Raw genomic sequence first — 72,089 nt, forward strand, 5'->3', positions numbered from 1 at the left:
CTGTTAATGCTAGATATACCTTTGTATAGACTGATCGACAGAAAAATTATAATGCACCGTTAAAATAACATTCAAAGAAATCAACCTTTCAACAACTTTTCCTATCCTTTGCAAGATATTTTCAGATATTATTCGCTAGAAATATATGGTCTAACTTACCCCTCCAATTCAGTTAGAACAAAAGGGAAAATGAAAGCTAAATTACCTTAGTATAGGAATCTCACTTATACTCAACCCTCCAAATTTACTGCAGATTCTTTAGTCGTAAATCTAACACCCACTAACAACATCCTTTTAACTTCTTCGTCTGAGGCTTGTCTTTCCCTCTTCTTCTTGGAGAGCTGAAAAAGCTTCGTCCCAAACTCGCTTTTTATGATACCACAGAGACATCTTGCGGCTGGGGAATAAACGACAAATCTTTTTTGTATTGTAGGCACTTAGTGTCAATAGGCATTTGATCATCCATGTTATTGAAGTCGTTTCGTCTGGAAGAAAGAAAGAAAGAAAAAAAAGATAAAAAATATAATATTGCAAAAGAAGAAGACAATGGCTTATTTCCTTTTCGTTTATTTTTTTCTAAGAAAAGAAGGGGTGAGAAAATAATGGAAGAGGGCTAAAGGAAAATGGTAGGTCCAAGCGATTTCGGATTCCATTCGGTACGATTGTCTATGTCCAAAAGATTATTCCAGTTGTCATATTACCTTTTCTCTTGATATCTTCTTTCTCAATGATGGAAATGCTTACAGATAAAAGGAAATTTAACTGTGCTATAAGTCGTGTACGTAGATAATGTGCCAGCCTTTGTGGATGTATTTGAGAATATTTCATATAATAATACAAAATATACAGATTGGAAGTTTTATTTGATATTTTTATGCAAATATAAACTATTATTACGGCAATTTGGCTCTGTACCAGTGTCGAATTGACAGCAGAATTATAAACAAATATAAAATATTTCACCTCATTCTATTTTTAAAACAGTCTTTTGAAAATATAATCTTGCAGAAATAAAAACTTTTCTGATCACCTGATAGCTGTATCTTAGAAACTCCTGTACTAAATGGGATATACGAGGTGTGTTCAAAAATATTGATCTTTTAAAATAGCGCGTCAACCGGCAAAGGGAACGCACTGTGGCTAGTGAGCACGTCAAGTGGCAGGTTTAGACAACAAATTGCCATTTGCCTAGTTTCGATATTACCGTTAATAACAGAGCTACTGCCTCTTAAGAGAGCATGTACACAAACTGTCCTTCGGATTAGTAATAACATGAAAATAAAATAGCTTGAAGAACAACGTGTTTATGTAAAAATTTTGTTACAAGCTTGGCACTTATTTTACAGAGATATTTCAATTACTTAACCAAACACACGGGAAGGACTATACGAATTGGTCAAAGATGAAAATGATGTTGACTGTGCGTTTTGATTGGAAAGGCATTGTCCATCATGAATTTGTACCACGTGCTCAGATGGTAAAGAAACAGTTATACCAGGACACTTTAGCGCGTTTGAGGGGTGTTCTGCGCAGGAAGAGGTCTGCATTGAGGGAAATCTACCCATGCATGGTGTACTATGACCCTGCGCCGGCCTACGCGTCGCTCCTCATCCACAGTTATCTGGGAAGACATCAAATTCCCGTTATGCCCCATTCACTCTATTGTCTGGACCTAGCCTCAGCAGTGTTTTCTCTGTTTCTCGAACGTTTGCTCATGAGTTCTCTTAATAGTATTAAAATCAGCCGTTAAGTACGCTATTTTAACCCTAGGAACACAAGGGGGAGCAGGGAGGCCCACAAATTATTTTTGTTACATTTTGTAACATTTCTAATTGGATAAAAAAGCTGAAAAAAAATATTGTCAGCCTTTACTCCATTCATCATAAAACGTACTTGCTTATTTTTTAGTGTTTTGTTTTCCTATTCATAAATAAAAAAGCGTTGTGGGCCTCAGAGTCCCCCCCCTTCCTTAGTAGTACTAAGGGGCTGTTCACCACATACGCTGTTATATTCCAGTATTTTGGCTAATTATTTTATTTTCCTTTGAAACAATGTTTGTATAACAACATGAAGGGGCACTCTGAACTATTATGTTGATTTAGTGTTGCCAACTACACATTATAAATATTTAGTATATATATATTTTTTTGATTATTTCGTTGGCACCTAAATATTTTATTTTCTATTATTTTATTCCTTCAAACCTGTTAACACATAAATATGTCAACTTATATTATAAACAGACACACACACACACACACACCTATATATATATATATATATATATATATATATATATATATATATATATATATATTAAGAGAGAGATAGAGAAAAAATCAAGTTTCAATAGTGATGGAAAAGAATTATGCTGCTGCAATTCTGGTGTTATGAAGCATTTTTAATCGTAGAATTTATAAGCAGTAGTCTGCAACACTGACTGAAGTCGCTATTTGATAGGAAATTGTTAGTTTGTTATTTTGTCGATAACTCGATGTCGGGACTCTCGATGCAAGGCTCCAAATGGTGAAACGTACGGAGGCCCTGGAAAGAGAAGAAGGAGGCGCACCTGTGATGTTGGGGTGAAGAGAGAGAGGGTGATTGCATGCAATACAGCTGCAGCTACAGCATCAAAACAACTCAATAGAGAGATGTTCCCCACTCTAATTTGCATATACCGTAAGGTATGGTTCTCTCTCTCTCTTTGACAGCAGTCTTACTTCACACCGGGGAAGACTATCTGTCATCGTGGGTCCCATGAACTATTAACATGAAATTTTTGCGGTAGAGACTGAGAAAAAAATGTTGAGACTCTTTAATTTATCACAATTAGATAGATAGAAAATTCAAACTATTCCTATGTAGATCTAAACTGCATTTATGAGTCTAAAGAAAGTCCTGGTTTTGGGATCTACATAAGTCTCATAGTTCATGTGGCCTACCTTGATCATATGTTCTTGAAATGACTCATAAGCTACGAAGTTAATAGCTGGCTCATGTTAACATGAGACTGAGTCTAGTTGTACCAACAGAATACTTATTAAAAGGAATACTACTATCAGTAAGTTGCCCTGAAACCGCCAAACGACATCCACCTGAAAAACAGAGATTACAACAAGTCATTTATTATACTTTTGGGTACTCACCAATCGGCCTGTGACCATCAAGGTTACCAGCAAAGGATTCCATAACCAGAAAAATCCGAAGTGCTGTGAATTTTGATTATTTAATATAACTTCTCTATAAATAAAAGAACTTTATACATTTCTCACAAAACACTGTACACTTTGAGAAAAATAGAAATGATCATTTTTCTTGCCCAGTAGCTACTGTGTAATTAATAGACAGTTTTAAGTCCACGCGTGTATTACTGAAGTGATTCTCTTCTGTAATGTCCTAGGTGATGCGGGGTCTTCATAGTTGAATGTCATCTCATGTCAGCATGCACACTTCCCATACATGCATGACGCCCTTCTTCTCAATCAGGACGGTTTCTCGATGCGCAGACTTGAAGATCACACCAGTCCAGCAGTTCTCCACATTATTATATCTCTCTTAATATGCATAGAGTAGTTGGAGCAGTTTCTACAGTAAAGGTGACATGGGCGCGTCACACGTTACTGACATGTATGTTAAGTGGTTCAATAGTCCCACAACTCAAGATGTACCGGTCTTAACAAAAAAAAAAAAAAAAAAAAAAAAACTGTTCCTGGAGTGTAACTCCATGTTACAGGTTTAACGAAAGAAACCAAATCTTCAGACGAAATAGGGTACAACATCTTTGCAATGCTCCTGACAACGTTCCAGGGAGTGGTGAAAGCTTGAAGAAAGTGTGTCCATTGTATATCTTCGCACACGACAGTCCGAGTACATTTTCACATTGATAGTTGAACGTGGTGCCTATCAACACCCTAACTATCTCTCGGTAATATATATAAAAGAACAAAAGTTGCTAAATGAATAGACTCACATTTCCGATGGGGTCATATATGAATCATACTCCTCCTCTCTTTCTAACTAAACAGATATATACACCAGCCAGGCAGTTTGATCCACTAAAACATGGAGGGACACTACGGGCTCCAGATTACGACGCCAAGTGCCTCGTGGCTTCTCTGTCAGTTGTAGATATTAGGCCCGCAGGAACTACAAAAAGGTAGACTCGCTTTTCGCCTGTGGTCTGCTTTATGGGCCAACGGTTCCCTGACTGACAGTAATTTCGGTTTTGCCTAAGTAGGTCACCACTTTATACACTTATATCACGTTTATACAAATACTTGGGTGAGTTCTAATTAGCTCTCCGTATACTTTGATCTTTTACAAATAGTTTGATATATAACACCAGACATACCATGCACTGGAATACATCAAAAGCATAAAGAAAGTAAAATATATTCAAAAAAATACATTATTTCCCCATTCCATCGAGCACACACGTGACAGGGAGATCCATCTATAAACAAACAATGTCTAGCGAAGGGTGTAAACACAATACAGAATTTAACATATTTACACTCACCCCTGCTTATTTAACATGTATTAAGAAAAATTAAACATTATACTAACAACAAAAGACAATTTACATGATAATTGTACTATAATAAATAACTGTCATTACTTTGTGTGGGGGTAACAGATCTATTTTCTTCCTAGTGCATCGGCAGCTGAGGGCTGTCATCCATGTTTGCAGACGGAAGCTGCTCAACGGGTTCAAGAAACTGCCTGTAAATATTACTTATCAAACGTACTATTAAAGTACGTTATACTTTCGGAGATGGGACATACCGTAATAAATAAACATAATTTGTATTCGGTTGCATCTAAGAACCTTTAAATTTTAAATATATTCAAATTTTCATAAAGCCAACTTACATTTTTAAAATCATATTCATACGCCATTGGCTGGCGCTAGGTCCGTCCCCGGGGTGGCGAGGTGAGACGGGGTAGGTGCTAGAAAACGTCATCCACTTGGTTTTTGACACAGTATTGTTTCCAAAAAACAGCACCAACGTGCGACTTGAGTACAAAAGAAATGTTCTCGTCTGCACGGCGCTAGGTCTGAGAGTAGCAAATCCATCTCTCATCAACTAGGCATAGACATACAATAATAGTTTACTACACAAGCTATATCTGAGTAGTCCAATCTCTGGGCTCGAATATTGTAGTTAGCTGGAAACAGTTGTACTCTCTCTGCTGCAGTACATGTGTGCTTCGCTGGAGGCTACGAGTTCAGTGAACTGTCAGTTGAAAATTTTAAAACGTCTCCAGAAAAAAAAAACGTAGTGTTTGAACCTCTTCCAGCCATTTCTCCATGAAATAAGCATATATTCTATACAGATAATATGAACAATGCTGGCTTTCATTTTTTAAATTAACATGATAGGGATACTCAAATTACTTAAGATAATATACAATTGGTTAAAGATTTACATAAAATTTCCATTTGGATATGCAAAAACTCTGATATCTCATTTGCATATCAAAATTTAAATAAAGTGCGCACAAGGTCTTTACACCACGCACACGGTGTTAGTCCACCACAAAGTTCACTTAGCGGGAGCTGGGACCGAACCCGGGACCCCAAGCACAAGAGGTTAACGCTCTACCACTGAGCCACCGCGGCCCCGGGAAATTAAAAAAGTTTAACCCTGAATTCATTGTAATGCTGAAGTATGCCACCACTCTTCTCCATTCCACCCCACTCTAATGTATCACCACCCAAATGCAATTAGAAGCCGCCTTTGTACACATACTACACTGTAGTAAGTTGCTATTAATCCGTATGATAGTTTCTCTATGCATACAAATAAAATAAATAGGTCATAGTTACTGACATTAATTTAGAAAAATGGTAACATAAAGAATTACACACATATAGTTGGCAAAACTGTATTTAGAAACCTAGTAATAATAGAGAATAAAAATATATGATGTCTTAGACATTTCAAGTTCATATCAGTGAAGATAAATTATTTTCCGTGAGAAAGAATGACCTTTAGTTTGGATCTCAGAGGTCTCCCCGTTGGTGTTTCATGTAACCCAAAAGTACCTTGGTGGGCCGAATTTCAACTTTTTCGAAAACTTGTTCGGCGAAGCGGTTAAAGAGTGTCTCTTAGTGGGCAAAGTGGGCCAGATTTTTTTCAGAACTTTTAGAGCACTCCTTCGTGTGCCACATCGAGGTTTTATTAAAAGTGTATGCAACACGCAATACACGACACAATATTTTACTTTTTTGGGCTGTGTAAAATACATATATCCGCGTTTTTCTTAGATCAGCCTTAGGGGCAGCTTGAACTATACGTAATTTAATTTTTCAAAACCCACTTAGTGCAGTTCTTCGCTTAAATTGACGAAATTTCAACGCTTAAGGCCAGAACGTTGTTTTTTATATGTAGGAAAAAGATGGGTAAAATGACCCCTGCAGGTAAAATGATCCCCTCAACCTACAGCAGAAACTTGGCGCTGCCTGTCGTTTCACGTGGTTGCTACGTCACTCAAAAGAAGCTGTTCTTGTTGATCAGTTCTCTTTCGATAAGAAACGTTTTATTTGTCTTCCAGACGAAAAAATAGTATTTTCGTGACATAGTTTAGAAGGTAATTTTACTGTAATTGTACCAACACATGAACTAGAATATAAATGAGACACTATTTGGTGAAAAGTCTGTGCTTAACTCTATACATTTAGCAATGCAGGTGGAAGCCTTCTCCATGTTTTGTAGCACAAGAATGTATTTAATGGAAGCAATGTGAAAAGACAAAACGACCCCTGGATCATTTTACATCAGTATTACCCATTTGCTTAGGGATCATTTTGCCGTTTTTGTTTATGCATGTATATTCGACTCAAAGTAATCCAGATGAACACGATAAGGAAACCCTTGGAGATCCTTCAAATCCTTCCGAGGTGTTCAACAAACGTTTTCTATATTAAACAAAATATTAGACTATTTTAACAAACTATAAATATTATTATTACTAACGTACTTTAGCACAATATTACTACACTCTGTACACCATTTGTTTAAAAATATAATCAGTTTTGTTAGTTCACAGGATTTTTCTATTATTTTCAATGGGGAGACCATTCTACCTACCCCCTAAGGCAAAATGATTATTTCGCAATACATTCAAATTTGTGTCAAAATAATATCAAAGATATTTATTGACAATGCTCAAAATTACACGTTAGAAACCTGAGATAACACCTTCTCCTACCGACACAATTACCACAATATAGATCATTAGAGCTAAGATCTGGAAGCCAATGTCTTAGGGGGATCATTGTATCCACCTCTCTGCTATATATAAAAAATTGATTTTAAGTTGTTTTTTTTCTTTACCGTAAGAGTAGAGTTTAGTTTTTGCTCTAATATAATTCATTATTAACATCCTCGATCATTTATTCTTTGGCCAAGATAATGCAGAACTTACCACGAGGAGGTAACTTCACTTCTAGTTCTACGATCTTTTAGTTCCGCCGTTTTGCCCTGTTTAATTTTCTGCCATGGCCTTACTTGCTTGAGTCCTCTCTTACTTGCTTTACTTTTACAGATGTCGTAGTGTTTTTACGATCCGAATGTTGGCATTTCCTTCAAATCAAGGCACAGCATATGAATCCGTCGCGTCTTGCCAGCCCACACACGAATTGAGAAGCTTAAGTCATCAAACGCACCATTCGCTCTACTGCTTAGGTATGGCATGGAAACGCAGTTGTTTCTTCTCCGTTCAGTTGCAGTCATGGCTAGTACGAGAATTTAAGATGCAGGAGATTTAAAGTCACGTTGGCTCATTACGGCATGTCGTATTCTTCGTTTGTATATACATTAGCACAGCGAGACCTTGGGAGGCATTCGTGTGTCTTGTACAATACATCGTTATGGTTTACCCCCGGGTCTAGTTCGCCATCCAGTAAATGCATCATGCTGTGAAGGACCGCGGCAGTTTTGGAATTGGGACGACTAGCCCAAATTCTACCCAAGTAACCTAAGCAGATATTATTCTTTGTATTTTCCGAGAATTCACAGTTACTAAAATTAAATTTTGACGATTACTACGACATGGTGGAGTGGATGACCTTGTCTCCAACAGAACCTCCACTTATAAAGATGTTCTCCGACCACGAGATTGAAGAAAATATTAAGTCAGCTGCAATGCTCGGAGAAGAAATAACTGCGTTTCCATGCCATACCCAAGCAGGAGAATAATGGTGTGGTTAGTGACGCAAGCTTCTCAATCTGTGTATGGGTCGGCAAGTCGCGACGGATTCATACGCTTTGTTCCTAGCAAGGAAATGCCAACATTCAGATGAAAAAAAAAAAAAATCTTGTCATTTAGAAAAGTAAAGCCGTAAGTGAGGACGCAAGCATTCAGGCCATGGCAGAAAATTAAACAGGATGGGAGAGCGGAATTAAAGGGTGGGCGAAATTCGAAGTACAGTCACCTCCTCGTTGTGAGTTCTGTGTTATTTTTGCCAAATAATTAATGATCAAGAATGTTGATAATAAACTGCATTACAGCGAAAACTAATAAATAAATATGGATGTTGAATTGCGTATAGTTCAAGCTGCCCCTAAGGCTGAAAAACTACAAATAAAATAAAATAAAATAGAGAGAGAGAGAGAGAGAGAGAGAGAAAAGATGGAGAATATATGTATTTTACACAGCCAGAAACGTGAAATATTGTACCGTGTATTGCGTGTTGCATACATTAAAAAATAAAATCTCGATGCTGCACATGAACTCGTTGATTAAAAATTCTGAAAAAAATCTGGCACACTTTGCCCACTAAATACACCCTTTAACCGCTTCGCCGAACAAGTTTTCGAAAATGTTGAAATTCGGCCCACCCTAATATATATACTGCCGAAAACATGAAAAAAAAAAATCAATTTTAAAGGTTCATAGCTCTAAAACTATGGGGTCTACTGTAGTCGAGACAAGACTTCACTTAGGAACTAGTATGTGCTCTATCCAAAGATACATGTTTTAGAATCCTAAGATACTCACGCAACAATTTTTATGGAGGTAGTTGGAGAGTACTTTATATAATAGGCACGTAGTCACACTCCTTCTATAAAAAAAATGTTGTGGCAGCAGTTCAAGATTCTGAAACACGTATTTTTGGATAGGGCACGTACTATTTCCTAAGTGAAGTCTTGACCCGACTACGGTAGGTCCCATAGTTTTGGAGCTATGGACCTTTAGAATTCATTTTTTCCTGTTTACGGCAGCCTATAACACGTAAACGATGGGGTTTTCCCCTTATGTTTATTGGAACTTTTTTGTTTATTTTACTCTCAAGAATCACTCCTCAGCTTTTCTACAACGAATTTAGCGCCATACTGTGTATATATAAGTATGCCTATGTATATGTGTCGTGTATGTAATAGCCATATTTGCATATCCGGATTCAGGTTCAACACAAAATAATAAGACATTCTTTTATTTTGTGATATTAAAAACTGAAATATTTGCTTATTCTCTCGGGGAAACCAAACAATAAACAAGTAAGAGTGAAATAAAGTATCAAAAAACATTATGCGTTATTATCATTTTATTCAAATTTCATTACAATCTGTCTCATCTAAATAAAACGTCATAACTATTTGGGTAAGTTGTCCACGTGACAAGCAATTCTCCTTGTGAGGGGCAATTCTCCTCATAACAAGCAATATAGGCAATGCAATACACTATAACTATAATCCCACTATACTACCTGTTCCATTGTTCTGGTACACTAATTCACTTCCACCTAAATTACACTGTTCAGAATCAATTTCAATTTTATTTTTTATGTATATATATATATATATATATATATATATATATATATATATATATATATATATATATTATTTATTTATTTATTTATATATATATATTCTATATTAATAAGCCTATGTTGCATTATTTTTACCCCAAAATTTTCAGCCCTCCCCCATTAAAAATCTCTGGATACGAGCCTGAATATGATAGTAACTAATCGCGTTACTAACACTTGATTAACGAATTCTCTTGGAATACCGCCCAACAACTTTTGAACTAAACATCACATTTTAAATTTTTTCAAAATGTTTTCACAAACTATCTTCATACACTGTAAATCATATGGTGTAATGAAACACCCCAAAGTACCCTTTTCAGGTGTGATGTAACACCTATGAGGTGTTTTTGTGAATAAAACACCCTTAGGTGTCACGTATACACCCTCTCCGTGTTAAAGTTCCACATACAGGTGTAAGGAAAGCATAAGGTGTTACTTTACATCATTTGAAAAGGGTGTAAAGTTAGTAGGTTAGGGATTAAACGATTACGCAGAGGTGTAAACTGCTCAATCAGGAAGTTCACATTAGTCGTTTTATTACTCTGGTAAGTATACAAGGTCTGTATGATAAGTAATGAGACTCGCCGCGCCGCGGCGCGCGTGTCGCTGGAGCGGGTTTGTCGGTGATGGAGGATGTAGGGGGGGGTCCGAGCAAAGCAAGGCACCGCGCGTCAGTTGGCTCCGAGCCTTAGTGGAGCGCGGACAAGCCTTGGACAAAGCCCTTGTGAACATTCTTGTCACGGCGGAAAATCAACAAACATGGAGGGTTCCATCGAACAGCGTTATGCGATCAAATTTTGCGTTCGCCTGGGGAAAACGGCTACTCAGACGCTTTCTCTCATCACGGAGGCCTACAAAGAGGAAGCCCTGTCCAAAGCCCAGGTGTTTCGTTGGCACAGTGCGTTCCGGAACGGCCGGGAAAGCGTTGAGGATCTGGAGAGGGCTGGACGCCCGACAACAGTGACTACGGACGAAACTGTGGCAAAAGTGAGGGATCTCCTGAACTCAGACCGTCGATTATCGTTGAGATTGATTGCTGATGAACTCGATATGAACCACACAACAGTGCACAAGATTGTGACGGAACAATTGGGAATGAGAAAAATCTGTGCGAAACTGGTGCCGCGAGTGTTGACTGACGAACAAAAGCAACGACGTGTTGATTGTTGTCAGGAACTGTTGAACCTCATGAACAGTGACCCTAACTTTGAAGATGACGTCATAACAGGTGACGAGTCGTGGGTGTTCCAGTACGACCCTGAAACGAAACGTCAAAGCGCGGAGTGGCACACTCCTGCGTCCCCGCGCCCCAAGAAGGCCAGAATGTCGAAGTCAAAGGTGAAAACAATGTTGATTGTTTTTTTTGACAATGTGGGGGTGGTCCACAAGGAGTTTGTACCCCAAGGACAAGCCGTCAACGCCGCCTTCTACAAACAAGTCCTTGAGAGACTGCACAGGAGCGTCAAGCGGAAAAGACCGGCGATCGCTAGCCGGTGGAAGTTGCATCACGACAATGCCCCTGCCCACACCGCCTTCTTAGTGACCTCCTTTTTGACCCGGATTGGGGTGGAAGTCCTTCCACAACCACCCTACAGCCCAGATGTGAGCCCGGCCGACTTCTTCCTCTTCCCGAAGCTGAAGCCACGCTTGAAAGGAACCCGTTTTGCAGACGTCACAGCCATCCAAGCAGCCGTGACCACATTTCTAAAGGACATGCCGGCTGCTGACTTCCAGGGGGCGTTTGCAGCGTGGAAACATCGATTGCAGAAGTGCATCGACGCAAGAGGAGAGTACTTCGAAAGCTTTTAAGTCCCTGTACAGATCAGATCAATAAAACAATGTTTCCAGACCTGGTCTCATTACTTATCATACAAACCCTGTATATTATTGTCAGGTAGGCAAATATAGTATTTTTTCAAATGTAAATATTTTTAACTTTGATCTTCAAACGAAATGTACGACAAGTGTAAATAATAGCGGGCGGTGTAAGAAATTAGTATGACTAGTTAATTCACGTAGTGCCGGAAACTGATTTTTGAATTACATAATATTTTGCGTGTATCGTACGGGCTTTTAGAAATAAATACATTACAGGTAAAGTTCATAATGTTAGTATCATTGGGGATAACATTTTTATTACTTAGCATTGTAAAAAGTTAAGAAATGTTTAAAAACGTTATATTGAAGCAACTCTTGCATGCTGCATTCAAAGCTGGAATAGACGTTGTTATATTTAATTCGCAAAGGTTGGAACACGAAATGCACTTTTCTCTGCTACAACTTTGAACCTTCAGCACAACGCTACAATGGGATGGTCCTAGAATCTTTCATAAATGACTTCGCTTGGCATTACTGCGAAATAACATTTCTGTAACACTGGGTAGAACATTGCCACAGGTAGGCATACTGATTTCAGGGAGCAAGTTTAGTAGGCAAGGTTCTACAACACAGGTCTCCCTTCCCACTGAGTTGTAATAAAGATAGAAAACAACGTATCCTGCGGGGCTCTAACCCGCCTTCACTCGCTGACGCTCGCTCACCAATCTACTTGTATGTTAGTGTATAGCAAGAAATGCATATTTTTCTATCATTTTCTGTGATTTTCTGCGGCGATAAAAACAGTGTAACAAAACTAAATACGGGGAGGGAAGAGTTTCACTTTGCAGTGTTTTCATCTATTTTTAAATGTTGCAGTTTAGGCCCACATGTTATATGTTTGTGCTTAATAAAGAACGGCATAAATTATATAGTTGTTATTGAATGGAGGAATGGCTCATCATTCCTGTAGTATTGCAGAGCTATTCTGTATAATAATGACATATGCATGGACAGTACAAATTTAAGAACAATGTAAAACATACGTGAGATTCTACCATGTATTAAGCAGCGTGCGGGTTTACGTTCGACGCACTAATCGAAATAATTCTTGAAAAATTATAATTCTTTCACCAATTTCCTTCCTATTGTTTCGTAAAACATTTGAGCTGGGTGTCATGAAAATATCTCAATTTGGGTAGATAAAATTCAAGGGAGTCACCAGAGATAATTGTTGAAAGATTCCAATTCTTTTTCGATTTGCTTATAAATACAGTTTCCTGATGTATGACATAAGAACTACAGTGGAAAAGCATAAACCAACCTGTGATAGGTGGTCACTAAAAAGCACGAATGCTACCTAACCGAGTCAGGGTAGGCGAAGCTGGTGTGCCCGCGCTGGGTGCGTACGAAAGGAGCAGGCGCGTCAGTGCTGGTGGGTATACGCGTAAGGGAAGATAGTGGAAAAGAAATGGATTTTGGCAAGTATATGAATTTCAATAGCAGTTATCATGGTTTCATGCTAGTAACGTTCCACTTGCAAACATAAAATACTGCTTCTGTACATTGTGCAGAATACACCGCCAGTGGAAAATAACATTTAATAGAGTAATCTCTCATATGCACTCACTTATTTTATCCACCGTAATTCTCTTGTAATCATTGTACACTAGTAACCCTACACTTGTAAACCTAAAATACAGCTGTATTACTTTGCATAAATTTTTTCGCCTGCAGAAATATATTCCTTATAAATATATCTTTTGGTGCAAAGAATTAAATTTTACCTGTAAATCTTTCAAAATGTGGTGCGCCAAAACTACATCATTACCTTAAGCAGATTGGGTAAAAAATATATATATATTACGTTTTATTCGAGTTCATTTAGGAGCAACCCGTAAAGCACAACACTGACGATGCAAATGACTAAAAGATTGCTTTAGTGTTGATAACGTAGAGACTTACATAATATCTTGTAACTGTAAGTTTAAATCAGTTTAAAGCTCACTATGCTTGAGTTTGTTTTAAATATACATTTATCGGTTGACAAATTATTTTCTCTTGTTTTAGCCAGGGAAGAATTCAGATACGTTTCCACTCGAGAACTGTGGAAGTCCTCGCCGTTGGTCTCTCGGCTTGTGCATGTGCCTTTGCTGTATCTGGTTCTGGGTTGAATTCCAAGTGAAAACCAAAAATTTATTTTAGAATCCTTTATTTACTAAACATCTGTCTTCTTTATCATAAAGAGCGTAAGCATGGGACGTTCAACTAACGAATTTTCATTTCATATTTTTTTCGATCAATGTGAATCCTTTGGGGGAAAATGAGGTGAAGAAGAAATTTTGCTTTATTTTTTAAAAAGGCTATGGGATTGGATATTTTCACTTTTGGGATTGACTAGTGAAACCTTATTATAGTGCATCTTTCTTTTAGGATTATTATTGAAATCCAGCATTTTGGTATATATGGAATAAAAGTATTGATAAAACATCAGCGTGTGGATAGTGTAAGGGTAAGAGTAATTGCTTCAGCACATAATAAATTTACAATTCCTTTCAGATTCTAGGTCTCAAATGGAAAGAATTAATTTTATGGTTTTAACATACAATATAATTTTGAAACTTGGGAACCTAATGTTATCTTTGTGTCTGTTATACATACTTCTTTGTCGATTGACTTCAGAGGACTGAGTTTAACCCATAAGCACAATTTGCCTATAGTACAAACATATCAGATGTACAATCGTCTTTAATAAAATCCGACCCTCTCCTTCCTCTACATGAAAAGCCTTGTATTGTTACCCACATATGAAATCCGAAGACAAAGGCAATCATCAACCAGTTGTATTTTTATTTCAAGTCTAAGTATTAAACTGAGCTTCGCATGGTTGTAAAAGGTTGGGTGGCTTTTTTTTAATCTTGAATTTAGGTACCTAATATTGGCATTCATCTTCTTCATGAATTGATGTAAGAAGAGTCCGCGTGATTTTCGGCCAATTGTTTTATCACCGGTATCTTTGAGCACTGAGGTAACAGTGGAAGACAAACTTCGTTCTTCTCAAGCTCCATACTTTGAAAAACTTATACAAGTTGTTTTGTTATTGAAATACTCAAATAGAATGAAGAAATAAGAATCGAGTCTCAACGTTATCTTCTATGCAAAATAGATGAGTTCGCGGTGGCTCAGTGGTAGAGCGTTACCTCTGGTGCTTGGAGTCCCTGGTTCGATCCCAGTTCGCGCCGTGTGGACTGTGGTGGACAAACACCGTGCTCGTGGGTTTTCTCGGAGTTGTCCCGTTTCCTCCCACTTTCTTCATTCCAGCATTTCATTTATTTCTCATAATCACCGTTTCCTTTAGACTAACCGGTATAAGCGTGGGACGTAAAACTGAAAGATTTCATTTCTATGCAAAATGGAGTTAGGTAATACTATCACTACTGTTTTAATTCAAAAAATATATATATGGCTACTCCAAGAAATCTGAAATGGTTTCGAAACCTACGGGGGACACTGGAGCAAAACTTCTTACCTCGATATGTTGTATTTTCCTTTTTAATGATGATACGCTTTGTTTCTGTTTTTCTATCTGTTTCGCTGTTTCACATTTAGAGGAGTGGCCACAGACTTCCACAGACACAGATATTTTGATCTTCCGCCAGTTGGCACAGGATTAGCATAGAGACTCGAGAGGGTATGTAGTTACTCGAAACAAGTTAATTGTTCTGAGATTTTCCCTCTGATTTTTAATAGCCGGAGTTACCTTTAGTATAAGTTACCTTCGCCGTGGCTTTTTGTTTCATCCTGTAGTCTTCGCAGCTTCTGAAATTCTCTAACATTGCCTTAATTTTGATTTTAGATTCCGGGAATTGTTCCATCTTTTTTCTTTTAAGAATACCTTGCAAACGATGTACTAATTGATTCCTCTTGTCATTTGAAAATTCTATAGTTGAACCTTGCCTGGAACAATCCGCGGAACTCTGGGTAAATTTTGTTACCTCGATAAGTGATACGGTACAGAAATGAAGAAATACGTATTTTCTCGTTTTGACATCTCTTTTACGGGATGGCAGCGGAGTTCATGCCCATCCTGTATATTTAAGCACAGTCAGCTTTGGCTTCTCTCTGAAATAAAAAGCATTTAGACAAGCAGATATATATATATATATAATTTGTTATCGATTGGTTTGTTTAGGCTTAACACCCTTATTTGACCGCGGGTTGGAGGAAGGGATCTGATCCCCGGTTTGCACCCTAGTAATTTTCTAGCCACCGGGTTTCGAACCCGGAATCTTCTGATTAAAATTCGAAAATTAGATACAATCAACGTAGATGAATTGACGTTCAGATATAGAGACATGTGAGCCTGAAGTTTACACGATTTGTTGCCCTAGTTTTTGGTATAAACTATTTAAAAAGAGTTTAAACCTGTGATTGCTAACTTCTCAGGACTACGGGGCCACGGAGTGCATATTTCGAATCTCGAAGGCCGTAGCCCTGTTTCAGTTTTTAGTGTCCCTTTTATTTAGTTCATCAAATAAATAAGGGAATCACTTTTGATTGCGATGGTTGATCAAACTACTTGCAGCAGTGTAAGGCTTTATTTGGAAATAAAAGATTACTTGTCGGTTTTCCGAAACCTCGGGGAAAAATAGAAGCTATATCAGGTTAAAATACCTTTCTGGTTTCAGCAAGAATTCAAGCTGGAATTATTATAGAAGCTTGCTGGGTTTTGCTGAATATGCTCGATGCAGCAACAGGTTTCAAAACCGACCAGACATGCTGGAAAATTTTACTGTATTAAGCTGGTTCAGGAAAGATTTTCCAGCGTATATTTAAACCTGTGTAGTTAATAAAACGACAAATGCTAAATCTCTAAAATTGTCAGATATAGTAAAAATGTTAAAAGCCTCCATAAGTTAATATTTATGCAGAGTTCCTACTGGTCAGAGAAGTCAGGGAAAATTACTTGAAATCAAGGAAATTTTATAAAACATATTTTTTCTAACATTAATTGTAGCTACACCAATTTCAGCTTAGCCAACCATTAATGATCACAGTATGGAACGTTACTCAGATTTATATGGGTGGTAAGTGGAATGTACGTATGAGCAATTGATTAGTGTTTGTCTCTAAATGTTCTAAATATTCACCGTTATTTATTCCTTATTTATATGTCAACGTCATCCAACACAAGCGAGGGAAGTCAGGGAAATCTTATAAAACATATTTTTTCTAACAGTAATTATAGCTACACCAATTTCAGCTTAACCAACCATTAATGATCACAGTATGGAACGTTACTCAGATTTATATGGGTGGTAAGTGGAATGTAAGTGTGAGCAATTGATTACTGTTTGTCTCTAAATGTTCTCATATATAAATATTCACTGTTATTTATTACTTATTTATATGTCAACGTCATCCAACACCAGCGAGGGAAGTCAGGGAAATTTTATAAAACATATTTTTTTCTAACATTAACTGTAGCTACACCAATTTCAGCTTAACTAACCATTAATGATCACAGTATGGGACATTGCTGAGATTTTTATTGTAAGTAAGTGAAATGTACATATGAACAATTGATAACTATCTGTCCCTATAGAATAAATGTTCTCACATATAAATACTCACCGTTATTTATTCCTTATTTATGTATTGCCATCCAACACTTGTCATGAAAGTCAGGGATTTTCCTACCAAATGTCGGGGAAGGTCACGGAGAAGTAGTACTATTTATTTGAAGCACTATTTATCCAGCGTAGAAAGTGTGGCTTATTAAATCACTTAAGAAGACATATATATATCTGTTCTTTTTTTGGGGAGGGGGGTGCTCGCCATGACCGCCATTTTGTTTTCCGTTCTGTGTGCACCGTCTATATTTTTAAAGTTCAAAGAATTTCTCGATAGCTTCGGCAATTTGTTTTCAATGTAAGTACTATTTTTACCTGAATTTTAACATGTTCTATTTAAGAAATGGATGTTTCGAAACTGTGCGGTACTTGCCCAAGGAAAGAGCTTGACGAACCAACAGTAAATTTCATTGGTTCATCATAGCTCTGGGGAATCCCTTGCGCACGCATCGCGCAGTTATCAAACGCAATTTTAAAATAAAACATTTATGATTTCGTAAGTGATTTGTTAAGCTGCACTTCCTTCTACGTTGGATAATATTTGAAATATAGGCCTCTGAAATTTATTTCCCATCCTTTTGTAAGCATATATCTGTGAAACGTATATTTTGTCCAAAGTTCAAGAACAGTTTTTTTCTTGTTTTCACATCCAGTATCTAACATTCATTTTTTGTATACGTATGAATCTAACACCCTGTATACAATTGAAAACTTCTAAATTGTGACAAGGAAAAGGCAGAAACATTTCGGTCGCCACAAAAGTGGGAATCCTGTCATATTTCCTTGTAGGTTACTAATAGATATATTCCTTCTATAGTTTGTATTCCATGTATGTAAATGTAATGTTTAGTTAAGTGAAATAAACGAAATAACTATGTAAAACAAAAGTTTTCATTGATTTTGTTAAAAGTGTACAACTTGTAGCATAGTAAATGATGCACGTTCATTGTATGTATTTTCACTTGTAATCAAGACTTTGTCAAAGAGTAATGGAATATGGTCCCACCGAAGGTGTAACAAATCACCTTTCAGGTCCTTCCCCTTCCCGCAGGTATATGCTATTTACATAACGTTACCTGCAGTGTATTGTGTTGATTTGTATATTGCTTTACATGCAGTGCACACGGTAAGCGTGAAGGCCTGTAGCGTCTAAAAATTGGGTTCAATTGGCGGATTTAATCAAGAATAGCATACGTGAAAGGTTATGCAACTTTTCAGATGTAACTGCTGACTACATCACTTCGCATGATGGGCTGTTCTCACTTTGTCTTTACTTGTTGGTGTGTTTTTCCTCAAACACGAAGAAGAAAACAAAATTTAAAGCACTAGCCTTTCACGTATACTACTCTTGATTAAATCTGCCAGTTGCACCCAATTTTTAGAGACTACAGGCCTCCACGCCTTATAATGTGCACTGCATGTAAAGCAATATACAGATCAACACAATACATTGCAGATAACGTTATGCAACCAGCATTCACCTGTACGAAGGGGGAACACCTGAAAGGTGATTTGTTACACCTTCGGTGGGAGCATATTCCATTACACCTTTCGTGTGGAAGCATTTACACCCAAAGGTGTAACCCAAAGGTTACACCTAACCCTAATTTTCCACCCTAAGGTGTAACTAGGGTGAAACAAGAAAAGATTGTTTTACCCTAAGGTGTAATGTTACACCTTCCTTTTCAATTACACCTTCCAACTTGTCAATTGCACCTTAAAGGTGGCAGCAGTTAGGTTCCAACTAAGGGTGTAAGTGAAGGCAGTGACGTTACTCCTCAAAGGTGTTTGTTTACACCCAAGGGGCGATAGTTTGGCGGCAAAATTTGCAGGTTCGATACACTTATAAAGTGTTAGGTAGCACCTTACAAGTGTTAGTTAACACTTTTCGGTGCAACCTTGCACCTCGTGGGTGTAGTTGTGCGAACTCGATACTGTACACCTTTGGGGTGTAACAAATCAGCCGGTGGAAACTTTACTTACACCTTGAGGTGGAACCTAAATGCTGCCACCTTTTTGGTGTAAAGTTACACCTTTTTGATTTACAGTGTAGTAACAGATACAACATGGTCTTTGTTATTTTTACAACACTTGTTTGCACAAACTCGCCTGAACAAACTTCTAACAATCATTGCTTTCCTAGTTGATATTCTTGTAATTGGTTGCTTACAGGACAACCGTAATAGCAGCTTTTTATAAGTAATATAATCAATAACGTTAACATCCTGGATATGTAGCTTAAATGTGTTAGAAAGATAGGAATTACTGATTGGTATGCAATTGAAATAAATACAATGAATCTATTGTCGGTAAATTTTATCTCACGTCTTAGCATTGTAATGCCGTTGCTAGGAGCTATTTCTCCCTCTAGAGAACATTCTCGGAAAAGAACAATGTCATAAAAACCTAAGTTTGGCCTTGGTACACGTATCTACCAAAAATAATTAAAATCGTTACAGAGATTCAAACGTTTGCAGCTAAACGTTGCTGCATTGATTTGTACTTCCATCGATTCGTTTGCCACAGCAGGAGATTGAAATAGGTCATTATTAAAACGAAAATATGAGCTAGTTTTAGTACAAAAATAAAACGTCAGTAGATTATGCATATTATATGTAACTATTAGACCTGTGCACAACACTAATGCCAAATAGATTTTTCAAGCTGGAAGATTTTACACTTTTCCTTGCACAAGTACAAGTCGAACCAATTGGAATCTTCAACAATACTTACGCCATTTTTAATAAAAATAGAACATTCCTTTTTATTGTTTGGTTATGAAACGTACCGTAAAACATGTTATTAAAAATTAATTGAATATCCCTTTTGCTCCTGATTTTTCGCAACCCCAAACAGCAGACCCCACTCGGAAGCCTTAAAGAAAACACTTATGGTTCCATGGAAATTTCACGAAAAGCTATGAAGATGAATGCAACTTATAGACTATGCCATTTAGGTTTAAGATGACGGATAATTTATGAAAATGATTGATTGTGAAACAATTTGTGAAATGAAACGGAATAACACCACGAAAACCCACGTACACGATGTTGTCTACCACGAAAATCACTTGGCCTTGGATCTAATCAAGGACTCCTAGCACCAAAGATGAGCTCATTACCACTGAGCTACCGTGTCCCCATCCCCAAGAAAAGGCATCATTAAATATTTTTATTAGAGATGGAAGTGAATTTAATTCTTGGGTTTGAGACATTCTTCGTAGCTATATGGCGATTGCGCGGAAGGTGAGGATTCGATGTCCGGTGAAATTTCATTTATTTCCTATATTAATTTCAGTGTAGGTTCACGTCTTACATACCCTTACTGCTGGAAAGAGAAACTAAACTCCAAGCAACCAGAAGACCTTTTCGATTGACCAATTTCATTCTCAAACAATTCGGACAATTTTTAGTCCCATATAAAGCGTAGGGGTGTTATAAAAATAAATCGGAGAACAAACCCACTTTATTGAGTTAAAATTATGTAAATTCACTCCTACCTCTTAATTGTTTTCACTTCCGAGCAGTGGTAAACGATATTTATGTGACATTTACAAGTGCTACAGACGAATCGTGTTATTATTTGTATTATTATGTATGATTGCAATTTAAATTTCCTGGAGATAATTAAACAACGCTGAAACAAAAAAGAAAACTAAACATGCAGAGTTTCGAATCTTCAGCGTGATTGTATTATTTTGTATTTAATTAAATATTGGACACTAGAGGAGTTTGTTAAATACCGGTACCTTTAAAAGCCCTCAATATCTTCAATTTTAATAAAATACTGCAACATTCTCAAAATGAGTAACATAAAGTTTTATTTTAATTTTGGTTATATATGTTGGATATTCAAATATTATAGCACTTGTGAACTATATTCATAATTTAGACATTAATTAAATCTTCATGAAGGGAGAGGAGGGTCTCTCCATTCTGATTTCACTTTCTCTCACACACAGGCACTCACACGCCCACACACAGAACTCGTTAGTGTGCGTAAGATCAGAAGGGAGGGTAGCTCTGACTATCTTCATAACCCAACATGACCTTTCCAAAGTAGAGATATCGTACATCAATGGATAAATTGGGTACAGATAACCTGTAGCCAGGTTATCGAGCGCTTCTATTAAACATGTTTGTGTAAGAGACGCATGGAGAGGGAGAGAGAGACAGAGATAGAGGTGCAGCAAAGGGACAGGTTACTAGAGAGAGAGAGAGAGAGAGGAATGGCATCTCCCCAAAATCTGTCTCTGTGAAATTTCAAACTCTCCCCTTTCGGCCTCAAATTCACTAAATCAAAGCTAAACGGACAGGGCTTGATAATTGATTCTGATACCAACATCTCTCTTGTGTCTTTCTTTCTCTTTCTCTCTCTCTCTCTCTCACCCTGCCGCACTTTTGATTTCTGTTTCAAACACGTTAATATTAAACACTCATGCAAAGGTTGTCTAAATATTTAGCTCTATGTCTACCTTTCTTTTTGCAAGATATGTAGAAAATTTTAAAATTAATTAATATGTTCCTAATCTGACGCAGATATAAGTAAATCCACGTAAATGGAGAAAACATAATTGTATATTTTAGAGCTTCTTACAAAAAGATCCGAATAAAACTCTACTAAAAAAAGGTTAAAGCGAAACGTCCATTTATGAATGCACGGGCTTGCGTATTTAATACGAGTTAAGGATACCTAAATACAAGGTGATTCAGTACAACACCGACAACGTTTGAGAGGTGATTCCTGGCACCAAGATAAGACAAAAAGTTTAGACAAACCTGGGTGCACAAATGCTTCCTTTCGGAGTTATACGCTGCTGAAAACATGATAAAATGAACTTTAAAGGCCCATAGGAGTTTCTCTATGGGCGTATAATTGGAAGTACTGACCAACTAAGGTCTACCCCTATAAAAATTGTTGCGGAAGTACCGCAGGTTTCTGAAATACGGATATTTAGATAGGGCACAAATTAGTTCCTAAGTAAAGTCTTGACCCGACTACGGTAGGTCCCATAGTTTTGGAGCTATGGACCTTTAAAGTTCATTTTGTATGTTTTCGGCAGCCTATAACTCCTAAAGAAAGCATTTGTACACCCAGGTTGTCTATACGTTTTGTCTTATCTTGCTGTCAGGTCATTTTAACATAGTCACGATGCAGTAAGTGGACAATATAAAAGTACAGATATTATGCAAGCTTTATTGACCAATGATGACAGGAATTGGTCATCATGGAAAGGAACAAGATGTGAAAAGCCAAACAAACACATGAATAGTATGGAATAATGACATGACATGTCGTGTCATGAATAGAGAGAAGTTCTGAGCAAATTAGTAAGACGTAATACCACCTCGGGAACCAGCATACTGCACACCTGTTTGCCAAGCTGTTCACGAGAGAGCTCATGAGTTCCATTGGTATACTATTATCCGATTCTTTCCTTAGGGCAATTTTCAAGTTCTGAAGGGTCAAAAGTAATGGATTTTTCTGTGCAATTCCTCTTCCATGAGCATCCCAGGCATACTCAATGTCATTAGAATCAGGGGAGTACGGTGACTAGTTCACGCAGTAGATATTGTCACGCTTCAGGTCTCTTTAACTTGTGCTGTTCTCTGTGTACGTGGGTTGTTATTCATGAACACGAACTCTAGGCCCACGAAAAGATTAGCACATCCTGTCAGGATCTCAATACAATACCGGCAGCAAATTACCTTGAGCAACTTGAAGTAAAAGAACACCTGCAACTCTGTCTTCTTAAATTTCACTGACAAGTAAGCAAGCAGAACTACTGTGAAGGAGAGAGAATAGTCAATCAGCGCGCTGTCCACTTGATTCTCCACTTGGAAAAGCAAGCATGTTTGCTTATTGAAAAATGTAAGGAGATATGAAGCTTGATTCAGCTTACGGTATAACCAGAATACATTTCAAACAATGCGTTTTGAAAATTTTCGTCTCGTTGAAGGAGGAAACTGGAAGGATAAAATACGAAAATTTCTCTATAACCTTACCTTGAAGTGTGGATTTACAGGTTAATGTGGGACTCGAAACTCTAACCGGGAACCGAACTTGAGACAAGACGCCAAACATGGTAATTCTCGTCTAGGATTGCCAACTATGAATAATAAAATAACCAGTATTTGTCCGTAAAGTTCAAAATAGATGAAGAAGAATTGTATTTTAAACATTAGAATATATAGGCCTACTGTAGTTGAACCCGACAAAAATACCGATCAGCTGGTAAAGTATCGATCAGTTGGCAACCCCATTTGCTCCCCCTAGGTAACATTAGTTAATCTCAGTCTTAAATGCCACGAACTTCTTTAGTCTTACATGATTCATTATACAAAACTATAAATGATAAAGTGCTTATACGAACACAATGAAGAGCATTTTATGAATGTTTAAATATACGCATGTCATTATTGTTGTTACATCACACTCTGTGGATCTCTAGTGACGCGGAAAAGTTCTCATAACTTCTAGAAAAATTAAGAATAAAATGTATATATACAAATCGAGGTCAGAAATTTTACAGACGAAACGTCTAAAGCTTTCCGCTAAACGAGAAGAGAAGGGGAAAAATTTCAAGAATAGGAACGAGACGTGACCCAGAAATTTACTAGGCAAGCCCAGAAAACGATTGTTAACGAAAAGGATAGGTTAATCATAGGTGGGAAAGTACTGATCCATTGTACCATATTCATCACTGATGTGAACGTGGCAGTATAATTATTTGTTGCAAAAATATGATGATTTGAAGCAATGGCGTATTTACGATTTTGTTTTGGGAGAGGCTTTGCTAACTTTCGGGGGGGGGATTTGCCTGGAAATGTGAAAACTCTGCAAGATATTTCATTTACTTTACTATACTAAGTAAGATTTCGGGGGTGGCTTAAGCCCGGAAGCCTCCCCCCTAAATACGCTAGTGATTTGAAGGTTAACATGTAATGTCAACAGAAGGTGAAGCAGTTTGTTAATCAAAGATGGAAGACAATAAACATGGAACAATTCAGAAACAACATAGAATAAGTGCCACAATACAATATAAATTAAAATAATGTTATAATTATAACTTCTCCTAGATGGAAGACGTAATGTTATAGTTTTGTGAATGTTATTACATAAAATTTAAAGACAAATTTGTTAAATATTTTAATTTTAAGCATTCAAACAAAAATATACTATTGAAACTTACTAGAAGATTCATGATTACTAAAACGAATTAATGATTATGTTGTTTCTAATGTTAGTTTTTAAAGTTCGAAATGTGAAATTTTGTCATAATAAATGAAACAAAGAAGTAAAGATAAAGTTTGTGTGTAGTTTCACTGATCTTTTCTCCTTCATATAAAACGGATAGTTTACTTACATACCTTCCATCTACTCGGAATGCACAAAGACCAAAATACTTAAAAAAAAAAAAAAAAACTGTGTAATGGAAGGAAACCACCGACCAGACCATATCAGCTAAAATATAGTGCGTCAAAAATAGATGGAAAGTAAGGTATAGCCAGGTGGAAAAGATAGTGATCGAAATGATAGAGAAGCTAACTCCTTTGGAATTTGCTGCAAATTACTGCTATTATCCTCACAAATGAAGTTAACTTTGTAGCTGAAAGAACTATTAGAGTCGATATGCAAGATGAAATATTTAACACTGCTGAAACGGAAGGAGGAGTACCTCAAGATTCTACAATCTCCCTCTCACATAGGTGTCAAAGATACTTCAGTGAACCATGCCATATGTACAGTGGTGTGCAAAATTTAAGGATTAGACAGATAAAGACAAATACAATACTCGTATTCCAGTAGTTCCCAACCTGGGGACCGTGAAGAGCAATCAAGGAGGAGGAGAACCAGCAAATTGCTACCAAACTCGGACATTATGATGAAGATATGCAAAAAATAGTACAGAGATGCACCCAAGTTCAGGACTTTGTAGATATTATAAAATCTGCGGCAAATGAGCATGCAAATCAAATTAAGCAGTTACAGGAAAAAATGAACTTCATTAAAAAAAAAGTGTATTCATGAAGGTGCAGTGCAAGATGGTGGGCACATGAATGCTGTACACCCCACTTCTATCGGTTGGGAATCTACACGTCATCCCAGCACAATTCTTGGAGATAATCAATCCTCGAGCTGTAATGAAGATAGTACAGAAGGAGAAAGAAGAGTGAGACGATCATCACATCAGAAGCGAAACAACCACAGGTATTTAAAGGTTAATACAGGTAAATCATTACGGTTTAGTGAAGTGAAATCACTTACAAAATTTAGTGGTATACCGGAAGACCTACCAGCGAGGGGATTTCTCGAAAAGTTCGAGGATGAGTGCGAACTAATGGGCATAGACGAATCTCAATATTTAAAACTACTACCCCATATATTATTGCCACCGTGTCTAACTTGGTTCAAGGCCATTAGGAATAATATCCGTACTTATGCCGACTTTAAAAACGCATTGCTAGCTAACTATGAAAACGATTTTATGATAGCAAATAGAGATGCATTGCTAAGAACGAAGCCCTTCAATCTCAAGTTACATAAAAGTATTACAGAATTTGTAGTTTCTACGTTTAACGAGTTAAGAGCGTTAAATCCGGGTTATCCAGAATCACGAATCATTGCTTCTATCCCGATTTTATTACCTTTTAGATTACAACAGCTATTACTGTCTGCGCAATGTATTAATTTTAACCATCTGATCATGCTCGTCCAAAAGTATGAAAGTCAATCTGTAATACAAAATAGTAATAGAGGACAGAACAAAGGTCAAGGCAATTCTGGTCGTAATCACATACAATATGCTCCAGTTCGCAACTTAAGTATACAACTCGGAAATACTTCCAATTCTTATTGTTTCAATAGCAGAAGAAATCCTCACAATGTTACCGGTAATCAGACGCCACCGAATCATAGAAACGGAAACAGGAATTTTAGAAATAACCGGAATTTCAACAGGAACAACAATCATTGCATATTCACACAAAATCGACTTACAGATGGCAGAAATTACACCGATAGGAGATTTACAGATGGCAGTAATTACACACATAGAAATCCGAGTGCTGTAACAATGCATAATCGCCAAGAAAGTCCAAAGAATGTGGAATACGGTGTAGTTTAACCGAAGTTATGAATCTAAGTAATTTAAACTAGATTGTGCTGATGTGGAAACGAAGTATTCTATGAATATGTAAGTTTCTTTAATGTATTTTATTTTATGTTATTTAATCTTTGAGTCCATGTCTATAATCGCAGTTATTCAATTTATGTCAACAAATGTCTTAATGTTACGTGTTTTCTTTAATATTCGTATTTTCATGATGTTAATAAGAAGTTAATTATTATGTTATGCTATGATTATTATCATATTTCAATCTTAATCTATATTATGTTTAACTATATCTTATATTTGATCGTTTTACGTTCAAAGAACAACTATATGAATATCACATACTTCTTTTTCAAAACCTTGTTCATGATGCCTAAGTAAATAAATATTAATTTGTAACAAGCATTTAATTCACCCAAAAAAGGACTAAATAACTTGCAAATCAAATTTCGATTGTGCCTTATCGTCGTTGAAACGTATAAATAAATGAAGATGATGATAAAGTTTAAAATAAATATATTTAATATGATAATAATATTGTTATAAACTTAAATATGATATATATGTATAATTATATGAATTGTAATTTTCAAGTATACGAGGGGCATTCGAAAACTCGAATGATTGATATGTAAAAGTAAACGGTTCAGAATTCTTTTTATTTTTATTTGAGTAAATGAATAAAAAGAAAAATCCGTCGGGCGCCATAATATACAACGGTACGTTGTATATTTAACGTTGTATATTAATATATTGTTACTACTTGTAACGATTATTGAGTCGTAAAGTATTTTATATATGTACTAGACTAGTTATGTCGAAGAAGAAAAAGAAAAAGAAATATATGTTAATTCTAATTGTAAGATCGATGTGAAAAGATATTCATATGTTTATATATGTTTTTAAATAATAAGATTTTGGATAGGAGGTTGTCAGGACAACCAAAAAATAAATAGAGCTATTTAGATTTAGAGGGAAGACATATTGAAAAATAAGTGTGTAAACGTGATGTATACTACTCAGTTTTGATTATTAGACCCCTAAAATAAGTGTAAAACAGATATATAAAGATGTTTTAATGGCTCAATACTAAGAACAAAGAACCAGTGATTCGTTGTAGTAGGAAAGTGGTAACAACATAACATACGTAAGTTACCCCGGTTGGAATGGGTATGGCGTTCATTCTAGATTTAAAATGGTGGTCCCACGATACAAAATTTTCGCTGGGCAGTGGTGTAGATCGTACTACGGATGAAACTACATTACTTAATGTGTGACGTGCGTAACCTGGTAAAAACAGCATTTACATGCCGACTGGATTATGCATTTTTCTCCGCGTAACAACAATAACAATGAAAAGGATTTGGGAAGGTATCGGCCAGAGCCTTTGGTAGATAACATCCCGGCATTTGCCTGGTAGAATTGAGGTAAACTCTGTAAAATACCAATCAGGATGGGCGGCAGAAGGAATCGAACTAGCGACCTCCCGAATACGAAGCCAACGCTCTACCACTTGAGCTACTTCGCTCGGTGCTAGAAATAAATAATTGTTCTATTATTATTATTATTATTATTATTATTATTATTATTATTATTATTATTATTATTATTATTATTATTATTATTATTATTATTATTATTATTATTATTGAATTTGAAATTCAATCCTGTATCTGAAATCGCAAAAGTGTTCAGACCAACAACGCCAAGGTGAGGAGGGGGCGTGAAGTATGCAGGGTTTACGAAGCGGACTGAAGAGCATGCAGGACACATGGAAAGAGTTCCAGGTAACCATTGTTGGCAGCCACTGACAGAGGTAGAAATGATTGGAAGTTCGACAGGATCTTGAAATAGGTCTCCTACACGTGGATAGAGAACAAAACTTTTCATGACATGACATGAAGGATTCTGCTCTCAAAACACGAACCAGTTACATGAAAAGGACAAGACAGTATATGTCTTTCAGAGAAATTTTAAGTATATTATGGTGGTGTTACTCACAACATGGCCTGAGACAACATTTATATGACTTCACATTGGAAAGAACATCGGGAAACTGAAAGAGGAGGATATGTGAATAGTGTCGCCCAGGATATTGGTATTGCTTATAGCATTGCTTCACATGCATTGGGAGCGTTCGAATCACATGCTACGTTGTGCAAAGGAGAGGTGGCGGTCGACCATAGTCAACTACATCATCAAATGATCACTACCTTCGGCAAAAGACAAGAAGGGATCGGCATCAAATAAAGGGTACAATTCCATACTCATTTAAAAGGAGTACAAGGCACCCAATCTCACGCTTTACAGTGACACGTTGAATTCATGAATGTGTTCGCTTTGTCCGCAGACATTGCTTTCTGTTCCGTTGAATCTTGCACGTCGACTACACCGCTTACAGTAGTAAAAAAACATCAGGATTGCACAGAGAATGGATGGAGTCATGTTCTTTTCTCAGACGATAGCAGATTTAGTCTGAGTAGAGATTTTAGGTGTATACTCAGTGGCATGAGGAGGGAACAGCAATGAACCTAGGAACGATGTCGAAACTTGATCGTTTTTGTTTTCCAGGTTTTCCTCTATGGGGACACATTATGTTGCATGGACATACCGATTTCCAAATGTTTGAATACGATACACTCACAAGTCATCGTTATTGTGACACTGCACTCCTTTCTCATTTGCGTCTTTTCAGGAGTGCACGCAACCTCGATTTCACCTTTATGAATGATAATGTGCGAATGCATCGAACTGTGCAGGTATTAGAGCTCATGGAAGGAGATGATAGTCTGTCAATGGACTAACTTGTCCGTTACTCCGACTTGAATACCATCGACAACGAATAGTATGCAACAGAAATTCGTCTTACAGCACGTTCAAATGCAACAAGGACCATCTGGTAATTGACAACAGCATTTCGTCTTAGAATGGAACTCCATACTACAAGAATTTTTACTTACCTTGTGACCAGCATGGGAGCTCGTTACAGAGCATGGGTCGCTGTCCATGGTGTAAGTTGTTTGTTTTTCTTTCAGAATACATTTTTTGTTCTTCTAATCACGTGTATCTTTCTGTTGTTTCCTGTATCATACCGTAGTAATGCATTCTATGTATAGTTCAAATTTCACCAATCTATACCACTTGAGACTAAAGCAGAATGCAAAACGCTTTATAAGGTGAACGCTTTACATTCACATTCACCTATTTTGAGATATTTGAAGAAAGAACTTACGTTTGTTAATGCCACAAAGGTACAGTCGACATTATAGCATTCTGCTGTAACGTACGAGGTCTTGCAAATTGCACTGCTCTTCATTACCACTTGTAGTTCTACATCTTTAGTGTTATTTTTGCCTTTACCTCAAAATGGCTTATTTTGTACTCACACTCTTTTCCCGCTCGCCGATTCAACTTCAACGTTGAGTTATTCCCGACAAATTCTTCTTTTATAATTGGATATGTACAACCAGAGTTCTAAATACACATAAATTTACACGAATAAACACATAATACATATTAATGGGCATGGAAAAAGTACACATTACGGGGCCTATCTTGCGTACTAGATGCCCCCCCTTCCAAAAGTCATCCCCTGTTTCTCAAAAAATATCAGGGTACAAACAAAACTTTTTTCGGTACAAACGGTACAAACGATTTGCTTTCGAATGGTGTATTTTAATTTTTTGTGCTGTGATACGGGGGGGGCTATCTTGGCGCCAAGATAGCCCCCCAAATGTCATCCCCTGTTTCTCGAAAACTATCAGTGTACAAACAAAACTTTTTTCGGTACAAACGGTGCAAACGATTTACTTACGAATGGTGTATTTCAATTTTTTGTGCTGTGATACGGGGGACCCGCCCCAAATGTCATCCCCTGTTTCTCGAAAACTATCAGTGTACAAACAACACCTTTTTCGGTACAAACGGTACAAACAATTTGCTTTCGAATGGTGTATTTCAATTTTTTATGCTGTGATACGGGGGGCTATCTTGGCGCAGAGATCGCCCCCCGTCCCAAATGTCATCCCCTGTTTCTCGAAAACTATGAGTGTACAAACTAAACATTTTTCGGTACAAACGGTACAAACTATTTGCTTTCGAATGTTGTATTTCAATTTTTTGTGTTGTGATACGAAGGGGCTATCTTGGCGCAAGATAGCCCCCCCCCCAGTTGACATCTCAAGTAACCCTATAAAGTAAATGGTACAAACGAAAATATTTTCGGTACAAACGTAGTACAAACGAATGACCTAGTCATTCTTTCAATTTTCTAAAGTGGGGGGGGGGTATCTTGCCATACGTGTATAATCTATATACTGCATACATCCAATCCGTATATTACAAAAAGCAATACGTATGTGACATTCGTAAAATCTTTATACTTCATAGAGACAACCTATAAGTTACATACATCCAATCCATATATTACATATGGCCAACCGGTACATGACATACGCATAATCTATATGCTGTATGCAGACAGTCTGTAAGCTACATACGTGCACTCTGCATGGTGCATACGGATATTCTGTATGCTGTATTTGGACAAGCTCTATGCGACGTAAGGAAAATATGTATAATACATGCATACAATACGTATACTGTCTCTAGTCATACGCATGGGGCATAAGTACAATATTGATGCTGCCTCGGGGTTGAACGCAAGAAACACACGTACAGAACGTATATTGCATACTTCTTGAAATTATGCTCCGTCCTGATAGTCACTGTGTGTCGTCATTATTAACCCAGATGCTACATACGATCCTAACGTCACAAAGCTAGATAATACCTTCGTATATACTTGTTACTGTAGATGACGTCACACGACTGACGTCATTGCACTTATGCAGACAGTACGTAGAACACAACCTTTTTCAGGTATACGTTTTCTGCAGGATGTTATATACGGTTGTACTTTAAGTCCAAAAACTACAGGAATTACGAATGTAACCTACGTTTTTAAGTACGCCACCTACATTTTTTTCTCAGTGTGGTCAAACTTCAGTCTTTTTCCGGTGATTGCGTTATTTCGAAATGACTGACAACCCCGCTCGCCCGGCCAGACTGCGCCTGATTACAATTTATGGAGATTTCTGAAAAAAAAAGCAAGTAAGTAAATAAACTGTAAATGATATGACGCCTTAAGACTAGTAACAGAAACTGCACTGGGAACATTCCACATATGGTATTCCGTGTTCAATGTTCTTCGGAAGCAAATTCATATTATACGACGTAATACCACGTGTACTTTTCCAAAGATTCGTTATTATTGTCATGTTGGTAGAATAGCAACTGTAAAATCCTGTACGCTGTGTTATAATCTGATGAAACTATAGCTCCTATTTTGAACAACATTAAAACCTTATTGCAAAAGAATGTAGTCAAATATTTTGGTTTAAAATTAAAACGAAGTAGAACAGTGCATAAGGCGACAGTAAACATTCGAGATACTCATAAACTAGCGCCGCGTTCCGGCTTATTTTGAAACTATCATAGCTACTTGTTTTTCTTAGCGAAGAGGAAATATATCATACGACGAAAACACAATAAAAGAGCATTTTAAAATAACAGTAATTGTCCTAGTGAGATATGGCATAAGTTTGAAGGAAAGAAACTAAGAGTTTTAATGTACTGTACTTTGAAAGGAATGCGCGAGAAATACGAGGGCTATCCAGAAATTACTAGAAGTTTTGACGCATCGCGGCAGTCGGTGGTGCTACAGTTGCCATCTTGGTGTCAGAATGTTGCCACACTCAGCACACATCCAGCTGTGGTAGCGTGAGGCGCCTTCTGTAGCCCTCTCTCTTGTGAGGTGCTTTCTGTGATTAAGTTTTTGTTCGAAAAACACCATATGTCAATTGAAATCCATCGCCAACTGTGTGAACCAGGGACAATTTAGCGCGAAGGTATTGTTTTTTCACAACAACGTTCATCCACACACGGCTGAGTGAATCCGAGAGCTTTGGGATGGTTTTGGATGGAAGGAGTTCTATCTCTCACCGTACAGAACGGATTTGACGCCCAGGGAGTACCACCTCTTCCCAGCGATGAAGACATGGCTCGCTACACAACGCTTTGATACTGATAACGAACTGCACGCTGGTATAAGCCAGTGGCTGAAATCGAAGGCGGAAGATTTCTACCGCAACGGTATTGAAAGACTTATGCCACAGTGTCTTAATTTGCATGGCGTTTATCTGGAAAAATAACTTAAGAGTATACCTTTGAAATGTATATAATATAATTTTGTTTCTTCATTTTTTACTCTTGTTTATTTCAAAACCTCTGTTACCTTCTGGACACTCTTCGTATATAAGACTAAAAACTAACCTTCTCTTTGCATTTAAACAATGGAATAACCGTTTCACTTATCTTTGAACTATCAGCTGAAATACTTTAGTTTCCTTTAGTAATGTAATTAAAATGTTGTTTCATTACACAGTTTATTAGGTCCCCTTTTTCCAATTGTTTATCTTGACGCGTTTCTCTATATCCCAGTTTCTTAATTTGCATTCATTACAACTACACTACCAGTCAATGGTGATATTCTTTACTGTCATCAATTCTGTGATCCTTTGTAAGGCAAATAACAATAAGTCTTGGATGTCAAAACGTTTGAGAATTGCGTCGCCTCTATTCAAGATGCTCTTTAGTTTTCGATGGAAGAACACTATGTGTCTGCCATGCAGCTAAATTGAATTACTTTTCTGTGTTATCATCTTATGAATACTCTTGCTTATTGATTTTCATTAGTTGGTTCTTTCAGAAGGTATGATGCTTCGTGACGTTGGTATCAGATTTTTGTTGCTACATATTTCCCAGTAAGAGGTTAGTGAGGTTAACCTCCAACTTCCACGAAGTAACAATTTCTTTCTTTTTCTTTCTCTTCCTTTCTTTTTTCTTTTTTAACTTTTAAGTAACGAAAGCAGAGATGAAAATATGATTGTCGTGAAAGTACATCAAATTCGAGATTTCAACAGTTTTACACCTTTCATTACTCATACATGCCGAAACCATTTTTTTCGACATCTGTCCGTCTGTCCGTCTATTCGTCTTGAAGTACATTCGCCTAGAGGCCGTACTGTTCAACATATAGAAACTAAAATTTTAAACTTAAGATTTTTATGTGATTCACCAGAGGAGAAGGCACGATGTCCCTTCATGCCACTAAAATTAAGGGTAATTTGCTGAAAGGTGAAAACCAAAATTTCTGATTTTCTCAAAAACGGCTCTAACGACTTTGTCCATATTTCAAAAATCAAATTTTTGAAAACAACCTCATACTGTAATACTGCAACATTAGGGTGGTCCTTATTTATATGGGGAGAAAAGTTTAGGAATTTCCTTGGACGAAACCCGTAAAATGGTTTCATATGGGACCAAATTAAGCCAGGAGAAAAATTAGATCCAATAAATAATTTGAGTGGTGCCTCGAGCGACCTAAAGTTTTGAGTGCGTTTACAATACATAGTATATGAGGAAAATCTGGAATAAACCCTTGTAATTTAGAAACGACTTAAGGGAATGGGAAGGTATCTTGGATAACACTAGTTAACAAAGGTTTTGTTACATAAAAGGAAATACCTGTTCTTAAAGGAACTTTTTGCGCTGAATTCGAATATGCACTCGGTTTTTCTCCATCACGTACGATTTTCCCGTAACACAGGGATTTTCGGGAAAATCCCTCAAAAATTTCCCTTTTCGTTTATTTTACACCCCAAGATCTTGTCCCTTTGCATATACTAACATAGAAATTATACCTAAGTATACTTTGATTCATATTTAACAAACCCTCCAAGTTTCGTAATAATCGCTTTATTCTTTCTAGAGAAATAAATATGTTTGTATGTATACTGTGTGTACTGTTTATTGCACCTTATAGCAATGCTTTCAGATTTCTTAAGTTGAGGTAAAACGTTTTGCTTTATTACCACAAACACATATATAAAATATAATACAATATAATTTACAAGTGTGACAATTTACAATAAACAATAATACAAATGTACCAAAAGGTCATGAAAAGACAATCAAAACTATCACAATATATGAAACTTCCATTGGGTTACAAAAACGTACACTACTTCCTTCTTTTGTAAGAAATGTTGCATTCTCTAACAAGACCCCAACAATAGTCCCCCATCATTGAAGGATCCCATCGTCCCTGGTATCTTTTCTCCATTGCCATTATATCTTGGTGGAATCTTTCCCCTGTTCGTCGCTGAGAGCACCTAGGTTAGCAGGAAAGAAGCTGAGGTGGGAGTACAAAAAGTGGATTTTTAAAGATATCCTACAACCCAACTCTTTGTATTTCTGTATCATGTCCTGTACGATTTCTGTGTAACTCTCAGCTTTGTTATTGCCCAGAAAGTTGCGCACAACACAAATGCTGTCCAGGCAGCTAGCTCAGCACTGTTTAACTTGCTGTCAAAGCTATCATCAAGCATTAATTTCCTAATTTGGGGACCAATAAACACTCCCGCTGAAATCTTAGCATCACTCAGGTTAGGGAACTTATCTCGCAAATACTTGAAACTTTCACCAGATGTGTCCATGGCTTTGTCAAAGTTTTTCATAAGTCCTAACTTGATATGAAGTGGCGGTAGTAATATCTTATTAGGATCTACCAAAGGAGCGTATTTGACGTTGCATTCTCCAGGTACGTAATTCACTCTAGGTTCCCATTCCTTCACTTCATAATGTTTGTCATCAGCTCGGCTATCCCATAAACATAAAAAACATTGGTACTTCGTGTAACCGCACTGCAGTCCTAATAAAATACCAACTACCTTGAGATCACAACATATTTGCCAACAATGGTCCTTGTAATTTATAAGATTTAGCAAAGTTGACATGGTGTCATAGGATTCCTTAATCTTCACTGAGTGCGCAAGTGGTAAAGAAGGTTTTTTTATTTCCATTATGTAAAAGGACAGCTTTAAGGCTGACCTTTGACGCGTCGATAAATAACCTCCATTCTTCTGGAACATAAGGAATTCCTAGCTCCGCCATCAACCCATTTATATCCGTACATACGCACACATTATCTTGCATTGAGAAATAGCTTGAAAATTGAACATGCCTTTTCCTGTACACTCATATGTTCGTTTCTGCATCCAATAAGTTCCACTGCTGGAGCCTTGATCCCAGAAGTTCCGCCTCTTGTTTTGTCAGGTGCTAATCGCGGACTAGGTCATTAAGTTCACATTGCCGGATGAAATGTGGCTCGCGAACACAATCAGGGATGAACGTTGGATCCTTGGATGTACATGTTGATGTCGATGGTTCATCAAGGTCATGATCATCATCAGTGTCTTTTGCCCATATCTCTTCCCAGTTGGTAGGGGGCTCGGGAAGTGGAAGTTCATCCCCGTGCGGAATAGGTCTAATTGCGGATTTAACGTTGGGATAACTTATTGTGTATTTGCTTTTTTTAGAATGTCCCTTAACTACTGTGAGACAAAAATAACAATCATCCAGATGGTTGGTGGGTTCTCTCCACACCATTGGTACAGCAAATTTCATGAACCTCCGTTTCCCTTTGGCCCATGCAAGTAAAGTGACGTAGCACGACGCACAAATTATGTTGGGTGCCCAAGTTTTGTCCTGATCTCCCACACGACATCCGAAATATATATAATATGCTAGTTTCACCGATGGCGTAATGGATCTACACTGTCCTTTAACTACAAAGTGGCCACACACATAACAAAAACTATTTGGTGAGTTAACACACGAACGCCGTCCTCTTGACGCCATTGTACTGATCACAAACCAAACTTCTAGTCTTAGTTGGGTATAATGCCGTTAAGATCAAACATGAAAGCACTCTTAGCAGCAAAGACAACTTTGAAAGTGAAGTAGTGTTAAACCACACGTCAATATAAAAATGTACAAAACTCCCTCACCAGGTGTCAAGAACACAAGAAAGAAAGAAATGCGCGGGGGGAGGGGGGAAGCGATACCGTAGTGGAAAATTCAGACTGCATTAGTTCATTGTTGTCAACAATGAGTCTGTATTCCATTCTTTCTTTCTTTTGCATTCTGTTACATTTGATAACAAATATTGATAACCATTTCATGAACAAAACGAAAAAACTTGGAGAATTGTATATATATGTATTGAGATATACATATACTGTACGTTTAAAAAAAATATACGTTGGAAGTACATTCTATTTTTATACACGTTTCTAATTTACAGAGAGCAATACAAGTGTGTTGTTGACTATTGTAAATATTCGTTTTTATGTCTGTGTTTGTAGTAATAAAGCAAATCGTTTTTACCCCAACTCAGGAGATCTGAAACCATTACTATCAGGTGCAATAAACAGTGCACACAGTGTACACACAAATATATTTATTTCTCTAGAAAGAACAAAGCGATTTTTACGAAACTTTTAGGGTTTATTAAATATAAATCAAGGTATACTTAGGTATAATTTCTATGTTACTATATGTAAGGGGACAGGAGCTAGGGGAATAAAATATCTGAAAAGGGAATTTTTTGAGGGAATTTCCCGAAAATCCCTCTGTTACGGGAAAACTGTACGTGATGGAGAGAAACCGAGTGCATATTCGAATTCAGCGCAAAAAGTTCCTTTAAGATCAGGTGATTTTTCTCATGTAACAAACAAAAAGTTTAAATTTGTTAACTAGTGTAATGGAACTGGAGGAAGAGACCAACCTAATCTTGCATAGCATTATCATGGTTGACATCTTGAAGTTCATAATCTTGAATTCAGGTCAAAATTTTCAAGTAGGAAGAGGGTCAAGTCACATTTACCAAGTTCCATTCTTCAAGCGAATGAACTATAGTAGAAGCAATATGTTCTCCTCTTGATGATGACACAATGGAAACACCAATTAGCCTCTCATGGCCATCTTCTGCAATAATTATTGATATCCTGTCGACAGTCTCTCTGCCAGTCAAATTCAGCAGTAGGTTTCCGTTCCAATGCACAACTAACACACTTGATGCATTCTGAAATTATTTTTTGTGGTCCTGTACAACTTCGCTACAGATTTTTTTCAGCTTCCGCGAATGGAAGACCTATTTATTACTAGTTCTTCTACATTATGGACTAATGCTTCTGCCGTCGTTGTCAGAATATGTATTGCTGCTATATCAGTGACCTTGTATCGATCAAGAGCAGCAACCTGTGTTGTAGTAATAAAATTAGTTTTTCCACCTTTACAAGTCTTGGAGGGTCCGGGACACGCATCCATATTTTCATTTTCTCTAACATTCTCAACTGGACTTTTCTCTTCATTTCTTGAATTCCTTACCTCCATATCTTTTCGTGTATAAAGTTCAAACAAATCATTTTCAAAAGTGCATTTCCTATTGTGTTCCTTTTTCTTTTCTAGCTAGGTCTATCTCTTTTGCTCTTTTCGCACCAAACTCATGTCTTTACATTTAGTCGTGTAGCAACTATTACCTATGAAAGGAGAAATCTTTTCACTGGTAATAATTCTTACACCACTAAATCTATCTTTAAAATAGTGCCAGATTTGTGCTTCTGGTGAAACGCAACTTCAAAACGATATGTCACATGACCCTCTTCCTATTTGAAACTTTTGACCTGAATCCAAGATGGCGGACTTCTGGATGCCCGCTATGACAGTAATATACAAAATTAGGTGTATTTCTTCCTCTAGTTCCATGATCCAGGGTGTCTTTCCATTTCCGCCATGGCCGATTCCAGGCCTGTGTTGAGAAAGGGGGAGGGACCCCCGTATTTCATTACCGCGTTCGCATCTGGTTTCTGGTCCGGAGGTTGTGCGGTCGAGATAGAGTGACCCAGTAGCCTGACGCGTTGCAACTACCTTGACTACCATATGACAACGTGTAGCATGGTGGGCCGGCAACCTACTTGCGAAGGTGAGGCCTTATCTATCCTTCGAAATGAGTGACTAACTCCTGCCATTGGATCCGGGAGAGTACGTGTGACCCCATCACGTCCTCAGCGGGGTAGGTAGTCTTTGACTGCAGCCCCTACCGGCGGGGTGAGCTCTCAGTTATCCCCCTAAATGGGTAACTAAGCCGTGCCATTGGATCCGGGAGATAAGGCTACGTGATACCTAAACACCTATGAAAGAGCAGGTAGGTGGTGCGTCCAAAGTGTGGGCAGATCCAGCGCCCTACCGTGAGGATGATACAGGTACTACCCTCAAATATTGTGTAGTACGTGCTCTTGGGTCCGGGAAGTGATACCTAGTACCTCAGGAGTGCTGAGGAAGTAGGTCACTTCTTCGTCCCAGTGCGTCCCTGGGTAAAGGAACCACGACCCTACCAGGGAAGCCGCCGTTCCCACATGACCATTGTCTTTAAAGGTAGACAGTCTACATCAGCCATTGGGTCTGGTAATGTACGGTGTACCTCTACCGTAATATAGGTAGTTTCGTATTGTTTAGGCGGGCATACCAGGGAAGACACGGCTCTCAAATGGCAATGTCTACCTTGAGCAAACGGTCTACATCAGTCATTAGCTCTGGTAATGTACGGTGTATCTCTACCGTAATTAGAGGAAGTCCTGTATTGGACGACTCTACCGGATTCCTACCTGTTGGGGGACTGAACGGAGGTGGGGGAGGGGCCAATCCCAGCAATCTGGGTATCGGCTCTGATCCTGAGGAAGGGAGGAAACTCTGTAGGATATGGGCCGATACCAAACTGATGACTTAACATGTACCATTGGATCCGGGATAGATACGGGATTATTTCGACCTCTACACGACAAGGCGGTTGCCAGGTGAACGATAGAAGTAGGTAGGGACAGAATTGAACAAGCACTCTCGGTTGGGTTGGGATCTGCCGGGCTGTGGGATTTGGTAGCTTAAGGGAGAAAATCCCAGGAATCTGGGTAACGGTGAACATGGCGGGAGTTGAGTTTGCCTTATAACTCTCGGGCGCCATGTCTGCAGAGCATGGTAGGACTGACGTGCTAGCAGTCTGCCTCCACCAGTAGGTTAACTGATAGGCACTCAGGACATCGGTCTGTCCGTGTAGTGGGCGTATCCAACTCCCTCAGAGATTGAGGGTTACATCGCTTAAGCGAGTCAGGATTAGGGGGAAAATCCTGGCGGTGCAACACGTGGATACAAATCCAGTATCAAGCAACTACGGACGGGGTGCCTTGTTTGGCGGAACCCGTCCATTAAAGAGACCGAACGGTCGCGGGCATGCTCTCCATGCATGCAATTAAGCGTGGAAGTAGTGGACCACTAGCATCAATATCAGCATTCCCTGAAGCTGTTTCTAAATTACAAGAGTGTTTCCAAATTTTTCCCATACACTATGTATTGTAATCGGATTCAAAGCTTTTGGTTGCTTGAGGCACCAGTTAATATTATTCAATGGGGATAATTTTTCTCCTGGCTTAATTTCATCCCATATGGAACCATTTTAAGTGGCTCGTACAAAAAATTCAGAAATCAAAAATTAAGGGCCGCCCTACTGTAACATAAACCATATCTCTGGAAAACCGAGAAAAGGGTGGTTTACTCTTACTGCAACTTTCGATTACAACCAATATCGATTTCAGAAAAATAGGAAAGTCCGACCTGCAGCAATGTCCCGTTTAAAAATTGATTTTAATCATGAAAAACGGCAAGACTTGGTGGGAATTGCTTTTGAACAAAACTCTAGTTTCACATACATTCCTCATGTTCTAATAACATATTCCTCACGCTCTAACACATTAATTGTAAATAAGATAGAAAAAGTACCATATTATGGAAAAAATGCCATATGTAGTTCCAGTATTAATAGTAGTAGACAAAACTGTCAAAGACAATGGAATACCTTTTATTTTATTTTATTTAGCATATGAAAAATACGGTATATCCCATCACTATTCCCAACTCTCTCATAAACTCGGATGTGATATTATTCAATTTTACATTACTGTTTCAATAATTTTTTCCATGGAGCAAACATTGTAGGATAGCAGTAAACGGAAACTCAGATTTATTCATACGTGCCTTTGGAGTGACAGACCCGGGTTCGATTCCTGGCGGGAGTTCATGTGGTTCGGATTCCACGCTAATCAGTAGGTCCACGTCTCATATAGCCTCACTGCTCAACGGGACGTTAAACTCAAAAATCAATCAATCAATCAGATTTATTCAACTCAACAAAAGCAAGTTTAATATCCGAACGTATCCTTATTTTGAATTTCTTTGTCTTGTGTTAGTGTTTCCAGCGATCCAGCTCAGTTACCTCATGCAACTTGTGAGCCCACAAAGCCAGTAGTACGGGAGAGAACTACCTGTTCTTTCTCCTTGTGATGTTATAAAAAGCGTAAATGAAAAACTGAAAATAAGGTACTGAAAAAAAGGGATAGACTGAAATTTACGATTGATGATTTCACGTATACGAGGGATAAATAGATAATACTTTAACACTCACATATTCATTCACACATACTCACATATTTATTTATGGGTACATACTTTCATTCTCAGGATAAAATCTATATTTTAAAAGGAGATCCGAACCACTGTAAGGAGTTCGTTCGTTTTAAGTTCGAGTTGAATCCTGGAGCATATATATTATGATTATACTATGCATGTCCGCAATCTACAAGACCAGCAATGATTGCTAAATTCTATAAGCGTATTTAATAATAGCGAATACAGTACCTAATCTATATTATAAAATTGAAAGTGACTATGTTCGTGACTCTTAATCTCTTGAACCAACAGACTGATCTCGATCATATTGTTTTACGTAGATGCGGTTCTGACATGGAAGTGTTTATAGCTATTGACTTAGATGATAGGAACTTACACTCTAAATACAGTACCCACTATTTCAGAGGTACAAAACAGCCGTTTTGTACCCATGAATTTAGCAGGTACATGGTACCCAAGAGGTAGCAGGTACAATGCACCTGTGATTTCTTAGGTACAAATATTTTTCATGGGTACTAAAGCTCCTAATTTCATGGGTACATGTACAGTCAGAAACAATATTAAGTATAGGTTGGAGCTATAATTTCATATACCTTCAGCCTATACTTAAGTTAATATTGTTTCTCACTGTGCCTATTACATGGAGCTGCAGTGACTCAGTGGTAGAGCGTTCACCTCTGGTGCATGCGGTGTCTGGTTCGACTCCAACTCGCGCCAAGTGAACTTTGTGGTGGACAAACACCGTGTGCGTGGGTTTCCTCGGTTTTCTCTCATTTCCTCCCACTTTCTTCATTCTACAATTTCATTCATTTATCATCATCTCCGTCTTCTTTAGCCTAGCCAGCATAACCGTGGAACGTAAAACACAAAGATTTCATTTCATTTTGTACGGTACCTGTTTTATTGATAAACACAAGGTGACTCAGTCAATATCTAGATTACAACACTAAACAACATTTGACTTATAGGTTGTAATCTAAGCACTTTCCAGTCAACATTAAAAGTCGCAATCACTCTGATTAACGTAAATATGCTTTAAAAAATGTGATGGTTCTGTATAAAACTTAGGTGAGCGCGGGAAAACTTTTGTAACGTGAATCTGTTGCCCATTTCACAAGTAGAAATATTGGTTTAATTTATTTAAAAAAAAAAAAAAAAAAAACTTAATGGAAACAAGGGTCATGTGATTCATCACCTTTAAGCCTAGATTTCAATAGAAATTCAAAGGTGAAGTCAGATCTTCAGTATTTGTACCCTGCTACTTTTCAGCGATGACTAAATGATACTGAAATTAGGAACAATATGAAACTGGTTACATAAACAGTAATAATGAAAAACTCACTTTTTCAATGAAGTTCTCATGAAATACTAGTACAAAATGAGGTGGGCTCCTTTTTCGATTTAAGATTATTTTCAGACAAATCCAACAGGGTTGCCTCCAAAATGGCCTACAGAACACATTATACTGCTAGAAATTTCCCGCATCCACCTAAACCAATTTACAATTATACCTCTTTCACTTCAGAATATACAGTAATCAGGGTGGCTCCAACTTTGACTTACCTTGTATCGTATCATACATGAATATACCTTGTACTTTGTTCTTTATTGCTCCTTGTATTGTTCCTTATTTTAAGCACAAATATTTATTTGATTTGAAATGTTTGAATACATTTTATATTAATAATAAAGTACGGCCATTTGTCCTACTGGAAGGACGCGCCTCATGATTAGAAAATGGAGAATATGTCCTTCCGGAAGAATATGGAACTCCTATAAGAGATATTCTGCAAAAGAATGAATATCAGTGTGATATTATCCATCAAACATCACCTTCGGAAAGCATCTCACCTTTAATGAACGAACAATCGTATATTTTTTTTTCTAAGATTGGATGCCATACAGAACTGAGACTTCCTTTTCCCTTCGTGATGCTTTCTATGCTGCCACAAATATACAAAGTCCTCGTAACTCTCGTAACTATGGGCAAATATTGTAGTACCTTTTGGACGTTCAGTCTTTCCTGAAGGATGTTTAAGTTACAAGTTTTCTGATGAAAATAATGAAAATACTTTAAAATGCCATCGATGATATTTTCGACATCAAAGCTCTGCTTTTATCAACCCAAATAAAACAACATAACAGCTGAGCAATGCAAATACCTTTCATTAAAATTTAAGTTTTAGTTTTTAATAAAACTTATTTTCTTTGCTCAGCTGTTATTTTCTTTTACTTGGGGCAAAATGCCACATATTCTTCTTCAAACTGTGGATTAGGAATGAAGAAAGAATACTTCAGTTTGCGCGTGCGGACTCACACCGATTAAAGCATCCCACATTGAATAAAGCAGATCCGGAAGCTACGCGAAAAATTTCAAGAACAATCAAGGGCCAGACTGCTTTGTTGGATTGGGGTGGGGGTGGGGCTAATAATGCAAATTTGATGTTTTAACATTATTGTTCACAATTTTTGCTGCTACATTATATAATCTTATTAAATAATAAATAAACATTATTATTTTAAAATGAAGTGCTAAAATACTTGATATATAGGAACATAATTCAAGTGATACAAAAACAAGTTTATTGCTATTGTTTAATTGTTATTCTTACAGTTGTATAATATTTCTTTCCCGCGTTTAATATTTCTTTGTCACGTGTCAACGTCCCAGAAACTGTCCAAACCAAGTTGGGTATAATAAATTCTTAACGTAATAAATACATAAGAGCAGCAGGGAGGCCTCTTCTATATCTCAGCTGTTTCTCCATTTCCTTTCCACAGCATTTTGGACTCAGCACTACAGAACAGGCCTGTAATATATATATCCAAAAGGAATGAGTTTAGATATGTTTAATAAAAAAATAATACAGTACATATTTACATAAAGAAATAAAATCACGAAATAACAATGCTGTCAGGTACGTAGCCAGGATTTCGTGAAGGGGGATCTGTGACATGAAGTACTGTGGTCATCACACCAGGGGCTCGATCATTCTAAACTATTTTACTGGAATATATATTGGTTCGTTTAGCCAGGATTTCGTAACGGGGGGGGGGGGGGCGTGACATTAAATTCTGAATGCCCAGGAGCTTGATCAATCTAAACCACTTTACTATCAACATATATTGGTTTGTTAGGACAATCAAATGAGGATATGTTGGTTAGTATTTTAATAAGAAACTATGAAGAAATCTCGAGTAAAACAATAAAAAAAAACAATATTTACGTCCTTCCTCTGTTCATTCAAATATAACAATTTCCCTTTCATTATGACCTCAACTATTATAAAAAGTATACGTATATTCACTATTATAAAAAATACATACTCAATAATGTCTTGTAAAATATTTTACAATATCTGCGCTCCTTTCTCTGTTGAATCAGATGTTAACAGAACTTTCTTTCCACATAAATTTTTGTTTTTATCATTCCGTCAACTACTGTCTGTTCCAAATGACAGGTCAAAGAAGCACTGCAAAGCTGCGATGTCAAAAAATGATTTTAAAAAAATGTCCACGCTGTTACACAATCGTACTATACTTTTGGAAGCTTGAAATCTCCCTCACTAGTAGCAGAAATTCTGAGAATTCCGTAACTTTTCTAGAAATTTCAAATTCCCTAACTCTTCCAGGATATCTCGCTTACCTCGCCACCATGTATTGCAAGTAATACAAATCTCATCATAAGAAAGAGTAACCAAAAGCATCCTGATTTTTTTTAAAATTTTTAACGCAATCCTTCTTTTCCTAATTTCACTTTTATTCATCCTTCCTTATATTTTAAATTCTGGTCTGGAAGGGGGGGTCCCGACCCTCACCCTTGGCTACGTGCCTGATGCTGTGTAAAGTATGCAATAATTATCTTATCAAGTGTAACTACATCTAAATTGAAAAGTTGTTTACATACTATCGTTATGTAGACGACACGTTAATTCTCTATAAAGACGACAAACAAATAGAAGTACTCCTTAGAATGTTTAACAATATTAATTTTAAAAACGAAATATGTTATACTTTGGTACGTTTTTTAGTGGTAACATACTACAAAAACTTATAACTTTACTTTGGAATTCTCTTGTTCTTGGTAAAACTCTGTATTTTCGTCAGAGTTTACCCATGTGGGCCCAGCTCAGCCAAAAAAGAGAGTTTTTCGAGTTGGAAACAACTGAAAGAATCCACCTGATTATTGAGTTTTTGATGAGTATATTAGTCATACAACTAAGCGGATCACATTGAAAGTGATTTTTACAAAATTTGGACTTTTAGGCATACTACATCATTCAATATATACTACTTAAGTGTTTTCTACGACCTTTGTAAAGTACTGAATAAATTTTTAAAAACTCAGCTTGAGATAATTATGGAGTTAATTGAGATAATTATACAAATTAATGTATAGATTATGCTTATATTTGAAATAAATGAAATCTTTGAGTTTTACGTCCCATGGTTATGGTTTGTGGGCTAAAGGAGTCTGTGATGATGAGAAATGAATGAAATGGTGGAATGAAGAAAGTGGGAGAAAACGGGAAAACCCCGAGGAAACCCACGAGCACAGTGATTATCCTTCACAAAGTCCACATGGCGCGAGCTGGAATCTAACCAGGCACCCCAAGCACCGGAGGTGAACGCTCTGCCACTGAGCCACCGCGCCCCCCCTTGTTGCAAATTGTGACAATGAGAATCTTGAAATATAAATCACATTTTAACATTTTTACCCACAGACATTTAGATATTTTGAAAAATAAATTAAATCCGAGAAAACCGATATGGGCGCAGTTTTTTTAAACCCTGATTTTAGTAGCTCTCGACTTTGGCTGAGTACGATGCTATTAGCTGTTAAGTTTCTAAAATCTACAAACAACCATGCTCCAGTGCGAATCGAACCTGGAATATTGAAGTCGGCGGCCTGACACTTCAAAGCGCACGGCTACTGCGGTCAACTCTCGTTCTCATTTACAAAATCAAGTAAAAGGCGATACAAGACTTCTTTCTGAACTGCAAAATTGGTTTCAAAGTACTTTTAAATTCTTATGTGCAACAGATGTAATCTGTTGGTGGTAGAAGGATGTCAGAAGGAAAAGAAAAAATGTATACAATAAAAATATATTAAAAACTGCAGCAATTCCGTGGAAAAAGAGCGGCAGATCGCGAAAAGATCTATGCAACTTTAGATAAGTATAGTTTATTGTGTTAAATTTAGAATTTTGTAATCAATATACAATGAATTTTATGTTGAGCATTCACTGATACAGTAATTGCAGCAATTTCTTCAAAAGTGATGTGTGATTGGAAAACAAATCTAGTACACGTGATTAAAGGTATTGGTACAATGTACCTATAATTATTACTGCTATTTAAAGATAGCAACACTTTACCATTTTAATGGTAAGAGAACATTTACTTGATCTTTAAAATATCAAAGCGAATATTTGTTAAAACATACTTCGATTTTGCTGCTATCTATGGCTCATAAAATAATGGATTATTTATTGAGATCACAACGCAAAGGCGAAGAAACGAAATTAATCAAATTGCGTGGTCCCAATTTCAAGCACTTCTATTCTAACAAAAAAAAATCCTTCTGTATCCTACTGCCATATTACCAGATTTCACTACAATACACGAATATTGCATAAACAGGCTATTCAAAATTCCTTCCCCAATTTACTGTAATTACTGATGACGATCTTAGGGATATCCGAATGGTAAGTTGTAGGACCAGTTGCTAAATCTTTCCTTCGATCGCTTTCACTTTTTTTTTTTTGTACGAACTCTTGTGGAATATTAGCTAGGGCCAGGTTAATTTAATTCCTTTTAGTTTTCGTTGCTACTTTCGTGATGTAGACCAATGAGGTGAGGCGCATTTTGATAAAAGTAGGCCTTCTCTGTGTGCACATTGGGTATGTTTTCTTTGTCACTTACTTGTACAAGGACTTCGAGCTATCCGTAGAAGGTAGAGGGGTGCAACGTTGTGACTGGTGTCCGAGGGAGAAGGGGGCATTTGTGTTATATCGAGGGCCACATGAAAATAGAAAAAGCACCAAAGTGTACTACACTTGGTTAGATTACATTACGTTACGTCAGGCTAGGTTACCTTCAAAACAGAGGCATGTAGACTTTTGCAATTTGGCATAAAAAATCACTATTGCGTATAAACACGGCGTCTGAATGTATACTAAGTGCTGGATGCGTCCGAAGGAAGCAGGCGTGTCAGCGATGGTGGGTATGCGAGTTGGTAGTGAAACAGATGGTTTTTGGCAATGATACTAGCTTCAATAGCACTTCATATTAGTAAAGCTCCACTTGTAAACAGTATACTGTGTCTTTCAAACAATTTCAACAACTGACATTCGTTATTTTTGTATAATTCTATAAAACCCAAACACGATATGTCACAATCTTGACATATACGCGCTATTACCACATTGTCTTCCCGCCACTAAATCATAACAAGTGTACTTCTCCGCCAAACAGTCACGTCCGCCTCCACATACAGTATTCCTTTACAACATCAAACACAGCCTACAGAAATCACTTTCTTAACTTCAACTATTCCCCTCACCTGACTTTCACTCACTCTTCCTCTCAAACCAAAATAAATTCTCCAATTCACCCTGTAAATTTCCAAAAATTGGTCCGGCGATGCAACGCTTACACGGCGAAGTCCTTCCACAAGCACAAGGTACAGGGATTTAGTAAACGTTCCCTTGAATGTAAGCACCAGAAGCCATAAACACAACCTATACAAACCAGTGAAGTGCACGTAAGCATGTGTGTGGAATACTTACCCTTGCACTTTCAATTCCATAAATGACTTGAATTTCCTGCATATGTTAGTGGCATCCACGGAAAGGTCGGAATATTATTCAGATAAAGTCACGAAAATTAGCATGTTGTGCATGTTTAAAAAAAAAAAAAAAACTAGATTTAAAATTTACATTTTATAATCAGCTTAACCATCAAAAATTATTTCAAAGGAACTATCGCTTAAATTACTGTTTGACTTTTGAAATATAATATACATTTTAGACAAGTTAATTCATTTACAATATCCAAATAATTATAAATACAGAATATACCACTTACTTTTATATGTGATTCGTTTGATTGGTTGCTTGAGTCTTTCCAATCTTCATTCAAATAATGCACAAACAACACATCAACCGATAACACACAATATGGCGTATGTTAATGTTACCTTATTGCCATGGGTACATTCTTCGGTACGAATTTACTGTACCCATAAATCTTCCATGTACCCACTAATTCATGGGTAAGAGGCTGAGATGCGGTGTGTACCCACTAAAGTCTTCGGTACATTGAATTCTCATAGGTACATCAGCGAAGTACCTTCTATTTCATGGGTACTTGTGCAAAATCATGGGTCCTGTTTTTAGAGTGTAGGGATGGAGGGGGAGGGGGAAATAGAAAAATATATAAAACTTAATAAGGCAACCACTCGACCGATCTCAATCAAAGTTTCAACATACATGAGGTTCAGGAGTAGAATGGACTTTACTACGTTTCGCTTTGACGGAATAACGTAGGGGAGGGGAGGGAGAGAAGATATATATATATATATAAACCAATATAAATAAAAATAAAAGTGACTAGGTTTGTGACTTAATAACTTTCTAACCACTGACCGATTTCAATCAAATTTTCAACATAGATGAGGTTCGCACTTCAGGTGGTTTCTATCATATCATTTTGACGGTAGAATTTACGAAAGACGGAGGGGAGGGGCAGATATATAAAAATAAATAAAACTTGAACCACCCAGCCGATCTCGATCAAATTTCCAACATAGATGACATTCAAGCGTAGAAAGGTTTTTGTATTATCTCTTTGATGGTAGAGCCTAGGGAAGTGGAGTGGAGGGGATATATATGTGGTGTGGAGGGGATGTTAGGATCTGGGATGATTTTTATCATTTTACGTTGACGATACAACTAGAGGAGGGGTAGGGGGTATATATATATATATATATATATATATATATATATATATATATATATATATATATATATATAACGAAAGTAACAATCTTTTTGACTTCATCACTCTTCAACCAATCGACCCATCTCGATGAAATTTTCATCATAGATGAGGTTCAGACCTGAGATGGTTTTGTCATGTCACTTTGATGGTGAAAATTATTGGAGGGTAGGAGGAGGAACATTTATAAATGATCGAAAATGACCAATATCAGTGTCGAATCCATTGTTTCTGGGGTCGCTAAGATGAACAGTGACACATCCAATGCTGTGCCTCGTTACATGGGGTAGGGGTATGGAGAGATATATAAAATCATCGAAAATGACCTATATTAGTGCCAAATCCATAGTTCTTGGGATCGTGAGATGAACAGTAACACTTCTGATGTCGTATAAATCCAAATTCAGACCTGCAACTTGGGGGAAGGGGTGATAGAAAATTGATCTAAATTACAAATATCAGTGTCGAATCCATAGCTCTCGGGGTCTCTGTGAAGAACAGTGACATTTTCGATGCCGTTTAAATTTAAATTCAGCCACGCAACGTGTGGGAGAGGAGGGGGAGGAATATAAAAATGATCGAAAATGGCCGATATCACAGAGCGCTTCAGTAATAGTAAAAAGTGACTGCCAAACGGAAAATAGTACTATTTTTTCCTTAATTTAACCCAGCGAAGCGGGTAACATGCTAGACTATATATATTTACCACATAGATGAGGTTCGGGCCTGAGATGTTCTTCTTTCATTTCACATTGACTATGCAACATAGGGGTGCGGGGAATTGGGAGATATATAAAAATTATAAAAAAATAACTGATATCGGAGAGCACTTCAGTAATAGTAACAATTGACCGACTAACGAAACAAATTAATAATTTTAGTTATTTTAACCCGGCGAAGCGGGTAATTGACGCTGGTATTAGTGTATAATAATTGTTTTAAAAAAAGTTAAAGGTTATTTGTAGAGGTTGATGAGAAACAAGCAAAGTACGTTTCTTAGCAAGAGTACTTGTGATTTATCACGTTTTACATTCACTTCAGGCATTACAGACAATTATATATTAGAAAAGGACGTCATGATTGTATCAATTTAAAATGAATATTTGTTCTTAACCAAGTAAAAACGAAAATAATGCAAATAAATGCAAGATCTCTAAAAACATGCGTACTTTTACATCTAATGAAGTAAGTGCTTATGACCTTCATTACTAAACGAGATAATGGCGAATCTTATAATTTAAAAATGGTAGAAAACTAAAACAAGACATAAATGAACAAACAAACAATAAAATAAATTGACTGAATTTTAGGTAACAAAGGAAATTGAAGACTAGAAAAAGACCAGTCATTATAGATGTACACAACAACAAAATAATTATTATTATTATCTAAAATGAAAAAGAAAATGTTTCAAAAGTAGACAAAAAGTAAGTACTTAACTAGATAAGATGATGTTATTGTAACTGAATTTAAGGAGGGAGGAAGCTTGTGAAAGAAAATAACAATAAAATAACAGCAACAACAAAAATATCTTCTGTTGCAAAGAATAATGGGAAGAGATTAAGAAAAGAGACAACACGACGACTAAATATAGTAGGAAAAGGGGCGAAAATAAAGGAAGGACCAAATGAAATAACTAACATTGTTGGCATAAAGAAAGAAAAAGAAGAAGAAGAGAAGGAGGAGAAGAAAAAGAAGAAGTCAAAGAAACTGGCAATGAATGAAATGTGGATGAACAAGAGGGGGAAATAGACAGGAAAAAGAATAAGGAAGAGATATACCTTAAAAAGATAAAGAAAAGAATACACCAAAATATATAATAAAGGGAAGGGAAACATAAACACAAATCTTTTGTAATGGCTGCAATTGAGTGTGTAATAAGAAAAGGAAATAGAAAGGAAAGGGAAAAAAGGAAATTTCAGAAAATGGTTGCATTATTTTTTTCCTATTGCAATATTCTTTTGTTTTCTTGTTTCTCCCACTTCGCTTTAGTATATGAATCTCTCAGATTTATATCATAATATTTGCCCCCTCTGTTCACAAAGAAAGGTTTGTCATCTTTATAACCTATTTCAAGTTTCTTTATAAGATTTTTCTTCATATTTTTATTTACAAGCTTATTTGAGATAATTACTTTAATGTCCACAATCGCATTCCATGTAATTAAGATAGCTTTTAATATTTTAACGCCCTATAAACCCTAGTAGCAAGAAAGCTTTCGGCCAATTGGCGCGTGATTGGTTTGTGGCTCTCTACGCTTGCACTTGAAACGCATCCATTCAAACAATCTGCCTTGTTGTACTTGCAAGCAATGCTTTAGACCAGGGATGCAAATAAACACTCGCCCACTCACCCGGGGCGAGTGGTTCATCAGTGCGGGCGAGTATTTAATATCATACCGAAGGTAAGTAAATGATTTCTATTATGGGATGTGGGCTAGTAGCTTTTTTCTTGGGCGAGTAAAATTTTGTTGCTTATTTACATCCCTGCTTTAGAAAACCCTTCTCCAAGCGTCTTAGCATCACTTGCCGTTTATTAGCTATTGACTTGATTTGACTTGTAAAAAGCTTGCGTCAAGCTTGAATTGAACACTGAATGCAAGGTTGCTCCCATGTAACTTCGTTACTGAATTCCAGATTGCGGCATGATTACACACGTTTTCCAATCAAGCTGGATGCAAGCTTGGCCGACTTGCAATTCAAGCTTAAAGCAAGCAATTTGCTAGTCGTCTTCGCTAAAAGGGAAGGAGTCATCAGAAATCTTAGATTTCCAAACAATGCTATAAAATTACCATAGTATGCTATGGGAAGTATTCGGGTACGGCTAAGTCCGTCCGTCATTCGACAGGTATCAGAGCAAAAACGGTTTACAGATAGCGAGAAACATGTTTCTAATATGGCAACAGTATTGTAAGAATAGATTCGAACTTCTACCTAAGCAGTCTATTGAGAACGAAAGTAATAAGAGAATCAATTATTTTCTTTTTGAACGTTAATGATAATAGAACAATAATAGAAAGCGGAAAGACTTCTTGAATTATTATTATTATTATTATTATTATTATTATTATTATTATTATTATCATCATCATCATAGCGCTTTGAAGAGAAAGTGCAGATTCTCCCACTCTAGTCCATATAAACTGTCAACCCTGTGTTGTCCACAAGGCTAGGGTGGCGCTGCGATCGTTTTCAGATTTCACCAGAGCGTAGTTTCCTCCCTGACATGAATGACTGCCGATGATTTGAACACTAACATCCCTTCCTCTGGGCTTTTTAAAAATTGCTCACAGAATAAAACTCTGCAGAACACAAAGAACACTTTCTCATCTGAAAGAACACTTGAATATCTTCGTGTCACCATTCAAAGTACATTGGTAATAGCCGAATATTTGTGGAATAATAGTTTTCCTACATATTAACATCAACATTTAATCAGTATCTACTGGAATGACATTTCGGAATTATAAGATCATTGTCATGTGATGGTTACCCTTCTACCCTTGACTTTCTTCATTTGCATATGTTGCAATATTTGTACCTCTACTATGTTCCTGTAAAAAACCTGCTTTCATCAAGTTCAATCTGCGAACCTCAAATAATATTTCTCTCACGACTTTGGTTAATCAAATGAGAAAATTGGCAAAAAATAACTGAAGAAAAAATAAATAACTAATGAAAAAGGCGTTACAAAATATCGTTTTCAAGTTGATTTTGGTTAAAAAGGTTACAGATGCATGTGACTGGATAAATAATTCTCCACCACTTCCAAAATGCAGTACTGCAAAAGAAGGTCTCGTTTATCATTTGTCAGGTTACATACTAAAGAGTCAAACTTCACTAAATGTACATGCTGTAAGCAAATTACGAAGAATATCTTCAAAAGAAAATAACGGCGCTGTCTTCACTAAATTAAAAGACTGGAAATTCATTTCTAATGTACTCAACTCAAGAAGTCTTTACCGTGTTATTACAGGCAGAAAAGTAGTGGCCGCTAACACTGCATCTAATAAAAACATGTAAAGTGACATATTTTTATGATACTTTGGGCAGTTTGAATGAAATCAAAGTTGAGGTCATAGTGTCGGGATGTAGGAAGGAACATTCATTCCATGGAACTAATTTCCAAATTGATTTTACATTATATCGAATGCCGTCTCTCTTTTCGCTCAAAGGAAATTCGGAAGGAGTTAACGTCGTCAAAAAACGCAAAATCATCACTCAAGTGTTTAAAAATTGCTAGTGTCTAATTACTGACCCAGGGCTCAACGAAGAAATCTTGCAGTATAGTTATAGATAGGCCTATATTTCCTACTTATAATAAAATATTATCTATGTTATCAATTAATTTTTATAATAAAACTTGCATAAAGCACGGAAAGCAATGGGTCCGACATTTTCGTCCGTTTTGGACAGATTTCCGTGTTATACAAATTTGAAGAGCAATATAAAGACACACCGGGACTTTGAGAAGTTTCCGTTAATGACAGATTTCCACTTTATTCAAGTTCCAGTTTATACAAGTTTCATTATATTTTAAAATGTAACTTGGGTTTTGTCTCAATGCCATGTATAAAATATACAAAGACTTTATTAATAGATGGAAAAATATTATATCAAATTTGAGAGTTTGGAAATTTGTGGGTGCAGAAGTTCTTTTTCAGTTATTTTATAAATTTTATGTCTATCTACAAATTACTGCTACACATGTATTAAGTATACAATTTAATACTGAAATCAATTAAGTGCACGCTACGTTTCTGTAGGTGAATTAACGAACTGTTAAAAAAGGAAGAAAAATATCTGAGATTTGCATTTATTTCCGTAGCGTTTCATACGGAGTGGGATCGTAAAACTACGACAGCGTCTCTCTGTGGTGAACCACTCCAACTAACTGAGTGTTTACATTTTCTCTTCAAAGCGCTATATTATTATTATTATTATTATTATTATTATTATTATTATTATTATTATTATTATTATTATTATTATTATTATTATTATTATTATTATTATTATTATTAACTTTTGGGGGCCGCGGTGGCTCAGTGGTAGACCGTTCATCTCTGGTGCTTGGGGTCCCGGGTTCGGTCCCAGCCCCCGCCAAGTGAACTTTCCTCCCATTTTCTTCATTCCACTATTTCATACATTACTCATCATCACCGTCTCCTTTAGCCTAACCGGCATAACTGTGGGGCGTAAAACTCAAATATTTCATTTTTATTAACTTTTCTGCATTTTGGCAGGTCTGACTAACGTGGGTTTCTTTTTATTATTTCAGGTTTGGGGCTCGGAATTGTTTTATCCAAGTTTCCTGATCTTCAGCTTCATCTTTTAACGCCCAATAATTTCTTCTATTTTTCAAATAATCGATCAGTTGTGTTCTTGTCCTTCTATTCCTCCCTTTTCTGTCATCTTTTCCTCCATGGCGGTAAGGAGAATACTTTCTTCGTAACGATTTGTCCAATCCAAGTGGCCTTCCTACGAAGGATGTGGGTTAAAAGCGTCCTCTTCTTTCCTATCCGTTTTAAAACTCCTTTATTTATTACTTTCTCTGTCAATTTTATCTTCATCTTGCTCCAACACCAATTTCGAAGCTTTCTAAATATGTCTTCCCTGATTTTCGTACTCTGCACGCTTTTGAACCGTACAGCCTAATACTCAATATATATAGCATTTGATCAACTTCTTGCTTAGTCCAATATTAAGCCTGAAGTTAAGAATAATATTTTCTTGTTGAATGCTTCTTTGGTTATGGAATTCTTAACTGGATCCCTTTGGTGCAATAGGCGTATCTCGTCAAAATACTAGCCACAAAGTTGAAGTTATCAACTTGTTCAATTTCTCTTTTTTCTACTCTTACTCATATGGACACTTCGGGCAACACATTCTATCTCGGCTCTCATCTCCTTATTTGGACCTGATATCCTAAAAATCAAATATCATTTGAGGTTTCAATGCTAATCTTCACGTTCACAAATGCAATGTCAAAAATCAACTATCATTTGCGGTTTCAATGCTAATCTCCACATTCTCAAACGCAATGCCAAAAATCAACTATCATTTGTGGTTTCAGTGCTAATCTCCACATTCACAAATGTATGAAACAGCGAAAAAATCTTGTCGATATGTCAAAAGCAGAAGTGGTGAAAATCTGAGACTTTCCTGTTTCAAACTAACCGCGATAAAGAAGAAACTGTTACAGATATCTTAAAAAATGTCTTTTCCATATGAATTTCGTGTCCAAAAATCATGGTCTATTCCCATGTTATATTCCTCTACTCAAGCCACAAGTGATAGTGGAAAATTACTACAATCTTCGGTGTCAAAGCGGAATCGTAAGGGTTGGGGACAATTGGTTGGAAAATACAGATAGAGAATTTATCTTTGTTCGTTCCATTGAAACCGGAAGTAAGTATCAAAGACTAGCCTAAATATTCCAGTTCAATAATGATTCCGCCTTCTCTGGCGCCATGTGCACTCATTTATTGGTAGTTTCAGGATGGAAAATTGTTTACAAACAACAATTGTAGTGCGAGCGTCGAAACCTTGCTTCTCACGCCTTTATAGTGAATTCATGGTTGCCAGGCACATGAATCGCCGAACCGAATGTACCTACTTCTGCAGTCATGGACTAATTACTATTACTACATAAATTGCTGCTTTTGAGATGACTGAGATATTAACGTTATGACAAATCGAGTTAGTTATTATGTAATACGATTTTACATATAATGCACACTCAATTTTGTACAAGTGTTCTTGTTCGAAAGTGTGCGAAATCCCTTGCACGCCTGGCAATATTGGAAGGATGCAGTTTGTGTTGTAAAGAATAAACAGAGAGAGTGAAGACCATTAGGTTCGCTGGACAGCGTTGTTTTCATGATAAGGCGACAGAAAGATATTGTACTGATTGTAAATAGGGGCTGGGAATTTCGATCCGAGTATATGTAGAAATATTCTCGCCACATATTGCCTACTGGTAAAGGTTTGCAATGTTGCAAACTGCCAAGTCTAGAATTTCATACTAATTGAACGAGCTTTGAGAAGGATTAGTGTGATGCAATAATTATAAATAACTAACAACCATAGACTTATAAAGTATTAGGAAATAAAGCATGCTCCTGTAGGAAGAATATAATACACATTGAATTACCTGTTGAAAGTACAGTATAAAGCGAATTTTAACATGTAAACAATTAAGGCAGTATGGTACACATTTGCCCTGTTTGGGTGCCCTTACCAGACACCGTCCAACACAAAAACGTTGAAATATGTAGATCGAGCGTGGGCATGAACCCGGCTCTGGCTGGTATTCCTTATTAAGGTTTTCCTCAGTCCCACGAGGTGAATGCCTAGATGGTAGCTTCTGTAAGGCAGGGCAGGATCCAGGACGGACTTGTGGGGGGCGGTGGGTTTTAATACTGCTACGTAGAACTACTTTTAAGAGCTCCAAACTCTTGGATGGGTTTATTTAAATATATAAAATAAGAAAATTTCCTCTCCTGGGGGCCGATCGTCCCGATCGCCACCCCCTGGATCCGCTACTGCTGTAAGGCCAGAATTGGGCCAAACACTGAGGTCCCAGAATTGGCGGGAAATATTTTCCGCCAGAATATTATGTTGCCAGCAGTTTCACAAATATTATGGTGGTGGGTTCCGATATCCCTTTTTCGTTTATATGTGCTTAAATTCATTATGAAGTAAATGTAGACGTGTTTCTTTCATTTCCTTTCTTTCTTTCTTCTCATCTTTCTCATAATCGCTCTCTTTTCCACACCTTCTTAAAATCTGAATACTATCCTCCTGTACGATTGTTTCTCTAATGGGCCCCTTCGAACGGCGGAGAACCTGGCCCCTCCCCTGCCCCAGACAAGTTACAGCCCTGATTAGAGAAGTAAACTGTTTCGAAATCTACGCAACTTACAAATACCAAACCCTACGAGTGTTAAAGTTGATGAGTTAGTGCCACTGTTACCATTGCTATAAGGGGAAAGAAGGGGAAGGACTGCTAAGATTCGCTAGTCAGGTTTTGTGTCAAAAGACAGCGCCAAGCTACAGTAAACAGACAATATCAGCCAGGGTTTATTTATTTCTAGATATATTATTTTGACAATTGTAGTTGATACACCCTACTTATTGAACTTTAGCACAATAAGTATTGAATATTATACAGTATTATTAGGGCTTGACTTAAGAAAAGATCCCCAAAGACGAAATATGTATAATAGTAATAGATTTCATTGATTTTGTATACAATTACATGTTTATGTGTAAATCATCGTGCATACAATTTGATTAAATAGATAACTCGTTAATTGCAGATGTACAATATTGATCTACAGGGTCGCCCCGCCACCTGTTAACATAAAGCTAATATTGAAGCATACAATCTGCAGATTTTCACTATGACACTAACGAGGAAACGGTCTTAAGTGTAAACAACCGATTTGGCTGGTGTCCGGATATGTGTTACGGGAGACCAAAGTAGGAGACACGTATTTTGGTGTTTGGGCCTATACGCAGAAATTTTCGAAATACGGGGCCCCAAAGTGGCCCTACATGCTATAACTAGGAAGCGAATGACGTTACTTGTACACAACCGATTTGGCTGCGGTCGGGATATGTGTTACGGGAGACCAAAGTACGAGACACGTATTTTGGCGTTTGGACCCATACGCAGAAAATTCCGAAATACGGGGCCCCAAAGTGGCCCTACATGCTATAACTAGGAAGCGAATGACGTTACTTGCACACAACCGATTTTGCTGGGATCCGGATATGTGTTACTGGAGACCAAAGTAGGAGACACGTATTTTGGTGTTTGGGCCCATACGCAGAAATTTTCGAAATACGGGGCCCCAAAGTGGCCCTACATGCTATAACTAGGAAACGAATAACGTTACTGGTACAGAATGTTGGCCTGGGTTGGAATATGTTATAATATATCCAAAGGTATGAGCTTGTGTTTGCTGTTAAGTCCCACAAAAAGGAATGTCGAATGTACAGGGTCCGATATTGGTAGATTTTTAATAAGGCCATGAAGTTGGCGTATGTGGTACCCATGCAATTCTGAACAGATGTTCAGCTGCAACGAGCCGTCGAGGTGGATCTGCTGACCACGAGGGTGTCAACGGAGCGAAAGAATGTTTGAGTTTTTAGCTTGTATTTCTATGGCTAAGATGTGTGGATACCGGGCGGTACACTTTTGTGCAAGAGAGTGAACATTAATATTTAATCGATACGGCGTGTGCTGTCAGGAAACCGGGCACAATGACGGAAGTAAAGTTTGCCGCCCTGTCAGGTTTTGTCGGAAGATAAACTACATGTCTTCGACTTGGGCTTATAATAGCCATATCCGGATCTCAGCCAAACCGGTTGTGTACAAGTAACGTCATTTGTTTCCTAGTTATAGCATGTAGGGCCACTTTGGGGCCCCGTATTTCGGAAATTTCTGCGTATGGGCCCAAACGCCAAAATACGTGTCTCCTACTTTGGTCTCTCGTAACACATATCTGGACCCCAGCCAAATCGGTTGTGTACAAGTAACGTCATTCGCTTCCTAGTTATAGCATGTAGGGCCACTTTGGGGCCCCGTATTTCGGAAATTTCTGCGTATGGGCCCAAACGCCAAAATACGTGTCTCCTACTTTGGTCTCCCGTAACACATATCCCGACCCCAGCCAAATCGGTTGTTTACACTTAAGACCGTTTCCTTGTAAGACGACAAATAATGCAGTATGGTTGATCAGATATATCCTCAATTATGAGTAACCCTTACACTTTACTTGTTCAAAGGTGAGATATATGTTAGTCGATAGACCATGTAAAACTTTAAATAAATTACACTGCAATTGATACTACTTTCGTCTCTAACAGCTCGCTGAGCGCACGTGGTGCTCAATACTGTGTTACCAGCTTTTCGGTTCGGTATTGGAACTAGGGATGGGCAAAACCGGTTCTATGAAAACCAGAAACAGATTTTTAGAAAAACCAAAATCCAAAAAAACTGACATTTCGGTTTCTCCAAAACCGGTTCGGTTTTTTGCCGAAATGGGTTTTGGTTTTCTCCAAAACCGGTTTCGGTTTTCTTGAAAACCGGCTGCTTTCTGTGAAAATTTTTGGAAAACACATAAAATTATTTCTGTAGAAACGAAATCGGTTTCCGGAGAACAACGGACCACTATTCTGCTCAACAACGGAACACGAAATTATTCACTGCAAGTAAATCGCAGTTTTATAAAGTTAAATGACACAAATAGAATTATAAAGGATGTTCTCAATAACCATCAGGTCCACTACTCAAGTTGACACTCGACTAAAACAATGTGCATTTGCTTACATTCAAATTGGCACTGTGCGGGAAAGGTAGAATGTTTACTATTGCAGAAAGAGAGAAATTAAACACTATAATTGATTGAACGTGCTGCTGTCGTAAAAGCAACTCTTACCTGATTGTTATGACCACGTGCAGTAAAGAAAAAGGAGAGGAAAGTAATTGTCAGACAGGACAAGTTGTATCAAATGAAGTATAGATATTTCAAGATACAGTAGAGCGTCGATTATCCGAACGTCGGTCAACCGAACGACCGCTTAACCGACTCGCTCGCACCTGTTACTCTCCCACCCTACCGTCCATCATCCCCTCACTCCCAAACCAAGTTTTCCACAGTAGTCGCCGCACTGAGCCACCGCTGGCGGAACATTGCTTCTAATGGGGCCTTCATAAGGCGCTGCTGACCGGCCAAGTCGCCAGTCGCTGTGTTTCAACAATCAGCACACTTCTTTTTATGAATAAATTTACTGTACAGTACTTCTTTTTGGCAAATAAACATGTACAGTTCGATTATCCGAACACCCATGTCCCCCAGTTGCTTCGGATAATCGATGCTGTACTGTAAATTTATATTTGTATTTTTCGCCAAAATCGAGGAGATACTAATATGCTTGGTGCTAGAACCAATGGTTTTCATTACAAACAATAATTAATAACACTTTTTGTGCTGGAATATACTTTTTTATTCAATCCTAATTAACAGATTGTATGCATTATTATTAGTCTACTAAGGATGACATACATATCCTTAGCAGTGACACAAATAACCTAATAGTGTCTCCTATTCTACTTATAACTACAATAATATTTAATCCTATGGTACAATTTGTACCATACGCATTTTTCATGGTACATTGCGTTATTTCTCTTCTATTTGAGCTTTTTCGTCCGGCTTTTTTGTTTTCCAAGTCCAGAGGCCTTGTAGAAGACATTACGTATGGCTTCAGACCGTCTTGCGTCCAGACATAGGAGGTGATGACGTCATAAATCAAAAATTTATTTTCTCATTTTCTAAGCGTATGTTCAATATTTTTTGGTGGGCTTATTTTTCTACGTAGAAGATTGAAATTTTGCACAAACATTCAGTTCACCGAGTAGTACTTACCAGATTTTCTATTCCGATGTCAGTGCTAAAACAGGGGAGGGACCAGAGGGGCAAAAAGGTGAAAAAAGGGATATTTTTACACCCAAAATCCCGTTTTTCGTCATTTTCCCGCCTCACATACATGATGGGGACACTTGAATCATACCGTCTGCAAGGCAGTTCCCTTCTGAAGAGAACGACGGTCGAATCATTGTCGTAGGGTAATTAGGGACGTCTCAGGGATTTTTTTGAAAAATATACTTCTATATAGGGGAAAATGGGATATGGTGGGCATATTATTTTGGCGGGCTTACTTTTGCACCTAGAAGATTGAAATTGTGCACAAACATTCAGCCTACATAGTAGTATTTATAAGATTTATTTCAGATCTCTGCATTAAAACAGAAGGGGTCCAGAGGGGGGAAAAACGTAAAAAGGGATTTTTAGACCAAAAAATCCCGTTTTTCAGGATTTTCCCGCCTCACATACATGATGGAGACAGGTGAGTCATATCGTCTAAAAGGCAGTTCTATTCTGATGAGAATGACGGTCGAATTAATATTCTAGGGTAATTAGGGACGTCTCAGTGATTTTTTTAAAAATATACTTCTGTATAGGGTAACATGGGGAAATTTCTGAATTTTTTCTGGCGGGTCTATTTTTGCACCTAGAAGATTGAAATTGTGCTCAAACATTCAGTCCACCGAGGTATTTAACGGATTTTTTTTCAGATTTCTGCGTTAAAACAGGGAGTCTAGAGGGGCTAAAAGTTGAAAAAAGGGATATTTAGACCAAAAAATCCCTTTTTTCTGCAATTTCCCGCCTTAGATACATGATGGAGACACTGAATGGTACCGCCTGAAAGGCAGTTCTATTTAGAAGAGAATATGGGCGACACATGACCCTAGGGTAATTAGGGATGTCTCAAGAATTTTTTCCCCCCAGATCATAGTGTTTTGTGGTAATTTGGGGCATTGTGGGAAATTATGATAAAATTTCTCCCTCCCTTCCTATTCAAGATAGAAACTTGAAATTTGGCACACGCGTTTAGTATACCAAGTACTATTTCTAAGATTATTTTAGATGGCTACGTTCACACAGGGGGGTCCAGGGGGGCCAAAGTTCGAGAAAAAAAATTTCCCTCCGAAACTTTCACTTTGACATTTTTTCCCCGCTTCTGGTATATGGTATTAGCATGCAAGTGGTACCATTTGAAAGCCAGCTCTATTCTGAAGAGAATGAGGTATGAACCATGATCCTAGGATAAATAGTGACGATACAGTAGCTGCTTGACTGAAAGTCTAAAAAATAGCCCAAAAAGCCAGGATCCGGAAAGGGTTAAAGCATAAACTATATATATTACCCATCGATGTGCAACAAGTTGGGTATTTATTTTCAGGGGAATATTTATTGTAAGGTTGAATAACCGCAAAAAAACCTACCTAAAATATCTATCTTCTAAAATATACTAAATGTTCTTTTTTCGGGGAAGAAATGTTGCCAACAATAAAAGCATTGGGTGTTCTTCCTAAGGTCTGGATGGCTTGAGATTTTCCGTTCATTACGAAGGTTTGACGAAAATACAAGCGTAATTTAAATATTAAATTGCTTCCAATACTTTCTTCATTTTCCTCAACCGAAAACATTACTTCATCCTTTCCAGAGCGATTTTGAAAGTTTTTTTTTTTTTAATTGTTATAGTATTTTGTAAAGTTTATAGAATTCAATAGCTCTGCACATCCTCATTTGTTACATCTGTACACTATTAATACTTAATAATACTTTGTAGTTATTTGTCCAAAATGTCTGCATGTTTATCTGCATTTTCCTTGCATAGTTTAATACTCCTCCATGTCCTAATACTCATTTGCTTTAGCATCTGCGCGTCACAAGTTGGAAGACTTTAAGGACACTTGATCGCAAAGCATCATTGTCCACGTACCGCTTCTTCCTGACGTGATATTTGATGATATCCTACAAGCCATGGATCGTTCCTGGACACAGGGATCAACATACTTGTCACTAATAGTACCACGGCAAACTGACAACATACTGCATTTAATGAAACAAACGAATCCTTTTGCATGTAAGTTCATATCAATATGTAGGTCAAAAATTGATATGGAGCCACTCTAATTTCTCTCCAGAAATCCAAGATGGCCGCTATTTTAAAAATGGCCACTTTTCCAGATCTGCTGCTCAGATTTTTGCAAATGACTGCAGATATATAACAATTCTGTCACTTTTTTATTTTGTTATTGGTAGAAGATGAAATAAGCTTTCAAACGATTACAAACAATTGTATGTTTGCTAAACAAATATGGCCGCTACTTTCCTTCCATACTCCTTTGCGGACTTTCGCTAATAACTTAATTTTCATAAACGTTTCGCAGTGTTTTCCTTTTGGCGTCGACAGAACATTAAACAAGCTTTCCAACGATTACAAATATATGTATATTCAGTTAACCAAACAGCTGTAATTTATCAATTTCGTTGTTCAGGTGCGCAACTGTGGTTATTTCTCTCTCTTTAAAAGGTGCTTTCAAAATGTGTCAAGGGGTGGCACCCTAATCTTAAGTTATTTTTATTTGAATTTTTCACACAGTTGTTCCACTAGCAAGGTACGCGCGATGCACTATCTTTAAAAATAAATACTTTCGTCAACAATGTTTTCTTCTTGCCCTTTTTGCAACCTTTTTTAAAGAATTATTTGGTACGAAACAAAAGTTTTAACAATTATAATTGGCATTACATGACACTTTAGTTGACACGCGTTTAAACTCATCCTATCGTAAAGAAAGACACAAAATATTCTGTTATTGATAAAGAAAGAAATAGTGTGTAAAGTTTCTAGATATTTTATAAATAGAACAATGAAAATTTACAATAACTTCTAAAATTAGAATGAGTGATATTGAAAAAAAGAAATAGATTCTATGTCAATTAATATTATATAACAAATTATAAGTGGAGAAACTACTTTCAGATATAAAACTCATTAAAAGTGAAATTAGAACAATATTATTTTCAACAAACAAATCACAATCTATTTATATAACTACCAGACAAACTAATACACTTTTCTTTAGACTGATGCTACAGATTCTACTTTCTCCAGGTTGTCTTTAGGTTCTCCTTATGCCAGGTTCAAGTGTTCTATCTAAGGTAAAAGATTTCTTCAAGCTTATGGGAAGAAGGGAACGAACTCAAAATACTGACAGCATTGCCTTTTTGTATCGCTATGCTTATACGTTGCAGTAAAAATTGATAGCTTCTAGGGTCTCCTGTTTTTGCTGTCAGACTTGCTCCTAGTTCTTTCAAAAAATCCATTGCTTCTTTGCTGAAGACAACTGTTGTTTCGGTAGCAAAGTCTATAAAATGATGGTCTTATTAAGTTTAGAGTATTTTGAGTGTTTGCGTGAACAAGCCGCTTCCGCTGCACTCCCTGCTTTTTTACTTGTGGATTGTAGATAAGATGGAGCAAATGTATCCACACATGTGACATCCCAGACTAATCTTAGACCCTTTTTCCACGGAATTAATGTTATTCCGTCTGGCCGCTTACCATCGTTCCTGAACATTCCTGGAGGTTGTAAAGAATAAAGGAGCGTGTGTAAAGAAGGTAATTACAAATATCGACAGCCGAGTGCAGACTCAGACAGGCACGACACATTCGGGAGCATGGATCTAGAATGGACTGTAAGAGCAGATCCTTGAGGCTGCCATAATGACAGCCAGAGATTAAACTAGACTCATAATCAACGTTTATTATACTATAAATATTTTGTTCTCTGTTAAGCGACAGAACAAACCATTATTTTTATTAATTGTAGTTGCATCTTTATTTTAGACTGATTGAATGGCGTCTCAGAAGAAGTTCAGTTTGGCAGCCGATGTTCCATGCTTGAAGCCAATGAACTGGTCTCTCTGCACAGTATGACAAAGAGACCGCAAAAGTAAATCTTTAGTGTGTCCAGCTGGAAACAAAGAGATCCACGGATCTGAATGCAGAATATGGTTCACTTGTGGGAAACCTTACAAAGTTTTAGGAGGAAAATGTCCTTCCGAGGGATATTCATTTGGATCTGTGGAAAGAAGGGCAATTAAGTATAGTTGAAACTTTAGCTAAAAACTCTGCTAAATATCATAAATCCTGCCAACTGAAATTCAATAGCACAAAAGTCGACAGACTTTTGAAGCTGAAACGTAAGTCAGGTACCATATCCTTCGAAGAAGAGACAACAGATGCTACAGTTAACACACGAGAACACCCAAAGCGTCAGAAAACCTAATGTCCTATTTCCAAAAATATGCTTCTTTTGTGATCAACCTTCAACTACTAATGATCCTTTGCGGCGCATACAAACCAAAGGTATGGAGCAAAATATTCGTCAATGTGTGGCAGAAACCGCTAATCACATCCTTTCCGCAAAACTAGCAGAAGGTGATATGGTGGTAAAGGAATGTATGTGTGTATGTTCTTAACCCTGAAAAAGAACTTTGTGATATCCTTCAAGGAATAGCATTTTCAGCTCTAGTTAACTATATTGAGGATATGCGCCAGAATGCTGCTATAAATCACACTCATCCCGTATTCCAGATACCAGAACTTGTACGTAGGAATACAGCACGCCTGCATGAACTAACTACTTTGCACGAAGCCCAAGAATACGTCAGCGAACAACACTCAACTCGACTGAGGGAAAAAATATTGGCTCATTTTGATGACATTCGAGAGGAACGGTCTGGCAAGGAGTATGTCCTGGTATGCAATGAGAGTGTTGTTTATAGTATACGCCAATCATCAATCAGTTGTGATACTGAGGCAATTACTACTTCAAAAGTAGCAAAAACAATTAGAAAAATATATTTTAAAAAAAGACACTATCAGTTTGATGGGACAGTGTCAAGAGAAAGCTGATGATCTTCTTTTACTTTCCCTTATAAGTACTATGCTGTACGGCTCCTCCTCAAAATCATTACAACCGACACAGGAAGCTTTAATTATTTGTCAGCTAATTGCTCTCAATATGACACCACAGAAAGAAGCTGAGCCAGGTGACCGAGCTAGAGGCAAGAGGTCCCAGAAACAAAGTGATGTGTGTTTACCAATTTATGTTGCCTTAAACGTCCACGCTAAAACCAAAAAAAAAAGGAACTAGTAGATAATCTTCACTCAATGGGGATGTCTATTTTATATGACAAACTTATTCGAATTTCGTCATCTCTTTGTAATGTAGCGGTAAGACGGTTTGAAAGGGAAAATGTACTGTGTAGGCCCCATTTGAAGCTGGGTGTATTTACCGCATCAGGTTACGATAACTTAGACCACAACTTGTCTAGTACAACCAGTGACTTTTCGTTTCATGGAACCAGCATATCCTTATTTCAGCACCCTGAAGAAGGTAACCTCGGATCAGACCGATCTATTGAACCATTCGCGTTTACTAAACGTAAGTCTGTTCTCAAGATTCCCCAAAGGTTTACTGCTGTTGCACCTGACTATTTAAAACCCTTTCAACCATCGATACCGGACTATTGCAGGCAGATTTCTCCCCAAACCGTGAAATAATAGACAGACATACTGCTACTGAGTTTAACTGGCTTTCCTCTTGTACCCAGAGAAGTAGAAAATCATGGTCAGTGTATCATGCTCAACATGAAGCGGTTTCTCGTCTGCAGTCAGTAACAGGTATGTTACCTCTCTTCAATGAGGACTCAAAATCTGTGCCAATGATGAAACATGGGTTGGATATGATTGCTGATGCAACCGAGTTCCTTAATCCTGGCCAGTCGCCTGTAATATGTATGGATCAGCCACTGTATGCAATAGGAAAATCTATTCCGTTGAACTGGCCTGACAGATATGGTGAAGAAAAAATGTTCATTATGTTTGGATCCTTACACATAGAGCAAGATTTTCTGAAAGTTTTAGGAAAGTATTTAGACGGAAGTGGATGGACCGATGCTCTTACGGATGCTAATATCACAACTAGTGGAGTTGCTGAATCTTACATGAAAGTGACTCACATTACCAGATCTAGGCTGGCTCATCAGATAACCGCAGTTGCACTATTTCAATTAATGCAAAGTGCACATCAGGAGGAATTCTCGGATGGTATTACAGACTTAGCATTTGATGAGTGGCAGTTGCAGAAATCTGCTAAAATACCCATGTTCAAATATTGGAGAACGTATCTTCTGATGCAGATATCTTTGCTTTTGTTTGTTAGAGCGTATGGGAGAGCTAATTTTCAGCTATACATAGAATCTCTAAAGGCACTGATTCCATGGTTTTTCACTTTTGATCATCATAACTATGCACGTTGGCTATGTGTTTATCTAAGAGATCTCCTGCAACTACAAGAAAAACAACCAGATTTGTACAAATCCTTCGATTTCGGAAACTTCGTTGTGACAAAAACCAAAAAGGCATTTTCTTCAATAGGATTGGACCAAGCCCACGAACAGAACAACGCAATAGTCAAAGGTGATGATGGTGCGATTGGATTACTCCAAGATGCAGCAGCTCTAAATAGGTGGATGTTAGCTGGGCCCGAAATCATGCGCCTGCTTACCGACTTCAAACTTTTGGACTATGAAAACCCTGGAAGAGACATGAACCATAAGGAGGACAGTAACACATTTCAAACAATGTTCTTTACAAAAGTAGAAGCACTGAAGAAAACCATCGAAACCATGGGAAACCCATTCTGTGAAACTGGGCAGTGGGAAACCGAGATCTAGACATCGATAAGTTTTTTAGTCATGAAAATCAGCCTTATCCACCTTCCTTATCGCATGGCACATTTAGATCTGGTAATAAATCAGCACTTGCAACCTGTTTGTTGAGTCTCTTGAACGGCAATACTGTCGAATCAAATTGCACAGCCGAAGAAGAAGACGAGAATGATGAAGGAGAAGAAGATGACGACTTCGATAAACATTTCAGTGTTACGGGACTACTCAATGTTCTAGATCTTTTGTCAGAAGATCCCTCTGTTAGTCGGCGTAATTCGGTCGAAGATACCTCAGTACCATCAACTAGCGCAGAGAAATACTGTCAGGAAATTCCACCAAAGACACACGACGTCTTTTTGTATGATGTTCCAGGGCTTGTTCATAAACTGGATCCAAGATCAGTCAAAACGTTTTCTGAATACTCTGTTGTTGTGATTAATTACATGCAACATGACATTAGAAAACACTCTTTACAGCGAGTGGACAACGTGTTTGATACGTATGATGATGTAACCCCTAAATCATATGCTTGTGTTAGCAGAGGCTCAGGAGCTCACAGACAGGTAAGAAGAAACGGCACAATACCGAAGAACTGGCAAGAATTTCTTCGCAATGATGATAATAAACGAGAATTGTTTAATCTACTAGCAGAAGATCGTATTTCCTGTCAAGAGTTGCAGAACATCCAGCTTATTGTTACTTTTGAACACGAGGTGAAAAAGAATGATAAGGCAAAGACCAGCAATTTGCTCAGTTGTAACCACCATGAGGCCGATACAAGAATATTTCATCATCTTGCCGATGCAGTAGACAGTGGTAGCCGACACGCAGTAGTTCACATCGTTGACACCGACGTTGTAGTACTGGCGGTATCATATTTTGTTGATCTTCAAAAAAGAGGTTTATAGTCACTCTTCGTCCATCTCGGGTCAAAAGACAAATTAAAGATTTACCCAGTGCACTCTATTATTAAAGAAGTGGGTGAGAAAAAATCGGTAGCCCTCCGTGGTTTTCATGCTATCACTGGGTGCGTTACTACATCATTTATTGTGGTGGTAGTAAACGAACGATGTGGAAGACGTGGGATATATTTCCTGATTCTACGGAAGCCTTTACATTCTTATGCAGTCCTCACAGTGAAATACCAGCATCAGCGCTATGTGTGCTGGAGCGTTTTATCATCCTCGCCTACTGCGCTTTCTCCTTTGCCACTACTCTAAATGAAGCCAGAAAGAATCTGTTTACTTCCCACAAACGAACTATGACGAATATACCCCCCCCCTCACCTCAGCTGCATTTTTTTCAACATGTACTGAGAACTCATTATCAAAGAGGACACATTTGGGGAAATGATCTTCAGTCCCACATTCTTTATCCAGATCTAGGAAAGTGGGGATGGAAATTAGTTGGAACTACTCTGTCGCCCATATGGTCGTTACTTCCAGAAGTGTCCCATGCACTGCGTGAATTTGCTACATGTCAGTGCAGAAAAGGTTGCCGTACGAAGCTTGCAGTTGCAAAAAAACTTAAATTGTCTTGTTGTTTAATATGTAAGTATTGCAGTGTACAATGTGAAAACAAACAGAGTTAATGAGATTCTTTCAAAAATGTGCAAAGGAGATTTGAAAAAGACGACATTTTGAAAATGGCGGTCATATTTGTTTCAGTAAATATGGTATTTTGTATTCGTTGTAAAGCTTGTTACATCACCTACCAATATCAAAAAGAAAATCTTAGAAATTTCTTCTACAAATTCAGATATTTGCAAAAAATGTGCAAAGGAGATTTGAAAAAGACGTCATTTTGAAAATGGTGGCCATATTGGATTACCAATGAGAAATTTAGGTGCCTCCATATCAATTTTTGATCGACGTGTAGACACCTACTAGTACGTAAAAGGATTTGCTTGTTTCATTAAATGCAGTATTTCGGTCATTCCTTATGAGAGTGCCGCTCTACTATAAGCACTCCTCCAAAATGAAGTTAGTGGTATTTGTTATTGTTGTTTACCAAACATGGAAAGACGGGACAATGAACAGATTAATGCACAGATTTTATTTTTGTCCCTTAGCGAGAAATTCACGTGGCAGTTATACGAAAATCTTTTAGCAATTCACGTGAAGAATACTGTTGCATATCAATGATCAGAGTGGGGAGGTTCAAGTCTTAATATCTTACATTGTTACACGCATGAGGTTTGGGTGTAAAGGTCTTGCTGGCCACACTGTACACCCATTGTAACTACATTTGTAACAATTTAATTCATTTTACTGTAGATTGATATAAAGAGAAAAAGTATACGAAAGCATTGTATATTTTACAATCAGGTCGGGCCGCGGTGGTTCAGTGTTAGAGCGTTCACCCCTGGCGCGTGGGGTCCCTGGTTCGATCCCCGCGCAAGACAAGTAAACTTTGTGGCGAACAAACGACCGTGTGCGTCGGTTTAAACCCACTTTCTTCATTCCACTGTCTCCTTTAACCTAGCTGGCATAACAGTGGGATTTAAAACTCAAGATTTTACTTTTTTTTTTTTTTTTTTTTTTACAATCAGGTCTATTTGACATTTAATAGCAACGTAGAAAGACACAAGCGAAGAATTGTTTGAAAAACATTGTACACAACGTGCTGGATTAACTAATACTTTAAGACCTTACTCATAGAGTATAAACTGTAAATTTTAAGGTTTCAAGTACTTTATTAGTAACCAGAAAAGTATTTACTCATCCAGAATATATATTTAGCCACAAATTGGAAATAGCAAATATCAAAATGAAAACAGAGTTTGAGTGGTGTATGTTCGATCTTCATATTCTTTGACCAGTCACACAGTGCGAAGTGTCGAACTCTTGCGGACTTCACAGCTGATGATTCCTCAGGAATACCTACAACGCCTCTGTGATTCTATGCAGCGTCAATGACCTAACTAGGGGGCACCGTATTGTGAGGGCGCAAAATTTTACAAACATTTGGGGAGAGTTTTGGTTTGGTTGGTTAGGAGAATACTAAGGTGAGTTCTTGCCCCGGGCGACAACTAACGTAGTGGCGGCGCTGTGCAGTATACCAACGAATAGAAGTTCTTGATTGCAGTACGTGGAGACTTCATGCCAATGACGTAACTCAAGAAATTTTGCAGCAATACACTCGATCATTAAAAAAAATAGTGTATATTATTTCCTGTATATTCCCGTATACGACCCATTAAGATACGGTGGTTTAGTGGTACAGTGGTTAAATCTCATGAGTGGAGCCATAGTTCGATCTCCGGCCAATTAGAATCCTAGTGGAGAACATCATATCCGTGGGTTTTCTCGGGGTACTGCCGTTTTCTTCCACATACTCATTACACCAATTCTTCCATCATCATTCCCATTCTTTTATCATCTGTCTCCCTTAGCCTATACAACATACTCGTGCAACGTTAAACTGAAAAAAAAAAAATCATTTCATTTTTTAAACCCGAGTGTACGCCATACAGGTTAGGCGCCTTGCAAAGATTTGTAATATAAGGTTCATTCCTCACATTGCCTATCTTGCCGTTGACAATTTAACAATCACCAGTGTATTTGCATACATATTCCTTTATAACACTCGAAATGTACTATTTTAGAGTTTATACAAGTCGAAGGCGGAGTATGTTGATGCATAATGCATTCTGTTTTAACTAAATTTATAGAGAACAAGTGAGTTTCATTTCAAATTTTGAAACTACGGTAGACTACGGTACAACTTGAGGTTGTATATATATAACTACTAGTTGCAATAGAATAAAAAGGTCAGAGTTAGAACCTGTTTCTCGGAAGGTGAATCCATTTCAAAAAGCCAAATTTCAACCACTTCCTGGTTTGATAATATGTTGCGGATTATGTCGATATGTTCTCTTGAAACCTTGAATCGTTTGCAAAAAAATACACATCTCGATATTTCTTACCGTTTTCGTTCTATGGAAATCTGTATTGAAACTGGAAATAGTAATACATGTCAGTCGCTTTCGTTTCGTGTAGAGCGCCTTGAGTTTCTATTGAGACGTTGAATCGATTGGAGGCAACGTTTCTTCACTATCTATTTCCTTTTTTGTTCTATAGCGATAAATGTTGAAACCAGAAAATGTTAATTTGAAGCACTTTAAGTGTGACTAGAGGGTTCATGAAGGAGATGGAACTTATTTTGGCAACGTTGATTCGATTGCAAAGAGCCACATCTCGATATCTCTTACCATTCTTGCACTTTGGAAACCAGTGTTGAAACCGGAAATACTAGTAAATTTGAAGTGTTTTCGGCATTGGTACAGTGTTGTGGATAATCGTGAGATATTACCTTGATATACTAAATTGTTTGGAAAAATAACTGGTTCTCCCAGTCTGCTACCGTTTCCATTATATAGACATAAATGTTAAAATCGGAAATGGCTAATTTAACCACTTTCGGTTTGAATTGAAGGTTAAATTAGGGGGAGGTGTAACTTATTCTTGGCACGCCGAATCAATTGCACAAAACAGCATTTCGACATATTTTATCACTTAAGCTTTAAAACCCGTCGACAGACGGACAAAGCCGTTCTCTAAGATTTAACACTTAGGCCTATCGATAGCATAGTCTGGAAGTAATAACAAACTTGTGTTTACTCTTGTTTAAAAAATCATTTCGATATCCGTTTGGGTTAATTTTTGGAAGTTAGTTTTTCTTTAATATGTTTCAAAAGATTTTTGTATCGACTCCGTTGTGGATATGATACATCTGGTTTATTTTTTTTTGTGTGTGTGTGTGTGTACTGCAGATAGTATCACATAATTATGCTTATTACGAAAAAGAGAAAGTTATCCATACATACTCTACTATATAATTTTCTGAAAACTATAGCTAGGATGTCAACTATTCAATTATCAATTAAAAAGTTCTTAATTAACATAGCGTGTTACACTGTGTATAAAAGAATGTTTATAAAAGAAAAATTCTCTGGAATACAAAATGCTCAGGGATAGTGTTAAGTTTGTAAGATAACAATAAACAAAAATAATGATAATGACATATTTTTTCATGCTGGAAAAATATTTCTCATTTAAGGTAGTATAATGTTGGTATTTTCTCTTCATAATAGGTCAATATTTCTAAAGAGATTATACT

This window comes from Thermobia domestica, chromosome 10, assembly GCF_964235325.1.
Source record: "Thermobia domestica chromosome 10, izTheDome1.hap1.1, whole genome shotgun sequence".
Classification (NCBI taxonomy): Eukaryota; Metazoa; Arthropoda; class Insecta; order Zygentoma; family Lepismatidae; genus Thermobia; species Thermobia domestica.